Source organism: Gracilinanus agilis, chromosome 1 (assembly GCF_016433145.1).
Source record: "Gracilinanus agilis isolate LMUSP501 chromosome 1, AgileGrace, whole genome shotgun sequence".
NCBI classification, from domain to species: Eukaryota; Metazoa; Chordata; class Mammalia; order Didelphimorphia; family Didelphidae; genus Gracilinanus; species Gracilinanus agilis.
The window spans coordinates 799,162,069-799,223,115 of record NC_058130.1 but is presented as its reverse complement, the minus strand read 5'-3'; the positions used below and the strand labels follow the sequence as shown (position 1 = coordinate 799,223,115).

The 61,047-nt window shown below is 60.7% G+C and overlaps 3 protein-coding genes across 3 annotated transcripts in view; 2 read left to right on the top strand and 1 right to left on the bottom strand.

Annotated features, from left to right (window-relative positions):
• The first annotated feature begins 4,133 nt into the window (after nucleotides 1-4,133).
• Nucleotides 4,134-8,603, top strand: MRPL19 (mitochondrial ribosomal protein L19). Its single transcript, XM_044656725.1, is given in 10 exon segments — nucleotides 4,134-4,337; nucleotides 4,465-4,628; nucleotides 5,093-5,270; nucleotides 7,072-7,206; nucleotides 7,209-7,332; nucleotides 7,452-7,545; nucleotides 7,645-7,763; nucleotides 7,843-7,977; nucleotides 8,048-8,229; nucleotides 8,313-8,603. Coding segments are annotated over 10 exon segments (1,563 nt in total). The 3' UTR covers nucleotides 8,541-8,603.
• Nucleotides 8,577-26,195, bottom strand: GCFC2 (GC-rich sequence DNA-binding factor 2). Its single transcript, XM_044656724.1, has 19 exons — nucleotides 25,983-26,195; nucleotides 25,705-25,870; nucleotides 25,460-25,522; nucleotides 25,009-25,083; nucleotides 24,640-24,858; nucleotides 23,762-23,862; nucleotides 23,016-23,134; nucleotides 21,821-22,007; nucleotides 18,582-18,705; nucleotides 17,831-17,918; nucleotides 17,455-17,591; nucleotides 12,984-13,183; nucleotides 11,200-11,350; nucleotides 10,980-11,101; nucleotides 10,368-10,444; nucleotides 9,550-9,616; nucleotides 9,233-9,379; nucleotides 8,861-8,994; nucleotides 8,577-8,776 (listed from the first exon to the last, which is right to left on the bottom strand). The coding sequence occupies exons 1-19, from the start codon at nucleotides 26,193-26,195 to the stop codon at nucleotides 8,656-8,658; spliced, it is 2,511 nt and encodes an 836-aa protein (XP_044512659.1). The 3' UTR covers nucleotides 8,577-8,655.
• Nucleotides 26,196-49,065: 22,870 nt separating this feature from the next.
• ITSN2 (intersectin 2) overlaps nucleotides 49,066-61,047 on the top strand; it is a 30,135-nt gene continuing 18,153 nt past the window's right edge. Inside the window, exons 1-7 of the mRNA XM_044656723.1 lie at nucleotides 49,066-49,119; nucleotides 49,974-50,066; nucleotides 51,060-51,123; nucleotides 56,606-56,769; nucleotides 58,103-58,306; nucleotides 58,410-58,506; nucleotides 59,017-59,156. Coding sequence (XP_044512658.1) covers nucleotides 49,092-49,119; nucleotides 49,974-50,066; nucleotides 51,060-51,123; nucleotides 56,606-56,769; nucleotides 58,103-58,306; nucleotides 58,410-58,506; nucleotides 59,017-59,156 — 790 coding nt within the window. The 5' untranslated portion in view covers nucleotides 49,066-49,091. The remainder of the gene's footprint in view (nucleotides 49,120-49,973; nucleotides 50,067-51,059; nucleotides 51,124-56,605; nucleotides 56,770-58,102; nucleotides 58,307-58,409; nucleotides 58,507-59,016; nucleotides 59,157-61,047) is intronic.

Sequence of the window (61,047 nt, the reverse complement as noted above, 5' to 3'; positions counted from 1 at the left end):
GGAGCCAGCCACCGCGGCTCCGGAGGGAGGGAGGGCCCAGAGCCGCTGGGAGGAGCCCAGGAGGTCGCTCCTTTTTCCCCGGCGGACTCGGGCCCGGCGTTGGAGGCTGCCCCCGCCCGATCCCCTCGGTTTCCTCCTGAGCCCGGCACGGGGCTAAATGCCGCCGCCGCCGCCGCCGCCGCCGCCAGCCCTTTGGCTCGTTCCTAGGAGCCCCCCCCAGGCAGGCAGAGCCGAGCCGTTCCGGAGGGCCGTTCGGAGCTCTGCCGGGGGGCGAGCCAGCCGGAGCACTGCTGGGTTTGTACCCCAAAGAGATCGGAGAGGAAAAGACGGACAGAAATGGCTGTGGGGGCAAAAACTGGAAAGCGAAGCGCCGCCCTTCCGTTGGGGAATGGCCTGTGCTGGGGAGGGATTCCACGTGAGCCGAGCCGGAGCGACCTCCAGGAAGTGATGCGGAGCGAGAGGAGCAGAGCCTGGAGGACGTTGTACACAGAGGCGGATACATTGTAGCACGATCACATGTAACCGACTAGCAGCAACCCGATGACCCAGAGCAAGGCTGAGGGACTTCCACCTCAAGAGGAACTGTGGGAGCAGAATTGCAGAAGGGAAACGGCAGCTTCTTCACTTGTTAATCTGGGTAGAGGATGTCAGGTTTGGCTTTTCAAAGACGGCCCCATTACAAAAATGATCTGGAAACGGGCACTGAGTGACAATCCTGGGTAACCCAGTGGAATTGCTTGTCAGCTCTGGGAGGGGGCTGGGAAGAGGGGAGGGAGACAAAATGGATCAGAAGACTTCACAAAATGGGTGTGGAAATTTGTTATTAAAATAAAATAAAGATGAAACTTAAAAAAAACTCTAGAAAATAATAAATAAGGCCTCCTCCCTTGGCCGCTGGGCCCTGGTCATCCATCTTTCTTCCCTTCCCCAGCCTCCAGATAGCTCCCTCACCTTGTTTTCTCCCTTCTTCACGCCAAGGCTGCCCCCTTTTGCATGAGCAGAGCCTGCTGCTTCCTGCCTTGGCACTTTGGACCTTCCGGATCTATTGTCCTCACCTTCCCACAGCCCTCTAGTCTCTTCGGTGTTGGTGACCTTCTTTCGTCACCTTTCCCTTGACTCCTTTGGGTCTCTGGCCGTCTCTCCCCCCTCATTATGCAGCGAGTTCCCGGCGCTGACTCAGTCTCTCTCTCCTGAGCTCCGTCCAAATGAGGAAGGATGGATAAAGAATTCCCTCTTTTGTTGGAATTTCCTTCTCAACTGTTTCCTCTTTTTTAAATGCTTCGCGCCCGGGTTTGGCATAAGCCATCAGTGGCTCCGCATCCCTCGCCAACTTGGCCGCCTTCCTTGTGGAGAAGTAAAGACCAGTCAGTCCGCCTGTAGTTATTGCCACCACACTTACACACAGTGCCGGAAACGTCCCTTGAAATGTATTTCGGGTGACAGCTGACCCGGAAAGAGTCACTCCTGTGAGTTCAATCCAGTTTTTAAGTCTGAGCTCGGGCCTTCACGAAGCCACCACGTTTAGTTCCAGAAAACTGAGAAATGTGCCGCCGCCGTGACTTTACTCTGGTCGGTAGATGTCACTAATGGGCTATAGCCTGAGGCTGAGTACTGGAGCTTAGGCTCAGGGAGGGCTTTAAGCCTGAGGCAGTTGGGAGCCTCTTTCAAAGGCTAAGTTTGGTTCTGGGAGGCTCTTTTCAGTTGTAAAAGTCTGAAGGTTTGTTTTTTTTTTTTAAAACTCTGTGCCTTCTACTCTGGGGAAAAGGGGACTGGAGGGAGAGCACTCCAGGCATCAGGGTCAGCCAGGGCAAAGGCACAGTGGCTGGAGATGGCCCTCTGACCAGAACTGAGGATGGGGAGGAGGCAGCTTCCCCGGTTAGAGCAACACGGGCTGGGTGGTACAGAAGGGGCCGGGGTGCCCCCCAGGGGGCCCAAGAGAGCCCTTCTCCACTTGGGGTCACCAGCGCTGGGCAGTGAGACCGCTCTGTGCTCCCACCCGTCCTGCCCGCCAAGCCAAAGGGCCCCGGCTGGGTTCCTGGAGGCTGGGGCCTGCTTGGCCTCTCTGGAGTGACTCAGGGACAGCAAAGCCAGCTTTGTGCAGGGGCCACCAGCCTCGCCCCTCTCGCCCGGCCTTGGGGGCCCCCAAGCGAACCCAGGCCATGCTGCAGGGCACCCCAGCAGAGCGGGTGGGAGCCACAGAAGAGGTTTGAGGAGGGGATGCTTTGGGACTCTCCTCCCCCCACGTGGCACGACGGGGCGGCCAGCGGGCCGCTGTTCATTCACCCGGAGTGATCTGGAGGAGGGAGGCCGGGAGCCCTGGAGCCCAAGCCAGGGCAGTGTGTGATGGCGCGGAGGCTGCGAGCCCCCAGGGGCCCCTCCGGGACAAGGTGGGAGGGAGCAGAGAGGCTTCTGGTGGGCCCTTCCCTCCCCAGGGCCGGGAGCAGCGAGGGCCCTGTGCCCAGGAAGAAGGGCCTGGCCTGCCACCACCATCTACCGCTGCCCTTCCATCTCCTAAATGATGCCCAGGGCCAGGCGGGCACCGCAGAGAGCGTGCACAAGGCCGAGGGCCTGGGCCGGCCGCCCCGCCAGGGGCTTCAGGCTTTGCAGCTGGCAGCGCTTCCCTGTGGAGCCTGCGGGGGGCCCACCCTGTGCCCGAGCCGCCAGGCTGGCTCGCCGGCTCCTAAGCGGGGCTTCTCTTCTGCGGGGAGCTGCTTTGCTCCTGCCCTGGGTCTCTGCTCTGGCAGATGAGCGCCGCTGCGGCCCCTCCCTGCCTCCCGCAGGGCCGCATTCCTCCCCGGGAGCAGCCAGGGCTTGCCCCCTGCCAGGCGGAGGGCGGCTCGGAAGCTCCTCGGGATGGGGGAGGGAAGCGGCTCCCAGTTCTCCAGCCAATGCCGGGCTCTTGCCGAGGGGCCCGAGGCAGCCACAACGGAGACGGCTGTGGCCTGGTCCGGGCCCGAGTCCAACCAGAGGGTGACTCGCCTGGCCCTGCTGGGCACTGCCAGGAGGGCCGGAGGAAAGGCCATGAAGACGGCAGCCCAGGGGCCGCCGGGTGTCTGTGTATCATGGCGGCCCTCCTGGGCAGCATATGTGGCGTCTATGGATCCCGGACAAGAGTCCTGAGAGGAAAGGGGAGGGCGAAGACCGGCTGCCGGCATCCACCAGGCCGGGAACCCCACAGGGGGACTCGAACGCAGAACAAAAGGAGCCGAGACGCCCAGAAACTCCCGGGAGGCAAAAATCTAAGGAAGGAGCCTCGAACCCAAAAGTCCGGATCCTGAGAGTCGACGCCCAAAAGGTGCCACGGCTGACCTCTGCGGGGAACCGAGTCCTGGCAGGACGACACCCGGCCCTGCAACCAAAGAACAGAGCGGATGAGCTGGGGCGGGGAGGGGGGAGGGGGCAGCACTCGGCACGGAGAGAAGACATTCAGGTGGAAATCTGAGAGGCCCAGTGGAGGGCATTCGGGGCAGCTCACCGGAAGGAGGGGCAGGAGAGAGGCTGTCACGGAAGTACCCACAGTCAGACCACGGGCAAAGGAAGGAAATGGGCGAGAGCAGATGGCAAGCCTGGCACAGAGGTGGGGGTCAGCAGGGGCTCCCTCTGAGCCAACCCCTTCTCGACCTGCCACCAGGAGGATCCTGCATCCTTCACAAGGCCGAAGAACCACGATGGATGCTCCCCGAGGAGGGGGTGCAGGGTTGGGGCCTCTCCATGCCCGACTCGTAGCAAGAGAGGGAGGAAGAGCTGGCACCGAACGTGCCCCCCAAGCCAGGCCCATGCTCAGCCCCCTCCCCCCAAGGACGTCCAGGCCCAGGGCAGAATGGGGAGGGGCAGCTCCTCTCTCCCTGTGGAGGCCTCCCGAGTGGGGCCTGGCTCTCTGCTGGAGCTCCCCGAAGCGGCGGTGCAGCTGGCTCGCCAGCCCGCCGGGCAGACAGGACACACACGTCCAGGGCCACGGCCAATGAGGAGGGCGAGGGACCTCCTGCGGCCCAGGGCCCAGCTTCTCCAAGTGCCCCGAAGCCTACTTCTCTGCGTGGCTGCCCAGGCACTCAGCGTCTCCTGATGGTGGCAGTGCCCAGCGGAGCTTCCGTCTGCGCAAGGAAGCCATCCCGGCTTGGGAGGAACTCGGCCAGATGGATGTTGAGGCAGCCGGCGCTGGCACCTGCCTTTGCCCGACTCCAAACTCACCTCCGGCAGCGACGGGCACCACCCAACAACGGGGGTCCTCGGGGGAACGGCCTGGATGCGAAGCCCTCCAGAGGCTGGCCCTGGGAGCCTGGTGCTTAGGGCACGGCCCTGGAGGGATATCTGTGGAGAGGACCCAGGGACGTGGGCAGGTGGGTCCCGCCATCCTCCGGACCTCCCAGCCCGCAGGCAGGCCCACTCCACACGCCGGCCTGGCTCCCGCGAGCATGGCGGAGCCTCTGTCCCTGGGAGGCCCCTTCCTTCCCTCCTGCTCCCGAGGGAGGCGAGGGAGGGAGGCGAGCCAAGCCTGGAACGCTGGCGGCCTCCGAAAGGGCCAGAGAACCGGTGAGCAGCCGCTGCCAGGAGGTCCAGGAAGGGCCCGTTCCTGGGACTCCTCAGCGGCTCGGCCGTGTTTGGAGGCGACCCCCAGGGGAGCAGCTGCGGTAAGTGGGAGCCCCCCACCCCGAAGACTGAGGAGGCACAGGAGAGGGCGGGCCTGGGCTCGGCAGAGAGCTGCGCTGCGTCTCCATGGGCCGCCAGGGCGAGGCTCCCTCCCCTGAGCCGCCCCCCTGCCCCTCTCGCCAATGCCAATGGGGAGGGTAGAGCAGAACGGGGGGCTCGGGCCCAGCAGAGCAGAGAAGACCGCCCCAAGCTCTCGGCTGCCTCCTTCCAGGCCAGGGGAGTGCCCAGATGGCACCCTGGCCAGGCCCGGAGGCCTGGAAGTGAAGGGCGAGCTCCGTGCCCAAATGGGGGAGGTGGCTGGAGTCCTCCATTCTCTGCCCCCTGCTGACAGGAAGTGGGCTGCCTCCCTTCCTTGGGGCCCAACACCTGTGTGCACAGGCCTCCGCTAGGACGTGGGGCGGAACTGCTTCTATACTGGCTGCCTCTCTGCCCCCCATTAGCCCAGAGGCCTGGGGGAGGCTGACAGGGCCCCAGGACACCAGCCACGGGAGAAACAGGCCGAGTGGGCAGCCGGGGAGAAGCCTGGCCAGAGCCAGCCGTCGTTTTCTGAGGCCGGGCCCAGCCCTCTTCCCTCCTCAGCCACAGTCCCCTGGACCCAAGTCAGCCTCCGGAAGCTGGAGACTGTGAGGGGAGGCTGGCCCACAGTCCAATGGGGTTTCCAGTCCTCTTTCCCCCTTTCCTTTGTGCTCTCCCTCTCAGCTCCCCTCCCATTCCTTCCTGGGCCAAGGGGGTTCAGGCTGCATCCCTGATGGGAAGAGGGGTGCACGGAGGGGTCCCCATGGATGGACCTGGAAGATTGTTTCAGAGGAAGGGGCCTGGGCTGTGGGGGAGTCTGAGACCACCATGAAGGAATCCCTCCCCAAGCAGCTGCTTCTGTTTGGAGAGGGGCTCCACCTCTTTGCCATCCACACTGGCTGGGAGAATGCTTCCCCCAACCCCTAGCAGGCGGGCAGAGATGGAAAAGCCAGGAACAGTCAAGGCTGGAGGGGGAGTGGGGAGCGCTGGCGCATGGTTGGTGGAGCTGTCGGTACAACCATGGTGGCACAATGCAGATAAGGTGGCAAAAATGCTTTAGACCCAAGACTCTATCCCAGGCTTATCCCTGAGGAGGTCCCCCAGAGATCCCCCAACATTGCCAGAGGCCCGTCAAGGTGCCAGAAGGAACAATCTGGCCAATGCTCAGGACAGGAAACAGCTTTGTTTGTTGGATGACACCTCCCAGTGTGGGGTGGAGGCCAGGCTGGGGGTGGGGTAGCATGGCGCTGCTTTCTCTTTCTTGCTCTCTTCATCTTTTCCAAGCAGAAGAGCCCTAAGGGGCAGGCAATAGGAGTTAAGTGAGCTACCCAGGGTCACACAGCTAAGAAATGTGTTTGAGGCCCGATTGGAACCTGGGGCCTCCCAATGGCAGGCCTGGCTCTCTATCCACTGAGCTTACCTTGCTGCCCTGCCATCTCTTCTGTTAATGTATCCTACAACCTGGACCCCAACAAATGTAAAGCACCTGAGGCCTGGGTTCTCTGGCTCCACTCTTTTCCCCCCTTCTCCCTCCATTTCCAGTCTACCCAAAGGGGTCACCCAGTCACACTGACCAGGGCCCTGGGATGGAGTCCTGAACTTATTTGGGCCAAGCCTGGCGCCTCGATTATCTTAGGGGATCCCCCTGGGGCTCTTTGGTCAGTCAGCCTCAAAAGTTTTGTCTTGGGGTTGAAAAAAAGCAATTGGGCCCAGCCTTATACAAGCAATCTGGGCTCCCTCTAAGTGGAAGGAGCTGCCTTAGGAGGAGGTGAGCTCCCTGTCACCGGAGGGATCCAAGCAGGGGCCAATGGCCCCTCCTTGTTAAGGGGAATTTGGAGGAAGTTGGACTAGTCCCCTCCCCACCAGGTCTCTGGGGCTCCGCAGTCCTTTCCTAGAGAGGAGGGTGCCTGGCAGCTGCCCCCCCCCAAGCCTCTGCAGACACCGTGGGGCCTCAGGAAAGTGGGGCCTTGAAGGAGGTGTCAGAGCACCCAGCTGGCTCAGTCTTGAGGGGGCTACACAGGTGACTGATGGACCAGGCCACCTCTCAGCCCCCCCTCTCAGGACACGCCCCCCCAAACGCTGGAGGGATTAGAAATCGGGTGACAGATGAGGAAACTGAGGCAGAGTTTAGTGACTTGCCCAAGGCCACAGAGCCAGGAGGTGTCTCTGGTCACATTTGAAGTCAGGTCTTCCAGCTCTAGGAGCTGCCCCTAAGCCTACGTGCCAGCCACTGCGCTGACCACTGTCTGATCCAGAACGGCCTCATTTGTTACCGCCACCCCCTCAAACCCTGGCCAAGGTACCCAAAGCTGTTGGCCTCAGTTTCCATGTCTGTTAAACTGAGACAAAGAGAGCATCTCCACCGCAGGGGCCTGGGAGGGATAAAGGGCCGCTCCGCCCCTCCCCCAGCAGCCCCGCCCCTCCCCAGGTCTTAGCGACTGCCCCCTCGCGGCCTTGCGGCAGGTCGGCAGTGACAGGGGAAGCGCCGCTTCGCAAACGGCTGCGTTTGGCCCCCGCCGGCTACCGTCCTCCCGCCACCGTCCGCCGTCATGTGTTACACTCCCCGCGCAGGCGCAGACCCGGGAAACATGGCGGCGTCCGCGGGCCTCGCGTCCGCCTCCCTCCACCTTCGCCTTCGCCTGGGAGTCGCGCCGCGCTTGTCCGCCTGCCGTAAGACGGGGGTGGGGGCGGGGGGAGGAGTTACGCCGGGCCCCCGAGCTGCGGGGCCGCTGCCTCCCCCTTCTGGCCCCCTCCCCTTTCCCTTCTCACGCGGGCTCTCTGTCCCGCAGGCGCCCTCTCTGGCCCCGGGACTCCCGGGGGCTTCCAGCCGCCCCCCAAGCCGGTCATTGTAGACAAGAGGCGGGAGCCCGAGCGGGAGCGCAGGTGAGGGGGCGAGCCGGGGCGGGCAGAGGTGGCTTGGAAGACGAGCCTGCGGCCCAGGGCGCCCGCCCAGCCCCTCCCCTGGCTCTGCTGCCTCCGCAGGTTCCTAAGCCCCGAGTTCCTCCCTCCCCGGGGGCGGACGAAGCCGCTGAAGTTCCAGCTGGAGCGCCAGGACATGCTGGAGCGGCGGAAGGTCCTGCACATTCCCGAGTTCTACGTAGGTGCGTGGGGGGGGGCGCCGTGGGCGGGCCACGCGCGGAGGGCGGGGCGGGCCCTCACTCCAGTCTCTGCTCCCCGCAGGGAGCATCCTGGCCGTCACCTCCTCGGACCCTCACGCCAAGGGCAAAAGCAGCCGCTTCCTGGGCATTTGTACCCAGAGGTCTGGCCACGGCCTCGGGGCCACCTTCGTTCTGCGCAACACCATCGAGGGCCAAGGTGGGTGGGGCCCGCTGAGGGGCGGGGCGGGGCCCCACCGGCCCCTCCGCTGACTGGCCCCGCCCCCCAGGGGTGGAGATCTGCTTTGACCTGTACAGCCCGCGGATCCAGGAAATCCAAGTGGTCAGGCTGGAGAAGCGCCTGGACGACAACCTCATGTACCTGCGCGACGCCCTGCCCGAGTACAGCACCTTCGAGCTGGACATGAAGCCGGAGGCCCCCGCCGCCGGCCAGGAGGTCCCCGTCAACCCGGTGGGTGGGTGGGCCCGGCGGGGCGGGGGCGGGGCGGGGAGCCGGCCCGCCCCGCCCCCTCATCCCGCCCCTCCTTCCTCCAGCTCAAGGTCAAAATGAAGCCCAGGCCCTGGTCCAAGCGCTGGGAGCGGCCCAAGTTCAACATCCAGGGCATCAGGTTCGACCTGTGCCTCAGCGAGGAGCAGTTGCGGGAAGCCCGCAAGTGGAGCCAGCCCTGGCTGGAGTTCGACATGATGAGAGAGCGGCCCACCGAGGCCCTGGAGGCCCAGATCTGGGAGGAGGTGGAGGCGGCCCGGCTGGGGCGCTGCTGAGCAGCGGAGGGTCTCTCACACACACACACACAGGGCAGCGGTACAATAAACATTTATCTGGCACCTCCGTGTGGCTGCATCGAGGGGGGAGGGGAGGGGGCCCCGTAACCCCCCTTCACGGCGCCGCCCCCACGAGGGCTCTCAGCACAGCCAGCTGGTTCCTTTCCACGAAGGCCCGGGCCTGAGGCAGAGCCTTCATCTTCACCAAGAGGAGGACCATCTCCCGTACTTCTGACCTGGAGGCCAGAAGGAAGAGTCGATGAGACGGCCAGGCAGAGGGACAGAGCCCAGCCCTCAGTGGCCCCAGCCTCGGCTCTCACCCAAGCCTGTCGTCCTCCTCGTTGTGGAGCTGTTGCGTGTCCCGGGCCAGCACCTGGGCAAGGCTGGTGAGCTGAGGGATGCAGGACCCCGCGTGGGGCCCCCCGAGCCAGCTTTCGGGGAGACTCTCGACCACCTGTTAGGCCACACATGCTCGTCACCCAGCGCGGCTCCCTGATGGGCTCGGGCTGAACCTCCCCATCCTTCCCAGGCCAAGACAGCCCCTCTGCCTCGGGTCTCCGGCCTGGGACTTGCCCTTTCCTGGCAGTGTCGCCCGGGTGCTTGGCCCTAGACTAAAGGCCCTCCGGGGCTGGCTTGGCACGCAGCGACGTCCACCGATGCCCTCCCACCTGCCCCCCCTCCCAGAGCCTCACCCTGCGGTACTTCTCAAGCACTCCGGGTGCAGGGCCCGTATGGGAGAGCGCAACGACCAGGTAGCGATTCAGCAGCTTGTCCAGGGCCAGCTCCCGTAGAGCCTCCTCGGGGACGAGGCCATCCCACAGGAGGATGTTGTCCCAAAGCTGAAAGAGGGCCAAGACCAGTCACAGGGCCAAGGGACAACCCCTTCCGGGGCTGAGCTGAAGGCCTCAGGCCCAGGACCCCCACCCAGGACGAAGGCCACACACCCCCTGAGGCCCCAGGCCCAAAGGCGAAAAGTGGGGGGGGGGGGGGGCTGGGCTGCAGGGCTCACCTTCACAGCAGACCAGAAGCGCTGCTCCTGGAAGCCAGCGTGCGGCAAGGCTTCATCCTCGGTAACCCTGCTCAGAGAAAGGGGGGGTGAGGAGGCTACAGAGGCCACAGCCAGGAATCCCGGGAAGGCCTCCGAGGCCCTTCCCACCTCCACCCTGAGGGCTGCTGTGGGCCAGGCCTGCCCTCAAGGACCTCCTAGGCTGCTGCAGAGGAACTCTGGGCTGGGAATCTCAGGGATGCATGCAAGGCCTCCAGGCCATCCTGGGAAGACCAGGCCTCTCCCGCAGCCTGACAAGCCTCGGCATCCTATTAGATCTGGGGACGAGGCCCGGCTGAGCCCTGGGCTGGGAGCCTTGGAGGGCGGGTGAGGGGGATGCTGAGGCTGAGAGGAAGGAGAGGCCCTAGTGGAGCTCCAAAGGGCACGAGGACACTAGCTAGCAGGGCCAGAAGGGGCAGCGAGGCTCTTGGAGGACAGAGATTCAGGCAGGAGGCAGCGCTGTCAGAGGAGACGGGGTACAACGGGACCCCTCGGGCATGGAGAGGGCACTTCCTCCTGGAGATGGGGGTCAAGGAGGGGCCCGAGAGGCAAGAGAAGCGGGACGTTGTAGGGAACGGCCTCCATTTTTCTGTAAAATGCGAGTTGGTCCTCAGCTGAGAGAGTGGCAGGATGGGGAGCCATGGGAGGTTCGGGGAGGGGGGAGGAGGTTTGGAAGAGCCTGGGGAGGGGGCGAGTGGGAGAGTGAGCTGCTAAGGGGATAAGGCGGGATTGCCGAGTGGGGCGCTACGCCATCGAGGTGTGCCAAGCATTGTCCTTCTCACCTTTTTGGATAGAGCGGAATAAAGACGTCTTCCTCGACTGCCTTCTTCAGTCTTGAAATAACCGAGTCCATCAAATCCTGCCGTTTAGAGCCCTCAGTAACTCCCGAAAGCCGAAGGGAAGCCACGTGCCCGGCCAGCGGCCAAGGCCGTTCTCCCTGGCCCAGAAGGACGCGCCCTCTGTGTAAAGGGATGGCGGGCGGGACGGGCACTAGGCCTACTCCCACTTCTCTGGAATGGTCTTGGCTCACTTGCATTTCTCCAACCACCTGCTTCCCTACCCCAGGCAGGCCTGAGGACACCCCTTCCCCTGGCCTATACCCTTGCCATGGAGCCCTCCCTGGCAGCTCACTGGACGCTGGGCCCCCAGACGTCTCCTGGCCCTTCCCATCTAGCTTAGCCGGTGGAGGCTCTTCTCCTGCCTGCCCCCTGCCCTTCTACAAGCCCTTCATGGTCCAGCCCCGCTGACCCCCTGACCTCCACGCCCTGTTACTGGCTGGCTGACCGACCTCCTGGCCACCTCCTACAGGAAGCCTGCCCTGATCCTCCAGTGGCTCAGAGTAGCCTGGGCCCTATTCTGCTCTGGGAGCAGACCCCAAGGGGGAGCCCACTGACCTGCGTGGCATGGCCCCTGCCACCTCCTACAGCTGCACGAAGGCCGAGCACCTCCCTGCAGCGTTCCACGAGGCTCCTGGTCTGCGAGGTGGACAGAGGGTCCCAAAGGCAGCGGACGAAGCCTGCAAGAGACGCCCCGTTGTGGGTCCGGCCCTGCTGCCACTGCAGAAGAACCACCGAGAAAGCGGGGGTGGGGCTGTGGGCAGCGGGAGGGCCGTACCGGCGACGTGAGGAAGAACCGTCTTGTCTAGAGCGGCCAGCAGGATCGCCCCATCGGGGCCTTCTTCCTCCCTTCGGGCCGCAGCCCCACTGCTGGCGAATCCCTGCAGGGCCTGGAACCAGGCCATGCGCTGCACTGGGACGCAGCCGGGCTTAGGAGCAAATGACACGGAGCACGGTGACCCTGGGCAGGTCTCGTCCCTCCCCACCCTGCCACCTCCCGGGGCAGCTCCAGCTGTTTTGTTTTTAAACCCTCGTCTTCTGTCAGGGCAAGGACTGGGCCCCGAGGCGAAGCGACGTGCCCAGGGACCACAGCCAGGAAGTGTCTATGAGGCCAGATTCGAACCCGGGCCTGGCGTGCTCTCCACTGAGCCACCTGGCCACCCCTCCACTACAGCCACCATTGAGCATCAAGGCCCTCGGATGCAGCCTGAATGGTGCCAAGCACGCCGCCCTGGCGCTTTTAGGTCCAAGGCCTCAGGAAGCGCCTCCTGTGTGCCAGGCAGGGGCGGGAGGCGACCTCCAACAAGCCTTACAAAGCCAGCTCTAGACAACGGACGGAGGGAGGGCACCGGGATGCAGGGGGCTTGGGGAGGGCTTCCTGGAGGAGGTGAGAGACTGCTGGGGAAGTCAGTCATCAGGGCAGAGGAGGAGGGAGAGCAGGCCAGGCCTGGGGCCGGCCGGAGGGGACAGGAGGGGGAAGAAGCAGCCTGGAAAGGTCTGAAGGGCTTTGGAGGCCCCACAGAGCTTTCTGGGTTTGACCGTGGAGGCCGGAGGAAGCCCCGGAGAGCTCTGAGGAGGGGGTGCCACACAGACACGCCTGTGCTTGGGGGGCTAACGGAGGGGAGACTCAAGGCAGGCGGCCCTGCCCTGGCAGCGGGTACTGCTGGAGTCCCGGGGTGAGGTGAGGAGAGAGGAGAGCCACAGGACACAATGGACAGGGCTGGCTCTGGAGTCAGGAAGCCCTGAGTTCAAATCCAGCCTCAGACACTTACAAGCAGGGAGACGCTGGGCACGTTACTTAACCTCAGCCTCCGTGTCCTACCTGCCAGGGGGCCGATCGGGAAAGCACACGGTGCCTGGCACACAGCGGGCGCTCTAGGGGGGCTGGCCATGATCACCAACAGTGATGGGGAAGGTTCGGGGAAAAGATCACGAGTTCGATTTCAGACACGCTGGGTGTGAGCCATCTAGTGGACATCCACCTGGAGGCCAGTGAGGAGAGCAAGGCTGGGCAGGATGGTGAGGGGGGGCCCAGGACAGCCCCGAGGATGGAGCTCCCACAAAGGAAACTGAGGACAAGGTGGGGGGTGTCAGGAAAACCCAGACAGAGAACAGTGGATCTGGGGGCCGAGAGACCGTTGGGTTCGGGAGGAGGAGGAGGAAAAGAGGGAACCTGAGAATGACAAGCGATTCCATCTTGGGGGCAGCGAGGCGGCTCTATGGACAGGGAACCGGGCCTGGAGACGGGAACTCCTGGGTTCTAATCTGGCTGCAGACCTCCTAGCTGGGTGACCCTGGGCAAGTCACAAGCACCGCTGCCTGGCCCTTGGCTCGCTTCTGCTAAGAAGTCGGAACTGATACTCGGGAGGGATTTTAGGGCTGAAAACACAGATTCAAGAGAGGGAGAGACCGCCGGGAAGCGGAGAGGACAGAACGGCCCCCCAGCATAGCCAGAGAGACACAGGGCGACGGCTAGGAAGGCAGGCCCGGGGGCCGGGGGCCGGAGGGCCAGCTGCGTGCAGGCCCCTCGCCCAGCCAGGCCCGGCTCCGGGGACCAAATACCTCGAGGGGATTCCAATCCAACATCTGGATGCGGATGAAGGGGCTGAGAAGTTTGGGGAGGCAGAGGCTGGCGTAAGCTTCGTAATAGGAGTCGGGGAAGCGCTCTCGCCATTGCTGGAATCTCAGCAGGATCTTCTGGGCGTCACAAAAGTCCTCGCTGACGTCTTCAAAAACCTTGTGGCTGCGCTGCAAAATGTCCCCTGCGGGCCGAAGGCCAAAGCAGGGCGGGCTGTGAGCGAGGGCCGAGGCCCCGAGGATGTCCCGGGTCGGGGTGCCCGCCCTCGAGAGCCGCCGCCACGGCCGTGCCCCCCCCCCAGCCTCCCCAATGTCGGAGGACTTCCAGACGTTTAGAGAAAGGCAGGACCCTGCCAAGATTCCGCCCGTCTGCCCAGGCCCCCGACCAGGAGGCCCCCGGGCAGCCGGGGCTCCACACACGAGAGGCAGACCCGAGATGGCTGGGGGAACCCCGACGTGCAAGGAGCACGACCTCTCGTCCCAAAGACCCAGAAAACCCACCACAGCAAGTCGGGAAGGCCAAGGAAAAGGGAGCCTTCCCAGAGGGGCAGAGCCTCGGCCGCCCACCAAACAGGAGCGAGCTCAGGAGGAGACATGGCCAGGCAGAGAGCCCACGGCGTGGTCCTCAGACCCCAGCCCGGGCCGACGGCCTGCAGAGCTCAGGCCAAGGGGCGGCGACCAGACCGCCCTGGAGCAGAGCCCACTGGGGGCCCTGAAGGAACATGCGCAGCGAGCCGGCCACAAAGCGCGGCTGACAGAATCCCAACAGAACGGCTGCTGGGGTGCTTGAGAAGGCTGGGAGTGACCAGGAGAGCCTTGTTTCCCCTCCATAATAGCGAGTCTTTGGAATACGACTATTGGAAATGCAGAAAAGGGGAGCACAGTGCCAATCCTGCCACGTGTAGTGATTGTATTTGCTGGGTGGTTGCTGTCAATTGTCACACAGATGATGATGATGGACTCCATCAACCTGGCTACAATCTGAATACGAGCTCTGGAGGCTTTGATGACCCAAGAATTTAAACGGATTCTAAGGGGCCTTCGGAAATGACTTAGATATTTAGCAGCATCCACTACCTCGGATCATCCGCCTGCCTCCGAGTCCCTTGGAACAAGAGGTTAGGGTTCACCTTAGTAGCTGAAGTGATTATCATATATCCCCACCCCTGCATTTGTAAAAAAGAGATCTAGGGGGCAGCTGAGTAGCTCAGTGAATTGAGAGTCGGGCCTAGAGATGGGAGGTCCGAGGTTCAAGTGAGGCCTCAGACACTTCCCAGCTGTGTGACCCTGGGCAAGTCACTTGACCCCCATGGCCCACCCTGACCACTCTTCCACCAAGGAGCCAATACACAGAAGTTAAGGGTTTAAAAAAAAAATTAAAAAAAAAAAAAAAAAAAGAGATCTAGAAGTCTCATACCAGAGGAGCTGGGAAGGTGTTCCTCGGGCCTGGTACCCCTAGATGGCTGCCACAAGGGAGCATCTTTTTTGAACTTCTCCACCAGAATGATCTAAATTCCTGGTGACATTTTAGACCCCCCCCCCAAAAAGGGTTTTCATCAGCAGTACAGAGGTTCATGCCTTTTTTTCAGGGCTCCTCTGCCACATTATGGAATGATGGCAGTAATACTTTGTTAAAAATAGCTCAGCCGAGGTTGAAAGATTTGCTTCATCTGTAGAACTTGTGACAAGTATCATAGCGAGTTCATAGGGTTTTTAAGCATCACGTGCCTTGGAGAAAACAGTCCATAGACAAGTGGACACTGTTTTTGGAGAACACAAAGAATTTCTCCATTTTTAATATTGCTTTTCCTTTTTTTTTTTAAATAGAATATTTGACTTTTTTCTTTTCTTATTTCTTGTACTTAAAGTACATATAATCAATATTAATTTTTGATTCTTCAGTGATATAAGTTAAAATATATATTTGTTCTAATAGTAATTCTTACCCAAAAGCTTTAGACTATGGAAACCTACCATTTATTGATAAATGTTATGGGACTGGAATTAATGTTTGTGTCTGATTCCAGGAGAAGGGAAGAAAAGAGCCACTGCACAGTGCCAAGAAGCACAAGGTCAAGGACACCAACCAATCCTGATGGAATTGATGAGAATCTGCACAGTGCCCAGGAGAAGAAGGTCAAAAAAAGACCAAACCAATCCAGGTAGGATTGAAGAACTTCCATGCCAATACTAAAGGACTTGAACTCGAGGTTGTGACGTTTGACATATGTTAAGACACAGGACGCTTCGTACTACACTGCCAGTCAAGTACCAAAGTCTGGCCATCATCCTGGCTTGCCCTATCCCTGAGAATGAAGGTAAATCAGACCAGGGAATGACACTTCCCTTTTACATGAAAATCTAGTCCTTTTTTTCTCTTATGATATGGCAACTTCCTGTAGTCCTCCTGCCAATGGGTAAGTGCATTATTACTACATTTGGTCCTACAGATTTATGGGACAGAATTTACTTTCATTGGACCCTACTATAACAGCCTATTATGAAATGACTATTGTTTACTTAGAAATTTTTATAGGCATAGATTTTTGATATTTTGATCCTAATTTTGAATTTTTTATTTCTCCCGAAGTTTAATTTTTCTTATAGTTGTTTTTCTTTTTATGTTTTTGGTTTTTCTTTTGATAATTGACTCATATACCCCATAACTTAACAATGTATTCTGAGCTGATCTGGGTGTTGGTCAACACCCTCTTCAGAGGGGATTATGTTTTCAAAAAGTCAAAGATTTAAAATTTTGTTTGAGAAAATTTTCAGAAAAAGAAGTCTGCTAATGCTTTGAATCCAGAAAAAAATGGACTATTGGGAGAAAGATGCCTGCAGAAACCTATACTGAATCAAGACGATCCAATGAATGAACTTTGGGATGCAACTGATTAAACTTAAGGGGACTGAACAATTATTTTGATTGTAATTTGTATGCCAAAGGGAATTGCCCCCTAATTGGCTTTTTGTCAATGTGCCTAGCAAAACATTGGTTTTAATCTCTCTCTTCTACTTACCTTTCATTTCTAACTATTGTAGTTAGATTTTTAGGGGTACAAGATGATTATGTCAAATAATCAATTGGGGAGATGAGTCTCCCAAATGATCACAGTGGGGATTGTGATAATGAAATTAAATCTGCCCTGTCCATCCTTAATCTAATCACCAAAGGTGAGATCATCTAATTCACAAGTTGGGAGGTCTGTGACCCACATGTGCTAGAGTGAGTGACAAATCAAAATTTACTGACTGCCTCCTGGGCAGTCCTAAGAAAAGTGTCTGCTGTGATTGGACACGTAAACTAAGAGGAAGGCACAGGAAGTGCCACAAAAGAAGCCCCTTTAAAAGAGAGTTCAGTCTTGTTCGTGGCTTAGACTTGAAGGAGCTCTGGCTGGGACCCTGAGACCCTGGTGAGCAAAAAAGGCTGACTGACTACCTTAACTTCCATGGAGGTACTAGCCTCCAGGAGGCTCCCTTGATTGGGAGAAGCCCTCGTGCTAAACCCTTTGTTAACTGTCTTTTAGGCTCTCTGGCTGGGCCTCTGGAGCCCTGCTGGAGTAAAGCCCAGACTTGAATACAAATCTAGTTCGTTACGTTAGATCTCTTACTCTATACCCTCTTTTCATCTCTCTACTTCCACTCTCTCTTATATTTTGTAAAGACATTACTAAAATCATTTTAGGAATTGGTATTTATTCCATTCCTTGGCGACTACACCTTTCAATATGAATATCAAACCAAAAAACCCCCTTTTCCCTCTTACAGCCTCAAAGGGAAACCCAGCCAGGACAAACACAAGGTCGTTGAGAATCCCTGGAAGAGCCACTCTCCAAGCCGGAGAACAAAGAAGAATCCTGCCAGGATGGGCTCTGATGGGGACCAAGAAGAGGGCGGATGCCCAGAAACATCTCAGAAGCAGAGCCTCAGAAAACAGGGGCAAAACAACGGGGGGAAAGCCAAAAAGGAGAGCCCAGAAACTGTGCCAGGGAGAACTGGGAAGGCCATAAATAGCCTGAAACACGTCCATGCAACAAACTCCCTGAAAGTCAGGCGGGACCGAGAGACAGAGGAGAGCTAGGCTGGATGGACCACAAGTACTGGGTTCCAATCTGGCCTTGGACACTCCGTAGCTGGGGGGAATTCCCATGGCCCGGCTCTTGCCTCTCTTCTGCGTCGAATTGATACCAAGTTCCACTTCTAGACTGAAGAAAAAGGAAAGAAAGGAGTCCAACTGGACAGAGGGGTTCCAGGAGGAATTCTGGCACACCTTAATGACCTGAGAAGAGGGGAAATGTTCCTCCATCTTGGGCTGTCACTGGCCCTCGCCTTCACCTGAACGGAGGGAGGGAGGAAGGAACACTCCACAAACACACACTACATGTGTCACATACTTATGCACACGTTGAGCAGGGGACAAGCAAGGAAAGGGGGAACTGAGAAGACAAGCACCAACCTCGCCTGTCTCGGAGGTGGGCCCTCTCCCACGGAGCTGGAGCCACGTCCCCGTCATGGTCGTCATCGTCACTGGACAGGCCCTCCTGAGGCTGTGAGCAGCGCCCACAAGTCTCCTGGGCTTGTCTTCTCTGCAACCTGCCCGTGAGGACAACAGACATCGGGCTCTTCTCAACAAGGGACGAGGCCCCGTGTGTTGGCCGTGAGCCGGAGCTGAGAGGATCCCTGGGGTGGGGAGCCCTTCCCAGCCGTCCCTCTACCCCCCGCCAAGATTTCAGCAGCAAGAGCTCCTGCCGAGTCACTGGCCCAAAGGAGATGCCTTCAGAGCAAAGGCAGGGCTGTGAGCCTGTGCCCAACAGGAGGCTCTACTTGGCTACCTCCGGGCAGCGGCCTCTTCGGAGAGTCTGGGGGCTTCTACGGCTGTGTCCGTGTCACCAGGTCCTTGGGCATCATCTGTCCTTCTGGCTGAATGGCAAAGAGCAGCGCCCTGAGCTCCCGGCCAGCCTCATCCTCCCGCCCACCAGCCCGAGAGGCTCCTCCCTGGCCCCTCTTTGCAGACATGTGCTGCCCGCCTGGAGCTGGGGGAGCCCGGAACAGCATGTCCCTCTGTCTACACTGTTAGTGAGCTCAGGACAGGAGGACCGTCCTCGTGGGAGCCACATTAGCCCTTTCCACGCCAAGCCTGGCAGACCTGACCCCGCTGATGGATTCCAGGCCCATCTTGCTCTGAGCCAACACTGAGAAGCCAGCCTTCTGCCCACCACCCTCAGGAACGTGGCCATCAGATTAGGGGAGAGAACCCTGCGCTGCTACTGCCTCTGGGCCACCCCAAACACCCTTCATTTCCTTTGCCTCCAAACCCCACTCTCCTCCTACCTCATCACTGGAGAGGGCGCCCCTTCCTCCCAGTCCCTCAGGCTCCCTGCCTAGGCCTCATCTTGGAGCCTGAAGGTCCTAGATTTAAATCCTGCCCTCTGACACATACTGGCTGACTCCAGGCAGGCCATCGAAACGCTCGGTGACCCAGAGGACTCTGAGTAAAGAGGGAAACCAATGTGCACCAGCGGAGGCACTTTCCACACCAGGAACTCCCCATCCCAGACCAAAGAACAGCCGTCGCTCACTCACCGGCTAGTTGCTGCAAGTACGTGGCTTCACTCTGTAACTCCTCCTGCCGACGTTTCAAGCAGAAGGCAGCCCGTTTCTGAAGGAGGGAACGCATGGCCGACTCTAGCTCCTGGATGGCCACGATCTGAAATATCACACCACGAGAACGAACTCTAGGAAAGCTGAAAATTAGGAAGGGCCAAGTGCGAGTCTGGGAAACGTACAGAGAGAGGCATTACTGCACCGGCCCGCCACGAGACATTCAGTCCACTTGGGCTCGAACCATCAGCCGGACACAGTGAAGCAGGAGGATCTGGGGAAGGCGCAGAAGCATGGAGCTTCGGCCCAACCCGTGACAGCTCATGCTCTGAACCAGGGCGGCTGAGGGAGGGCAGCGATGGACGGCTGAGCGCACGCTGACACAGCAAGTTTAGGGCTGGGCCGCTTCCTCCCCTCCTCACTGCTGCCAGGACCCCGAAGCTTTTTTCCAGCACCTGACCTGGGTGTGCTGAAAGGTCATTGCCTACAAGCTAATAAGAAGCCGCCCATCACAGGTATTCCTAGCAAGAAAAGGCTTTTCCCTTGGCTGGGTCACAAGCGCCTGCCTTAGGTGAAGGGTGCAAACCCTGCCTGGAATCAGGTTGTTAAAGGCTGGAGATAAAATGCGGATGACACAGGAAGCCAATTACATCGAAATCCAGCCATCAGAAACTATTTTCAAGCTCCATGCCGGAGGCTGACTGGCCCCTTGCCGATCCCAGGACCTTGGCTTTCTCTTCTTAGCACGAGGGGCTGTAAGAGATGGCCTCGGAGGGCCCGTCCCAGCCCGGAGCCCCCGGCTCCCTGCTCTCCCAGGCTGACCAACAAGGGCCTTGCCAGGAGGGGGCCCGATACACAGATCTCTTCTACGGGGGCGGGGCTCTCTCACAGACGCTGGCTGGCATCTGCGTTCACACACACAAGCCTGGCCATGAGCCCACTCGCTGCCCTCCACAAGCTCCCCTACAGTGACGCACGTCGCCCCACGTGGGTCCAGCGAGAAAGCCTCTGCGGCGTCAGGCTGGGGAGGGGCCGACAACCACCTCTGACCACTGGAACGTGGAACAGGTCCCACGCACCCCCGCCCGACGCCATCCAGGAGATCCAGAGGCTTGTGTGGTACATGAGGGGCCTTGAACCTTCCTGACGAGCGGGCAGAAGACAGTGGGGGTTGTTGTTATAACTCCCGTTTTATCGACCAGGCGATGGAGTCTGGCAGTCAGAACATGAACCCAGATCCCTTCTCTGCCTCAGGACTCTGCAGCAATGGGAGGAGAATCAGCGGTGGCAGAGTTCGTCTCGCCAAGGAGAAGCAGCAGCACCTCTCGGGGAGGGACACGAGGCAGGAGCCGGACAGGCCAAATCTGCCACCCCCCCAACAGGGACAACCTGAAGGCCCAGGACGACGGCTCCCCAATGGCTCCGAAAAGCAAGTCTACGTTCTCTGTGGGTGGCCCTCCTTGCTCTAGGTCGACGCCATCAACAGAAGCAAGTTTATTCATGGAAACAAGGTGGAAGAGTCGTGCCACTGCTCTATCTATCCCTGGGAGAGTCAAGGCTGACCGTCTCATTGGGCTCCGCAGCCCCTCCCCCCAGACCAATCTGAGGACCTCTCAAAGACACACGATCAAAGCCGCAATGGGCTCGCACCCAGGGCAACAGTGGCAGTCCCCGACCCCCTCCACAACTGACGTTCCGGAGGTTCCTCATGCCTGCTGTCCCAAGGTAGGCTCCCGCCAAGGTCAGCCTATGCCTTGCACTGTGGCCTCCCACCCCGAGCCACTCCTACCCCATGTTGGGGGTCCATCACTAGTTAGCACTCCAGACTTCTTATCGGAATTGACTAGAAAAATCATAGACACGCGGAATCAAGAGGGAGCCGTCTGTCAATCTGCCCCTCTGAGTAGGGGCTGCCGTAGGCGGGAGGCTGAAAGGCTCTCCTTGGGCCCAAAGGGCAGCCCCGGGAGCAATGGGAAGAGAGGAGAACAGACAGAGTGAGCAGATTTCCCTAACTGGCCCTTCGGAAGGCACTCTGCAGAGACCTTCTGGAAGAGGTGGGACGACGGCTCGTCCCACGGTCTGAGGCTAGGAATGACCTCAGGGACGAGCCGGGCCCAATCTAGTACTTGCCCTGGCTCCAAATGAGGCCAGAACACGAGGCGACGGCCAATCGGGCTTGGGTGGTGCTCAGCTCTAACTCGGATGCCATCTCATGCTAGCTGCATGACCAGCACCAGAACTCTAAAGTCTCAGGAGAGCCCAGAACTTCCTGTGGCCAAGCCCGGCACCTTGTCCACTGAGCCCAGGACTGCCAAGACCCCAGACTCAGAGCCAGAAGCGGGGGAGGGATTCTAGACATCATCTGCCCCGACCTCCCTCCTTTGAGAGAGGAGAAAACTGAGGTCCAGCGAGGAAAGGTTTTCCCCAGCTCACAGACTAGCAAGAAGCAGAGGAAGGATCGGAATCCAGAGCTCTGAATGTCTGCACCCACCACTGCCAGGACAGCTATGTTAGCAAATCGTCCCTACTGTCCGCCCTGCCCTCATCTCTGATATCTCCTGTACAATGTTCCGAGCTGTTCTACGAGGCGCCCCAACGCCAAGGTCTGAAGCGCAGAAATCAATCGACAGACTAGAAGACAGACGGTGCCCGAGCTGCCCTGGCATCTCAATGGCAGAGCTCTGCGCCCAAGAGTAGGAAGCTGAGGCCCTCCAGGAATGAGCACCTCCTCATAGCTCAGGCCTCTCTAGGGCCCTGCGGAGCCTGAGAAGGGCCGGCCCCGGGTTCCCACGGCAGAGCCCTTGGCCAGCAGCTCTAAGTGCCAGGAAGGCCCCGCCCAGGTCACCCTAATGGCCACAAGGATGAAGTCTTGGGACTCCAGCACAGAGGTGGCAGGCGGCCCCCCCCTCCCCCAGCTGCCGATCCTCCAAGAGCCTGGCCAGGGCTTCTCACGGATGGGAGGTCGCAGGAATCAACACATATCTGTTAGAAGCAATCAGAGATCCTGGGAGAGAAATAGGAGCCCACACGGGCTTGGACAGGTAACACGGAGGCTGGATTTGAACCCAGGCGACTCATCAGGAGACATTCTGCCCATCTGCCCGGGCAGCAGAAGAGCAGAGGCACGAGAGAGAACTGGAAAACCCCTGTTCAATCCGGCTTCCTGCCTCTCCCTGGGAAAAGGCCCGAGGGCAGCCCCACCAGCCCCGCTGAGCCTGTACCTTCTCACTAAGGCAATCGACCAGGACGGCCAAGTAGTTCTTCAGGCCCTTGTAAAAGGCGTAGGTGGGAGCTGGGTCCGGTGCCTTCTCGAGAGCCGCGATGGCACTCTTGGCACTGTCCACGTCCTGCAGGCATCTTTCATATTCCCTCTGGTGGGAACGGTGCACGCCCTCCAAGGATGCCAACCTAAACCCGGGGACCAGATGCCAGTAACTCCCATGCTCCTCCCCGCCTATCAGCTACAGCAAGTGGCTGACTGCGAGGGCCAGCAGGGAAGCCCATTTCACCCACGACATGTCTCGGTACAATGATGTGCCAACAGCTTGGCCCAAAGGAGAGCCACAGGGTGCAATCAAGGGCCCCACGGGGAATCCCTGGGAGGCTCCTTCCTACTCTGCCGATCCCCCAACCTTGGGCTGTGAGGACCAGAGGGGCCTGAGAGGGAGTAAGGCCTGCCCCGGGTCATCTGGGAAAGAAGGCGCAGAGCTGGGACACAAGGTCAGGCCTCTCGCCCAAAGCACCAATGAAAGGGCTTCAGGGGACTGCGGGCCCGAGTCCAGTACGAGATCAAGTGAATCCTGGGCAGGGAGGGTCAAGAGCCAGCAGCCAGGCCATCCCCAAGAAAGGGCGGCCCAGGGGGAAACTCCATCTCCTTTTCTGCCTCGGCTACTAGCCAGGGCCCGTCTGACCTTACAGAAAAGATGGGAGTGCCACGGGCAAGAGGGAATGAGGCGGGGGAGTCTAGGCCACGTCCTCAGCCCTAGAGGGAAGCCCCCAGCACGCTGCCCAGAGCTCCACCTCAGCACTCAGGTTTCCAGCTGAGCCACTGCTGAGCTCTGTGCTTAGCAAGTCAGTGCCCGGGGAATTCAGGCCAGGGCAAGAGCCTGTCGAGATCCCTCGACCCAGGCTGGCCGGCCAGCCCCACGTGCTCCGCTCCCTCCAGATCCCACCTCGGCTGGCCCCTCCCCACCAGCTCTGATCCCACCTCAGCTCCTGGCCCCCCACTGCACACCCGCCTTTGCCTGGGCCTCCCGTGACTCGGATCCCTTCACCTGGGGCTGTGGCTCCCCCCCCTGATCTCTTCAGCTCATCCTTGCCCATCCCCCGGCTCAGTGAGCGTTGCTCAGTGGCTGGTCGGGAGGCCCCCACGAAGAAGCTCGGCCTGGGGCTTCTCCAGCATTCTGAACCACTAACCGGCTACTGAGTTGTTTCTTGATGACGTCCAGGTTCACCGGGGGAAAGGAGACGGGCCAGTCGGACATCCTCTTCCCTGGGTGGCATTTCTGGACGTGGCAGAGGCTCGAGGCCGGTCCCTAAAGCACCCGGAGAGGGAGAACGTCCGTCCTTTCCCCTCCAAAGAGGGTGTCCCAGCACGAGGAGGGAGGAACCGGGCCGCCGTGTCCCCTTCCGATCCCTGACCCGTCCAGCCCGGGCCCAGCTCTCTCGGGTCTATGGCACCCCCATGTCTGTACCAGACCCTCCAAGTCCTCCCCGAGCTCACGGGCAGTGAGTGGCAGGGCTTGGAGGGGAGCCACGGCCCTTCCTCCTCCTCAGCAGGGGCGGGTGTTGAGGAAAAGGCTCTGGTGCCACAGGGTCCTCCTGGGCAGAGGGGGGCCTCCGGGCGTCCCACAGCCTGCTGCTGCCCCAGTGGCCGGGCTGGCTTCGCCAGGCTGCTTTTTCTGTCTCTCTTTTGGTTAGGAGGGCGGCTCTCTGGGAGGAAGCGTCCAGAGGCGGCCATACGAATTTAAAGTGGGGCAGGGTTGGCGGGAGGGACTTCAATCTTTCTACTGGAAAGAATATGAAAAGCCCGGGGAAAGGACGTTCTCCAGCTAGTATGGAGCGAAGGGGCCAGCCCCCGCCCCACCAGGGGCAGCCAGAGGCCTCCCCACAGCCTCCCTGCCCTCCGCCCCAGGCCGGGCTGCCCACCGGGGCACACTCACCACTTCAGTGACTCGGAGTGCCTTCCTCATCTGCTGGGCCTCCCAGACATCCTGTGCCTCCTCCTCTGAGCTGCCACCACCCAGGCCTTCACTGCTGGAGGCTAGAAGGGAGCAGGAGGAGGAGGAGGAAGGAATAAGGAAGGCTCCAGCTCTTGGGCTTCTCCTTCTGGCCCTCTGCCCCCTCCATCCTGCCAGGGACCTCAGGCTCTGCCCCACCAACTAAACATGGCAGCAGCTTCTGCTCGGGTCAACGCCTGGCACCAACCAGGATCTTCTCTTGCTGTCTCTTGAGAGCCCTAACCCTGGCCTTCCAGTGCAAGAAGTCGAGGCACCGAGTCTGGAGCAGGGCCAGAGGCCACTACCACGACTCCATTCCCAGGGGCAATGTTGCATGAACAAAGGCGCCAGGTCCTGTAGCCAGAGGACCTGGATTCGGATCTTGCCTCTGATGCTTCCATCAGAGCTCTGTGACTTTGAGCAAGTCGCCTCCGGCCGAGGCCTCAGCTTTCCCCTCTGTAAGAGGAGGCTGGAGAGGGCAAACGAGGAACAGGGTCCGATTTACAAGAGGTGGGCATTGCCCAACTGCTAAACGGGCAAAGAACAGGCAGTGTTCAGAGAAAGGCATCAAAACTCTTCTAAGCTCTCAAGTTAAAGGCAGCTCTGAGGCATCTCCTCATGCCCATGGAGGGCACAACAAAGGACACTCGTGCCCCGACCGGTCTGGCTATCCTGAGAAATATGGCACAACGACCGAAGAGCTGTTGCCCTGTGCCCACCCTCTGCGCCAGGGAGCCTAAGGGAGGTACACAAACACCCGGAGCCTTGAAAAGCAGGGGGGGGTGGGGATGGCCCAGGCCCTGACCAGCCCTGGCCCTCACTCGCTTCGCCAGTCACTTGCAGTCTCAGCCTGGGGCTCCCCGACCCTCCGGTTCCTCGGGGGGCGGGCTCATCCTCAGAGTCGCTGTCACTGCTCCCCTTCAAAGCAAAGACGCAGTCCTGGGGCTTCCCACTCAGCGGGAGGAAGTCGGCTTGTGCCTGGGCCCCCTGGCGCCACCTTCTTCGCGCTACTGGGGCTTGAGCCGGATCAGAGAGGTTCCCTGGAACGCAGATCAGCAGCATCAGGGACCCTCCTGGTAGCACTTTCTGCCCCCATGGGCGCCAGCCTGAGCATCTGGGCACCCTTTCGAGCTGTGCCCAGGAGGCTCCCTTCTGCCCCAGCCACAGGAGGGAAGGCAAGTGGGCAGAGCCTGCCCTCCTGGCGGTGGTGAAGCCCAGGTTAGGGGGATCCTCCCCGCAACTGCTCTGGGCCTTCAGGGCCACCGCTGCAAGGAAAGGCGGGCTCAGAACCGGCCACAGCACCCAGGGCAACCCGGCTAGGCAGGCCTGCCCAACCCCTGACTGGCCTGTGCCTGTCCTCTTCTGCATCCAGGCCTCAAAGGCTGCTCCCCAGGCCCTCCCCCTCCCGGTCATACAGGCCAGGCAGGACTCAGTGGGGCGCGGAGGAAGGGGGGTGCTTCTGCGACCCTAGCAAGTCCCAGAGCTTCTGGGGGCCTCAGTTTCCTGGTTTGTAAAACGCCGGCCCCAAATCTAGGGGCTCCCTTCACACTCTCCCTCCTGGGGTCCGCGGGGACGGCCGCCCAGCCTGGGCATTCCGCTTCCTTCCCTCTCCCCTGGCAGCTTTTTCCACGCCGTGCCCACCTGCTGAGTCCCCGCTGCTCCCCGAGAAGTCCTGGGCCTCAGGGTTCGGAGCCGGAAGGGTCTCTGGAGAAGCCCAAGAACCGCGGTGCTGCTTAGCGCCAGGAGCTCGAAGGGGCAGACCCCGCACTGGAGGTGGGTCCCCCACCCCCAGGCGCGGGGCGGGGCGGGAGGCGCTGCATGGCCGAGGGGCACGCCACCTCCTCCATGGGAAGGTTCCCCCCAGCCCAGCCCAACCTGCCCCGCACCCCGGGGGTCTTCCCCGCCCCCCCGCCCCCCAGGACGCCCCACTGGGACGGCAGCGCCCTCTCTCGTCAGGGAGGGAAACTGAGGCGGGAGCTGGATCTGTTCCAGCCTGGGCTCAGTCCCGCCCCGGAGGCCCGGGTACAACGCCATCAAGCCCCGCCCCACGTCCTGGAATCCAGGAGATCCCGCATGGAAGGGGGCTCTCTAGACATCCATTGGCCTCCCTGCTCCGAGCGGAGCAGTTGCACATGCGCGCGAGGACCCTCGCGCATGCGCGCACCCGCCCAACTCCGTAGCCACCATACAAACCTGCACGGCGGGAAGTTGCCCAAACGCGGGCGCGGCCCCGACTCCCCGAGGCTCCGGATGCGCGCTCGGAGGCTCGGCCGCTGAGGCCCGAATCAGGACTGGGCTCGGGGCCGAGGTCAGGGTCAGAGCTGGAGCCCGAGTCCGCCTGGCGCCGGCGGAAGTTCCGCGGAGGTCGCTGAGACATGGTCGGAGTGCACAGCGTCTCCTCTTTCGGCGCCTGCGCAGTGAACCCCATGCCATTGGTCCTCGGCTCTGCCTGGCTCCGCCCCACTCCTGGGCGGCCTGCCCCGCCCATCCCGTCTTTGTGCTGCCAAGGTTGGAGAGAGAGTTCTAAGTAGAGGTTATTCCGGATAAAGGCCTGGTGGCCGGAGATAGAATGTGAATATTGCGCTTCTTCCATCCACCTTGGCCTCGGGGCTGACTAGGAAAGTGAAGCCCAGCGCCCAGGGCCCAGAGCTAGAGGGAGCCCGAGGCCAGACGTGAAGCAGGGGCTTCTGCGTCCCTCCATCCATGTTGAGCCCCTAGAAGGGTCATCAGCAGTCTGATTGAAGGAGACTGTCTGCTTCCACAGCGTTCAGTTCCAGCCAGGCGCCGGCCTGACCCATTCTGGGGCCCGGAGGGCTTGCTGGACGTGTGGTGGAGAGCCCTGCGTCACCCGTCCATCCATCATGCAGTCAGGAAGGCCCCTACTATGTGCCAGGCACTGGGCCGAGCACGCCAGGAGAAGCCTAGGGCCAGCAGGGATGCCAGTCCTGTCCCTTTGGGCATCCCAATGAGGCCTTGCAAGATGCCCGGCTCACCAGGGGCCGCAGTCACACCAGCTCCCGCTGTGACTCCCAGAAGCTGGCGCCTGCCCAGAGGTTACACCCCCACGTCCTGGTAAACCATCTGGGCAGGCGGGCAAACCAGCCCATCAGGAAGGCGTCCCCCAGGGGAGCCTTTAGAGCTTGGTCAGCCGTCGAAGAGGCCAGGGTCACCTGCTGCATCCCAGGCCATTCCCAGTATCAGGGGGGATAAGCAGGGTTGTTGCCTTAAATATTATTTTGTGGGGTGGGAGGGAGACGGGAATGCCAGAAGGCAGGACCACACAAGGTCCAGGGAGGCCGGGCTTAGCTGCTAAGGAGGTACCTGTTAACAGAAGTGGCAGTCAGGCCCCAACTGTCACTCTGCACCTTCTAGGCAAGGGCCTACGGGGACTAGCAGGCAGAAGGCGAGAGTCTATAACAAACTGAATGAAGGGAACTCTGGTCTAAAGGACGGGAATGGGGGTTTCTACACTTCCAGACTGAGGGCAAACCACAGGGTCAGGGGAGGGACTTATCTACACTCATCTGAGACCTAAGCCAGGCAGGGCCCAGAGAATAGCAGGCCTGGAGTGGGAGTCCTCACAGCAGAGTCCAGAGATGTTACAGGATGCCAGGAGCCAACTCCTCCGGAACTGATGAGCCAAAGGAGCCAGGTAGGGAGAGAAGTCTGCAAGCCGTCCAGCAGATCGCAGGCCACTCCCCTACTCAGTGCTGTCTTGCAGGATCGATGTCTTCTGCTTCTAACCTTCACCGCTCTCCAGGATCCCAGGGAGTCAGGGTGCAGCTCCACCAGCTCTGAGGTCTCCCAGGGGCAGTTACAGCTTGTCCCCACCACCATGGAGTCCGTCTCAGAGAGCAAAGCCACTTCCTGCTTCCCCATTCCATGTGGAATTCTCCAGCCCTTCCTGCTCTCTCTCCTAAGTGGTAACTAAGTAATCCTCCTCACAACACCTCGTCCTGCCCCTGGATTTCAGTTACTCTGCTGTATTTTAAATTTTATTTTTTTAGAAAAGTTTCCCATGGTTACACGATTCATGTTCTTACTCTCCCCTTCGGTCCCCCCATCCCCTCCCCATCACTGACACGCATTTCCACTGGTTTTAACCAATACCCTCGTTTTCCAGCTTTTTGCCCCCACCAAGAGCACAGCTATAAGTATTTTTGTGCAAGTCTTTTTCTCTATCATCTCTTTGGGGTACAAACCGAGCAGTGGTGTGGCTGCAGGCTTTTAAGAGCCCTTTGGGCAGAGCTCCAAGTTGCCCCCCAGAGGGGTTGAATCAGTTCACAACTCCACCAGCAGTGCATTCATGTTCAGTGACTGGAAGAGAGAGGGAGGCTGATGATTTTGTGCCATTTTGCCTCACTTCACTTCAATTTCTGCCCAAGTCAAAAGACCTCCCCAACAATGCCATCTTGGTCTTTCTCGAGTAGGAAGGACTCCAACCACCACCAACCAACCAGCCGCACCTTGTTTTTGTGGCAGCCTCGTGCCAGTCCCTTCTTCACTCATCTGCCTGTAACAAGTGAATCTGGGAAATGTATAAAACTACATTTCCCGTGATCCAACATGGTCCAACGGGTTTCCGTTTCCGACGTCTTGACGCAGGGGAGCGCTTAAATCTCGTGGGTTAGGAGGGAGTGCGCTTTTGCCAGCAAGCTCTCTCTTCTTTGGCGAGTAGGGCTTGGTTAGGAGGCAGTATGGAGGCGGCAGTTTTGAATGCTTACAAGCGCGTGGTCTAATGATTTTATCTATCAACATGGCTTTAATTAAAATACTAATTTATATATTTATAGCAGCCTTTATCATTTTTAATTCTTATTTTAATTCTTATATGCCAAAGTACCACTGAGCTGCAGATCTTTCCGTCAGACTCCAATTCGCCCAGGCCCAGGCCTCCTGCTTCCCTTGAGGGTCAAAAGCCAGCTCCTGGCTGTAGCCATTCAGCTTCCCCCTCTGTGCTCCAACCAGACTGGCCTTCCCACTTGGCACTGCTAGCCATCTAGCCTCCTCAGTACCATCCGACTTAGCATAGTGCTGGCACAGAGTAGGAGTTGAATCAGTGTTTATTGACTCTGCTGACTGTACACTCGAAGGAAGGAAGGAGACAGGATAAGCCTGAGAATTCCCCCATCACCACCACACCTGTGTATGGACCCTGTACCCAACCAATGCTTGTGACCTCACCAGGCTCTCACTGACCACTGTCCCAACTCATCCTTGCCCCAAGGCTCCATTGCCTTGTCACTGGATCAGTAATGGTCCATGCCGATTTCTCAGGGATCTCCGTGGCCTCCATCAGTCCCCTTAGAGGCGTCTCTCATCTCTTCTTACTTTCCAAGCTCTAAAATGAATTTATCTTTTTTCCTTTCCATTTGCCATCACTATCTGGCCTACAGGCAGGTGTGGCGAGGGTACAGAGCGGCCTTGGGAAGCTGAGGCAAACTCCTGGGAGCTGAATGTGTGGCAGGGGGAGGGGAGAATCGGGGTTTACCCTTCTCTGTGGGACAGTGGCCTTTGGAGGTGAAGCCTCTTTCCTAAACAAATCTGTCGCTCTGAGCATCGCCGTTTCTAGCACTGGTACAGAAGACTCAAAGACCAGTAAAAACAGAGCAGCCGCGTCCCTAAGAACTGAAGCCCCCTCGCTGGCCAGCTTGCTTTCCTCCCACCCAAGTCTTTTGAGTTCTGTAGAGGAAGGCGAGATCCTCGGATTCCATTCCCTGAGAGGAAGCGGAAAAAGGGAGAGCACCTGAGGGAGTCACCAGAGAGAACCCGGAGGGTGGGCAGCACTGGGGGCACATGCCTGGTGCCGTCACTGGACCACCACAGGAAACTCACTGAATTCTGGAACTCAACGGGACCCCTCAGAGATGAGCTAGTAAGAGCTCCCACTCCCCAGGGGTCATAGAGGGAGGTAGTGATAGTCTTCTCATTGCAACCAGTGTTTGGAGACTGGGTGGTCAGAGAGGGCTGATGGCATGCCATTGCTTACTATGAATCAACCCAATCCCCTGGAGATACAGTGGAAGATGGAAGTCCCCCAGGGGGCCTCTTTGCCCAAAGGGGCTCTGCTTGGGGCTGGCATGGGGATAGGCTTGGGCTGAGCCAAGAGATGACTTTCTCCCTCCCACCCCCACCCCAAGACAAAACTTAGATGTGGCTGTGGCTGTCAATCAGCCAAGAAACGAGAGTGGCCCCAGGCTGAGACTGAAATTTCAAGTCTAACCTCAGGATGTGTCTAGCTATGAGACCCTGAGCAAGTCACGTAGCCTGTCTGCCTTAGTGTCCTCAATGTAAAATGGGGATGATGACAACCTGATCTCCCAGGATTGTGATATTGGAAATTTGGGGTCCTTGATCTTAATAATATTGAGGTCCATGGTATAAATCTCCTGTGGACATTTAGGGGACTTGAAAACTACATTTCCCATGATTCCTCTTGTGTAATGCAGGTGGGCAGGAAGCATGATTACAGAGACAGAGGTATAAAGTCTCTGAACTTGATTGGGACGTTCTCTTTCCTACAAAGCAGCAAGAGGTATGGCGGGGCATTTTGAATTAGATCGTAGCAGGCACATGGCTTTCTTAATTAACAATATGGATTGTAATAAACTATTAATACTTTTGAATATATCCATCTATATCAATATTATTCTTAACAGGATCAAATGAGATAATATTTGTAAAGCCCTTAGCACAGTGCCAGGCACATAGTAAGTATTTAATAAATGTGTGTTTCCTTCCTGTGTCTATGCTAGGCACAGTACAAAGAAGGGGAAGGGAACAAGCAGCCCTTGGTCTGTCTAAGAGCTCACAGTCTAATGAGGGAGCCAATACACCAACAGCCATGTGAAAAGAAGATCCAGATGGGATAACAAGGGGGAATCAGCAGAGGGAGCACAGGGCAGAGAGAAGGCTTCTCATTGAGGGACAGAAGGAAGCTTCAGGGGCAGATGTAGAGGAAGAGCATTCCAGGCATGGGAGGGTGGGGCGAGCCAGAGGAAATGCCCACATCATCAGGGAAAGGAATAAGCACAATTTGGTTGCTGTTTTGAGCCAGGGACAATGTTAAATCCTTTACAAATATCACATTTGATTCTTAAAACAACCCTGTGAGGTAGGTGCTAGTATGATCCCCATTTTACATTTGGGGAAACTAAGGTAGAAGGGAAGTGACTTGTCCAAAGTCACACAGCTAATAAGTGTGCGAGGCTACATTTGAACTCAGGTCTTACCTGACTCCAGGCCCAACTCTCTGTGCACTGTACCACCTGACTGCCTCAGATGATGCAGTATCTTGTATAAATTCCAGGAGGCTGGTGTCACTGGATGGAAGAGTACGTACTGGAGAGTGAGGTGTAAGGAGACTGGAGAGGTTGGGGTGGGGGGAACAAGGTCATGAAGAGCTTTGAAGGCCGAGCCAAGCAGAGAGAGAGAGAGAGAGTGCCAATGGAGTTTGTTGAGTAGGGGGTGACATAGCAGACCTGCTCATGCTTTAAGAAACCCCTTGGGTGGCTGAATGTCAGATGGACTGCAGAAGAAGAGAGCCTGGAGGCAAGCAGAGCCTCCGGCAGCTATACTCCAGGGAATCAGGTGCTGAGGGCCTGCACCAGGCTTGGGGCAGGATCAGAGGAGAGAAGGGGAAGGAGGAAGTATTCAGGAAATGCTTCAGAGGTTAAATGGTCAGGCCTTGGCACCATATTGCATCTGGGGGTGAGAAAGAGCGAGGAGTCCAGGATGGATCCTGGTTGGGAGCCTGGGGGAGAGGGAGGAGGGGAGCGTGCCCTTGACAGTAAAGAGGAGATAGGGGAAGGGTTCATAGGAAGATCAGGAACTTCTCCATTTCCATCCAAAATGGCTCAACCAGCCCAATGGCCTCATTATGCTCCCCTCAGAAGGTATGCTTAGGCCTGTACTGCCCAAGCTCCTCCCAAGTCCTTGCCTACCCAGCCATGGAGGCTCTCTAGCTTTTCAGCGGCTTGATGATCATGGCAGTCATTGTTTCCTTTGAGAAGTTTAGTTATGAAAATGGCTCCCTGCCGAATTCCCCGGCTTCATTGACACGCTTGCTCCTGGGGGGAGGTGGGAGAAGAGAAAGCTCCCTTCCTTTCCTCTCCCGGACTGGCCTCAGCTGGGCCCCGTGGCCTTGCTTTCAGGTGACAAGGGGCATCGGAGTTGGGAGCTGCCCTCTGTGCATGCCTTCCTCCCATTGTGTGGGTAAAGTTCAAGCCTTCTCTGCCCCTTCCCTCCGGGGTGGAAGTGGGTCTGTGGGACATCTAACTCCTGGTGATGGGAGAAGTCCTTTGTAGCTGTGGCTCTTGGAATTCCAATAAATGCCTTTGCTAAAGCACTGAGTCTGCTGCCTGACTCTTAAAGAGAAATAGACTGGTGGGGGCGGTCAAAAGCTGGTGTTTGAGGGGCAGCTGGGTAGCTCAGTGGATGGAGAGCCAGGCCTAGAGACGGGAGGTCCTGGGTTCAAATCTGGCCTCAGGCACTTCCCAGCTGGGTGACCCTGGGCAAGTCACTTGACCCCCATGGTCTACCCTGACCACTCTTCTGCCAATACACAGTATTGACTCCAAGAGGGAAGGTGAGGGGTTAAAAAAAAAAGCTGCTGTTTGGCCTCAGTAGGCATCCCCTTGGGCTTCCCCTTGACAAGATGACTAGGCTGAGGGCCCCACAGTGCTGGGGGGAGGGGGGGCCATCCAGGCTGTCCCACTGCTCCAGGGAGGAGCTTTCTCAGGGCGATCGCTGGGCAAGGCCAGTTTGGAGGTGACTTTTCTGACTCCTCGAAGGCCAAAAGTCAGCGGCTACAATGGGCAGCTCCAGCCGGCCCCGGGATGCAGGACGACGGAGAACCGGAGCCACAAGTCCAACGAATTTCCTTCATTTTCTCAGCGGTGCGTCCAGGCGTGGCCCCGTCCCGGGCTCTGACCCTAAGCAAGCCCGGCTCCGACACCTCCTGGCTGGGTGACCCTGGGGGGTCGCATGGCCTCGGCGAATGCCAGGGCACACGTCTACCTGCGCCGGTGAAGGGAGTGCCCCTCCCGGCAGCCCGAATCCCCGAGTTCACAGCGAGAGCACTCTGGGGTAGTTCTGCCGAGCCCCACCCGCTGCCCGGACAGGTCTCGGCCGGCCCCTCCGCCCGCACAGACGCGGTCTCCACCTTCCACAGTTCTCCTCTCAGGCCCCGCCCCCTCTCCCCTCGCGTCCCCCTCAGCCCTCCTCTCTGGGCCCGCCCCTCCTCCGTCCAGGCCCCGCCCCCTCGCCCTCCGGTCTCTTCAGGTCTCCTTTCTGGGCCTCGCCCCCAGCTTCCGGGCGGCGGCCGTCACATGACGTCCTGGCGGGCGCGGTGACGTACGATGACGCCGTGGTGACGTCGGGGCGGGGTCGGTGGCGCTGACAGGCGGCTACTGACAGGCTGCGGGCGTAGCTGCTGCTTCTCCTATCGCCCGTCGCTCGTCGCCGATCGGTCCGGAGCTCAGGCGGGGCCCCGGGCTCGGATCTCCGCGGGCGGCCCAGAGTACAGCGCCTACGGAGGCGGAGGCGGAAGCGGAGCAAGTTGCGGCAGGTGGGGGCGCACGGGGGACGCGGGGGCGCGCGGAAGCAGGAAGCAGGAAGGAGGCCCCGCTTCCGGTAGCGACTTCCGCGGCAGCTCTGGCTGTGGTTGCGGGGGAGGCGGGGGTCAATCTGGCCAGCTCCAGTCCGGCCTCCCTTCCTCACCGCCGCCACCTCCGGACTGCCTGGGATCCCCGGGGCGTGGGCGCGGGTGCGGGGCCGGCAGCCCACGCACGGGCTCGCGTGGGCCACGTTCTGCGATGCGTGGTCTCCTGGCTCTGGGAAAACCGAGGCAGGCCCAGGGCGCCACCGAGGCGATCTCGACTCCTCCCGTGCCAGTCCGCGGGCGAGAACTTGCACACGCTCCGGGGGGGACGGAGGCGGAGAGGCCGGGGGTACTGGGAGGCCTCCTGCTCAGCGGGGATCTCCCCCACTCATGACCCAAGTCGTCGTCTAGGCTGGAGGGAGAAGTGACCGGGGGCGGGGAGAGGGGGCTTGAGGGGTCAGCAAGCTCGGCTTGGCTGACCCTGAGTGGGCAGGAACCGGCCCAGACCTAGAGGTCGGCTCTGTAGGGACGCACGCGGGGTCGGCTGCATGCTCTTGGCCGTGAGGTCAGTGAGAGGGCCCTGCAGAAGGCCGAGGACGCACCCCCCAAGGTGACCTGGTCCCAGACAGACCTGGTCCGGGGGGGGGGAGGGGGCCGGGCCTCCAGCTTGGCTTGCGTTTGTCTCTACCGCCAGCCTGTCTCCTCCTTCTCGGTTCCCAGATCCCCCCCTGTGACCGCGGGGGTCCCCCCCTTCCCGCAGCGATCTCATGGGCTGCCGTGGATTTAATGACCCTCTCCCTGCTGACCTCCGGCCAGGAGACATCTTGTGCTCAGCCTCTCCCTCTCTAACCCTCCCCCCCCCCCACCTTCTCCCCCTGGGCCAGGCTCCATCCAGGTGATTTCCCTGCACAGGTCGCACTGGATCCCTCCCCGCCCCCGCCCCTCCTCCTTCAGGCTCTTCCTTCTGGTGTTCCAAGCCCTTCCCGACCTCCCTCTGCTACCTTCCTAGTCTCCAGGCCTGTTTAGGAACTCGCTGCTCCTCCATTTTTCTGCTCCTTCCTCAGTCTGGGAACTCTTTGACACCCGACCCTCTTAGCTTCCTTGAAGTCCAACGAAGGCCTTCTCTTTCCCTGGAAGACCTCCCCAACCCCCCAGAGGCCTAGGCCTTCCCTTGGTTCCATTCATCGTCCCCTATTCATCCTCTGATGACTGAGAGCTCCTGGGCTGCGGGAGGGCCCACCCGTGGCCTCTTTACGCACCCCCCCCCCAGTGCCTGGCATATTATAGTTCCCTTAATAAAGATTTAGGCTTGTTCCTTATTTAAGCAGCAGCATCCCCAGCTGTTTCCAGTCGGGTGCTGCCATGGGCACTGTGGCCCTTGGTCTGGGACGGGGCCTGTTGAGGGCCAAGAAAATTTCCACCCTGCCGAAGTCGAGGCTCTCCACATAAACTATTCCAGGCAAGGAAGTCAGCCTGGACTAGCAAGTGTTCACCTGGGACAGCAGAGGCTTATGAAGGGCCTGCTGCGCCCTGGCGGGGACAAAGACAAAAGCGGAAGGCCTTGCCTTCAAGGGGCTTCCTCTCTTCCAGCATAGCTACCGCCAGGGACGGACCGGGAAGGTCCTGCCCGAGGGGAGAGCTGGTGTTTGGGCCTAGCTTGGAAGGAAGCCAGGATCTGAGGGGCACAGGTAGGGGGAGGGAGCATCCCAGCCAGCTACCACAGTGGGCGGGGGCGAAGGTGTGGCCCTAGGAGATGGGCTGTCAGTGAGGAGTGAGCTGCGATTGATGAGAGCTGCCGACTGGCCATGCCTTACTTCAGACGGCGTCTAATACAAGTCACTGTGTTAGAAAGGGGAAGCCGTGAAAACAAGCTTCTTTGCTTCTCTGATAGAAATGGACGTTGGGGGCTCCCCGGGAGGGAGGCCATCGGCAGTTGCCTGTAGAGCTGGCCTGGAGAAGCCGGAGGAGGCCGGCAGCCGCAGCTCCGCAGGGTTTTGGCCAGCCTCCCATTTTCTTGCTGCCGGCTAGCCAGTGGACTGGCTCTGGAGGGAGGTGCTAAGAGATCGCGTTTCCACAGCCTGCGAAGGTGTAGGCCGGTTTCTAACAGCGACCCTCTGAAATGCATCAGCAAACTTGGGCATTCCCGTTTTACAGAGAAGGACACTGAGGCTTAGGGAGGCGGCCTCGCCGCAGGTGCCAGGCGTGCGATCGGAACTTTGGTTCTCAAGGTTCTCTGACCCCGAGTCCAGCGCCCTTCCCATCGCCACGCTCTGTCGGCGTCTCTTTGTGCCTCTGACCCTGGCCTGCTGCCTTCAGTGGCCACCTCGTACTTCTCCGAGTACAGGTGGGGCATTCAAGGACATGCCCGGGACTCCGGCTTTGGCTGTCCCAGCAGCACAGATCACGTGTACTCCCTCCGTCCCTGGCAGACACAGGGTGGCTCGACTCAGCCCGAGTTGGCACTGCCTTTCCTGGGTTCTTTTTGCAGACACCGATCCCCCCCCCCACTCGATCAGTAGGAACCGGCAGGATCCCTTGCAGCCCTGGCTCAGCCCTGGCTCAGCCCTCTTCTCCGTGAAGGCAGTCTTTTGATTCAGCCAGTCAGGCCCGAAGCACTCCTTAGGCCCCTGCTAGGTGCCAGGCGCTGGGCTACGAGGACAGAGAAGCCAGCGGCGAGGAGCTTCCCTTGGAGCGCCCCAAGCACCTGCCAGTGAACCTCGAGACGGGGAAGCTTAAGGTGGCCGCAGAGAGGCCGCATCAGGAAGGGCTTCCTGCAGGAGGGCGGGCTCCCGCTGCTCTGGGGGCAAGGCTGATGCTGATGTTTCTGTAGCGCGTCCTGTGGGTCAGGCACTATGCCGAGGGCTTTACAGCTATCTCATTTGATCCCCAGCACCACCCTGGGAGGCAGGGGCCGTATGAGGAAACTGAGGCAGAAACGGTCTTGCAACACAAAAGATTTGCCCGGTGTTATGCAGCTAGTAAATGACCGAGGCTGGATTTGAACTGAGGGCCTCCTGGGTCCAGGCCCAATGCTCCATCTAGCTGCCCCTGTACTAGGAAGAGCAGCATCGCTGGGGGAAGAAGGGAGGCTGCCAAGCTCAGCTGGGGCCAGCCCACGAAAGGGCTTTCAGAGCTGAGCTGCGACAGCGATACAGGGTCCTAGAGGTAATGGGTGCCCCTGGGGTCCGGTGACCGGGACAGCCACATGGGGCAGAGCTGGGCTATGGCGTGGAGACGAGCGACCAGAAGCCTGGGGCCGGGGGACGAAGGCCTCCCGAACCAGGGTGGTGGCTTGCATTTCCTCCCCCGTTAACAGCCATCTTCCGGCCGCCGCCTCAAGCTGGACCAGCTCTTCCCTTTCTTGACCACTAGAGTTATTTGTGGACTTGTCAACCCCCCCTCCCTCGGGGGGGGGGCGGGGCTCTCTGCGAGTGTCTGCCTCGATGCCCCCCCAACACCTTGGCTGGGTCCTCAGTGCCCCTGAGCTGCTGCCCGCGTGTCCTTTCCTGTCTCCCCTCACGTTGACCATCCCCCACCTCAGACCCTCGTCTGGTCTCTTCTGGGTCGCTGTCCGAGTCCAACTCAGGGTTCTTCCCTGGAAGCCTTGGGAAGGGGGGAGGGGGGCGTCCCAGAATCCTGTGTGTAAAGGGTAGAGCAGAAGGCGGCCGACGAGAGAGGAACCGAGCAGACTGGAATGTTTTCAAACCCCTCCATGGAACCCTGACATCCTGGTCTAGCTGGTCCGATAACAGGGCTGAAGAGCGGCCAGGTGAACCCAGCCTCCCCCCAGGCCCCTCTGCCCGCCGCTCCTGGCCGGGGGACTTGCATGGATACTAAGGCTCTTTGGCTTCTCTTGGTTTCTCCGTTTCTGCCCTGCCCTGTGTTCTAGCAGGGTTTTCTTGGGCATCCCCGCAGCCCCCTCGCCTCCGTGGGAGGCCCCGAGCGGCTGCCAGGCTTTGGTGTGGAGGGGCTCCTCCAGGAGGGCCTGCTGGCTCAGCGGACTCTCGCACCCCCGGAACCACCGGTGGGGCTCCCTTCTGCTGGCTTTGTGTACAGGGAGAAGGGAGACCGCTGGGGCCTGGTGCCAGGGAGGCTGCGTCTTCAAGGCCAGGCGTTGGCATCACGTTGGCATTTGGAGATGGAGGAGGGCCCCGAGCAGCCTCGGATACTATCTTCCTCTCTTCCCTCTATCAGCTCGTTGCTCGGGGAAGCTGGCGTTTGCAGAAAAGAGCGGCTGTGCCCTCTTTCCGGGCACCGTTGGCTGCTCCGTGAAGCTGGGAAGGGGGGCCCCGCTTCCCCCTAGTGGGCGAGCCTTGCTCACGGCCCAGAGTGGCATGTGGGGCAGGGAGGCGCCCGGGGCCCGGGCTCTTAGGAAATCGGAGCCCTTCCTTGGCATTCTCAGATCTTGCGTTTGGTTTCGTCTGGGCTCGGGCCGGTTAAAGTGGGGTCCGAAGTGACTTTGGGGGGCGGTTCTGAGCCTGACGCTGGCTGGCCCCAGGCCACTCTGGTCTAATCCTGCTCGGGTCCGAGCTGGAGCTGAAGAAGAGGCCCGGGCCTGAGACTCGGCCAGCCCAGCAGCCCGGGCTTGGGGTCCGTGTCTGTGGGAAGGCCAGGCTCCCAGGCTCCCAGGCTCAGAGCGGGCCTGACTCGGCCCCAAGCTTGTTGTCAGGACAGGAAGTAGACTTGCAGGCCTTGATTTGGGGCTTGCAGGGCAGCCAGTGAGGCTGCCGGAAATGCCGAGGAAGCTGGTCAGAGCAGGAGGGTGTGTGCCAGAGGCGGGGGAGGGCCAGGAAGGGGTCAGAAGGCCCAGCTGCCAGCTTGGCTCCTCAGACAGGATGGGCTGAGGGGGCTCGGCTGGCCTCACTGACTCACTCTCTTTCCGTGCCCACTCGAGCCTCTGTGGCTTGGGGCCCGCCAGGATGGCCCCTCTGGGGAGAGCGGAGCTGACTTGGTTTGGGCAGCTCGCGGCGGGCTGGGAGAGATGAGGGCGAGTGAGTCGGGGCTGGCCTGCTCCAGGACTCCGGCTCCCCGCGGCAGCCCCTTCCCCTCTCTGTCCCAAGGGAGGGGCCAGCGCCCTGCACGAGGCTGCTGCTGAGTCGTTGGCACACCCTCAGATGCAAGCAGGACAGGACTGACTGGATGCTTGGCATTGCAGGGCCTGGGCAGGGATCAGATCAGGCCCTCTGGACTGGGCTCGAGGCCATCGGGTTCATTTCTTCTTTTTAGAAGGCCTCACCCTCTGCCTCAGGATGAGGATCTGTTCCGAGGCAGAAGAGGAGGGGGGGGTCCGGTGACTGGCCCAGGGTCATCCCTAGGCCTGGCTCTCTAGCCACTGAGCCACCTAGCCATCCCCCTTTGCCTCTTTTCTAGACCGAGGTGGTGCCAGCCTGCTTTGGGAGAGGGACCTTCCTCCCTTGGGCAGTCCTTACGCCAGTGTGAGCCCCGGAGTGCCAGAAGCTTCTATTTTGTTTGGGATTGTTTTGTTAGCGATTTCATTATAACCGACTTCCTTTCTAGCTGCGGGTTTAAAACAGTGATTCTGTCTGTGCTGCCCCCTTGGCAGAGTGCCAGAGGAGGGGGTGGGAACCCCCCCCCCCCCCAGCTCCAGGGGATACGGGAGCATTATTTCCCTTGTGTGAACAGCAGGCCTTTCCTCCAGCTGGCCTCGGTTTGTCAGAAGCAGCAGCTGGCAGGTAGACGCTCTGAGGCATAGCTGTGAGGGGCCTGTCAGTGACTTGCCAGGGTCACCCCAGTGAGTCAGCATAGTGGGGCCATCTTGGCATTGCCCCATTCCTGGGTGCTGCTGGTGGGGACTCTGTAGGAGGTGAATCACGTTCTGGCTTTCGTGGCTTCAGTTAGAATGCCTTCCCTCCTTCCCTCCCTCCCTCCCTCACTTCCTTCCTTCCTCTCTTTCCCTCCCTTCCTCCTTCCCTTCTTCCCTCCTTTCCTTCTTTCTTCTTTCCCTCCCTTCCTCCTTTTCTTTTTCCCTCCTTTCCTTCTTTCTTCTTTCCCTCCCTTCCTCCTTTTCTTTTTCCCTCCCTTCCTTCTTCCCTCCTTTTCTTCTTTCCTCTTTCCCTCCTTCCCTCCCTCCTTGCCTCTTTCCCTCCCTCCCTTCCGCCTTTCCTTCTTCTCTCCCTCCCTCCTTTACTTCCATCCTTCCTTTCTTTCCCTCTCCCTCCCTCCTTTCCTCCTTCCTTCCTCCCTCCTTCCTTCTTCGCTGGGCATTGGAGCCCTTTGGAGCTGCTCTCCTGGAGGCCCAGGAAAGGAATAAGCAGGACCAGAGTTGTCAGCCTGGCAGTGTGTCCTGGGTGTTGGGGCCAGAATGGGGTCGGGGGAGGCCCCTCTCCCAGGCTCTCTCCACTGCTCCACCCGGCCCGTGTTTCTTATGAAGATGATCCGCTTTCTCCTTGGTGCGGAGGTTTTCTTGATTCTGGGCCAGACACTGTGCCACGCTCTGGAGAGCTTCCAAAGAACAGAAGCCGGGCCGGCCTGTAAGGAGCGGACGGTCACACAGCCAGGCCGGAGACAGGAGAAATTGGGAGCGTCGGGAAAGCTGGGACGTGGAGGTGGCCGGGCTCATGGTGGGGGAGAGCCCAGAGGAAGGGCAGGTAGGAGTCGGGGGCGGGGTGCTCTTTGGTCCTAGAGGCCTTAGTTAGGGAGCTGCTGGGGTTTGTCGGGTAGGAGGGGAGGGGGAGAGGCTTGGGCAGCTTGGTGGTACGGTGGATGGAGCTCTGGCCTTGCCATCAGGGAGGTCTGAATTCAGACTCGGCCTCAGTCGCTTGCTAGCTATGGGGCCCCTGGCAAATGGCTCCTCTGTGAAATGGGGATAATAGCAGCACCTCCCGCCCAGGGAGCTTGCAAGGTGGCACTCTCGCCGCGGTTGCACCCAGCAGGCTGTAGCAGTAATGCAGGTGGGAGGTGAGGAGTGGGAGATGACAGGAAGCTGAAGTCAGTAGGCCTCGGCCCCAGATTGGAAATGGGCAGAGAGCAGTGATGGTGACAGGAAGACGCTGAGCCCGGAGGCCCTTCACAGCAACAGAGAAGTCTGGAAGGAGGGAAAGAGGAAATGTTCCCCTTTGGAGAGTCCAGGAGGCAGGCAGAGCTGCAAGTGAGGGCTGGGAGGCAAATTGGAGAACTGTCGGGGTCGGGCTGATTCGGGGATCCTGGGTAGCCAATGAGATTCTCTCCCAAGGCGGGAGGAGCCGCGGCACTCCTAGTTTGACTTGGGCTAAGCGGAGAAGGAGCAGCCAGAGAGGCAGGAGGAGATCGGGGCTGGGGGGAGACACACATTCACGAGAGGGTTCGGAAAAGGGGCTGTGCTAAGGGGGAGGGCCCAGTCGTAACATCAGCCCGTGGTGCCAGGCAGCAGCAGGAGGCGGGAGGGAGCCCGGCTGGGCCTTGGCGGGGCATCTTGGGAATCAGGGCTGTGATGAGTGGGTTAGAGACATCGAAGAGGACCGTGTAGGGTGGAACTGGTTCCCGGAGGGGTCTAGATGAGGCCGGGGGGAGAGCGCGCCCTGCAAAGGTCCTGTGTGGATAAAGAAGAGGGGGCACATAGTGCCCGCCGTGTGCCAGACAGAAGAGGAAGCAGTCCCTGCCGTCCTTCTGCAGCTCAGGAGCTGAGATGTCCACAGTCAGTTCCGGCATTTGGACGGGTGAGGCAGGCTGGGTCAAGAAAGGCTTCCTGTAGGCGCTCGGGCCCAGGCAGCCCGCTTTTGGAGGAAGGAAGTCAAGGACGCTCCCAGGCGCAGATGGGGGATGGCCTGGACAAAGCCCTGTGGGCAGGAGATGGACGGCCATGGACCGGGAACAGTAAAGAGGCCCCACTTTGGTGGGACACGAGGCGGGAAAGGGGGATTGGTCTGCCTCTGGCCACCTCCGTCCCAGTCTGTTGTGGGAAACTCGTGCCCGCAGCCCCGGGGCTGCCGCTTCCCAGCTCAGTCAAGGCCAGTGGTTCCTCAGTCCTCTAGGATCCCCGTCCGTGGCCTCTGCTCATCTCGTCAAGCCCCCTGCTGTGGTTCCAGCCTGCCCTTCTGGACGTCACTCCTTGGTCATGTGCCGGGCCGGAGCCCCTTGAGGGCAGGGCTGACCGTCCCTTCCTCTGGCTCTCCGGGGCTCAGCTTAGCTCCCGGCCAGGCCCCCCGGGGCTGTGCCTCACCGCCTTGACAGTGGGGCCTGGGAATAAGAAGTCCCGGGTTCCAGTCCTGCCTCCGCACCTTTCCCCTGTGGGAGGTCTTCTGGCGTCCCCTGAAGGGAGCTCGCGGGTCCCTACACAGACGTTCCCACAGCATGCCAAGGCAGGCCGGCCTCCCAGGAAATCTGAGTTCCTCCTGGCTGGGGGAGCTTCTCGTGGCTCTGTGCGTGGCCTGGGGTGGGGGTGGGGGGCTGCCCAAGATGGGCAGAGGGCTTCTTCTTCTTCTGGGAGTCCTTCTGCCAAACCTGCCTCTGAGCGGAGCGCCTGGCAGCCGGCAACTGGATCAGAGAGTGGGGGACGAAACAAGAGGGGGCTCGGGGCCCGAGCACTGTGGGCCTGGGCCTCGCAGAGCGGCTGGTGGGCTCCTGTTCTCTCTGGGCCTTCTGGTTGCTTTTGCTTTTGCTGATTGCCTTCCCTTCTGAGCGTATCGCTGGTCCCTCCCTGCCAGGCAGCCCTTGGACTCCTTGTTCTCCAGGGCCTCCAGGGAGCGGGGATGCCGGGGTCCTTGGCCAGGGTGCCGACCAGCCGCGTTTCTGTTCCCGTCTCCTTTGTTGCCATCGTGCGTGAGGGTGGTTTCGGTGTGGTTGTTACTGGGGAGGCCCTTCTAACGGGAGAATTCCGGGCACTGGCCGCTCGGAGCCACAGGCCACGTCCGGGCCTCGGGGAGCCCCCAGAAGGGGAGGGGGATGATGAACAAAGGTTCAAGTGACAGGCCCCGACCTCAGGAGAGACCCGGAGGTAGGCCTGGCCTTCTTCCTTCTTAGAAAGTGGGCTCAGGGCCTTCGGAAGGCTTCTTGTGGCCTTTGCTTGGGCTTCTGGGGAGCCTTCTTGACATTTGCAAAGCCGACCCAGCCAAGAAAGGATGCCCAGGCCTAACGGGTGCTGCCACATCTTCGCTGGTCCCCTGAGCTCCGGCCTCTGCCCGCAGTCCCTTATTTCAGGGCCCAGAAGGAGCCATCTCAAGCTGCGATGAAATGGGGGGGAGCAGCCTTTGGGTCGTCCACACTGTGACCCGAGGCGTGCTTCTGCCCCCTTCCATCCTGGATCGTTGACTGCAGATACAGCCGGCTGAGCAGCACCAAAAGCCTCTTGGTGCCCCCCCCTCCCCCCGCCCCGGCTCGTCTGCCAGCCGAGGTCCTGGCTGTAAACACCGCCCTTGCCATCCCTCTGCATCCTAGCTGGTGTGTGCCTGGGCAGCGCAGGCCGCACTTAGGAGAGATTGGGTTCCAAATGCCACCTGCGGCCCAGCTGAGTGCCGAAGACGAGTCACCCGACCTCGATTTCTCCAGTGGAAAACGGGGGTCACGGGCCCCCGAGGGCTTGCTTCTCGGGCTGACCAGGGAAATGTCGCCGCCCTCTATGGCTCCACAGACCTGGCGGGGGGACCCCCGGCCCATAGGCCTCTGGGCCTCCGAAGTGTGCCCTCACTCGTTTTGCATACTTCCTGGCACTAGAGAGAAACCTCTCCCCCTCCTTAATCCTGTTCGGACACTGTCGTAGACCCTTTCTCCATGCTTCTGGCAGGCCCAGACTCCCCCCAGTTCTGCCTCCCCAGCCTTCTGGGACCTAAGGGGCCTGCTGGGGAAGAAGGGCGCATTCTGGGCTGGGATGCCCGGAGCTCGGCCCCAGGGCAGCAGAGACCCAAAGGAGAAGACCATCCCTGCCCTCAGGGAGCAGCCAGATGGTGCGGGTGTCTCTGCCAGGGGGCAGGCCCAGCCAAGGGCATCCAGGAAGGCTCCATCTAGAAGGTAATGCTTTAGCCGAGGATTTTTTTAATGGACTCTTTTTCCAATTCACGAGCATTTATTTCCTCTCCTTTTTACCCCTCCCCTGGGAGAGAGAATCAGGGCGAGGGTTTGAACTCGGCTCTTCCTGATGCCCAGCCCAGCCCCCTGCCAGCTTTGCCACCCTCTGCCTCTCCACAAACAGCTGGGACCTCCCCCAGTGCTCTGCAGCTCTCCCAGGGTTGCCAGCAGGGTCCCTCTTCAGCTCCGTGAGAGAGCAGACACTTCAGGGATGGGCTTCCCTCAGCCCTCGTGGAGCTGCTCGCCCATAAGACATTGAGCCTCGGGGCCGGAGATGTTCTTTGTTGGGGAAAGGGACTGCGGCTGGCCTGGGCCTCGAGGCCCTTCTCATTGCGTCTTCTCCTTTTGATGGTCTCGGCTGCCCAGGAGAGGGAGGGAGGGAGGCTTCTTCCCTGGACCCTCCCCTTCCATCTTAGAATCAATCCAGGGCAGAAGAGTGCTAAGAGCTGGGCAGTGGGGGTTAAGTGACTTGCCCAGGGTCACCCAGCTAGGACAGGTCTGAGGCCAGATTGGAACCCAGGGCCTTCTGTCTGTCTCCAGGCCTGGCTCTCTATCCACTGAGCTGCTTAGCTGCCCCCTCTACCTTGGAGTCTTAAGGAGTTTGTCCGGAGCACTGAGAAAAGATGGGCCTGGCCAGGTCACTGGAGAGCTCTTCCCTCCAGACCAGGTTCTGACGGGGGAGGCCTGGTAAGGAAAATGTCCTCTAGATTGCAGGAGCTGGCTGGGTGGTCTGGTGGAGAGCGCCTGGCCGGGCAAGAGGGTCTCAAGGGCCAGCAAGAGGCAGGCCGCTGCTGGCCAGACTTGCAGAGAAGGAGGCTCGTGTCTGCGCCAGCTTCTGAGGGAGCTCCTGGGGACAAGGCCGAGTGGGTGGGGGGGGGCGTTTTGCTCTCCGGGGCGCCCCAGGCTCACTGGCCCACAGCCGGGCCTTTTAGAAAGCTGGCCGGTTGGTCAGCTCGCTCCCCCTGGAATTCTCCTTTCCCTTTCGAGCTTGGCCCTGGAGAAGTGGTTTTTGTGTGAAAGTGCCCGGAAGAAGCGGCCCTGCTCCGTCGAGGCCTGGCGAGATGCAGCGAGGGTGGGTCGGTCAGGCAGCATTCGTGGGGCTCTTGGGCGGACATGTGAGCCCTGCCCTTGAGGCGTGCCCACTCCATGGAAGGAAAGAGCGTCGTGTGTCATCGGGCCCAGCTTCCTCCTCCCCTGCTAAGCTCTTTGGGGTCCAGGATGGCAGGGGCAGGGCCTGCCCGCAGGCAGCTCTCCTTCTCAGCAGGGAGAAGCATGGATACTTTCCTTTTGGACCTCCCAGCTGCCCCTGCCCCCGCCTCGAGTGGCTCCGCTGGGTGAGGCAGGAAACAGAGAAGGAGGCGGAACCACCGAGCTTCTCCCTCCCTTTCTCATGCTGGGAGAGGTCAGGCTCCCGGCTCCCATCCGTGCGGGGTTTGGGTTAAAGCGTAAAAGAAGAATAGAAAACTAGGAAAGGGCCACCCGGGGAAGAGCTTAAAAAACGAGCGAACCCAGGCAGAAGCACAACTGAGTGACTTGTCCAGGGCCACGTAGCTAGCGAGTGCTCGAGGCCAGATTGGAACCCAGGATCTCGGGCTCCAGGCCTGGGAAGAGATTTAAATGCCCGAATCCACCAGCTCACCAGCATTTAGGAAACTGGCCACGTGCCTGACACTGGGCCAAAAGGAGGACAGTTTCTGCCCCCGGGGAGCTTACACTCTAATGGGGAAGAGGGGGAGGAGAGGGCTCCTGCCTGGGCGTCCAGAGAGGATCTGACCAGTGGCTGAAGGGGCCCAGCGCAGCCTGTCAGGGCGAGGAGCCCCCCAGACTCTGAGGGAAGGCCCAGCTCCCATGCTGCCCCAGGAGAAGGGCGGTTCTGAGATGAAGCCATGGCTTGGATGTTCGGCACGGGGTGGCTGGAGTCGAGGCCCAGAGTGCCCTGAGGGTGAGGACTGAAAGGGAACGGGGAGGCCTTTGGAGACAGAGGAAGACCCCAAAGCTAGCAGTGTTTGTGCCTCTCCCCCCCAACTAACTCCAGACTGCTGTCGTGCCTGCTGCGGCACAGAGCCGGGAGCGTGAGAGCGACCTAATCCAACCTGCATGCCAACGGGGACCCCCCCCCCGGGGGACCACCCGACGAGGGGGTGCCTCCAAGGGCAGGCCGGCTTCCCCCCTTCTACTCCCTTTGAGGCCCTGGGCTGGGGGAGGCCTGGCTTCTGGGCCCTGCCTGCCCCTTCCCTGTGGGACGTCCAGCAGGTCAGTTCTTGAGGCTGCCGTGTCTAGCAGAAGAGACCCCCTTTGGACTCTGACTGAGCCACGGCAGTCTCTCTCGGCAGCCGCCTCCCTCCGTCGGTATGGGGGGGCCCTTCTCCAGGATCGCTTTCCCGGAAGCCCCCGGTGGCCCTTCTGCGTATCCGGGTTTGGGGTCGTGCTTAGATGCTTTTTGGATTTGGGTGTTTGGGGCTAGAGAGAGAAAACCAGGGGCTCGAGGGAGGCAGGAGAGGATTGTGGGTGGTGGCTGCCACGGAGGAGGGAATGGCCAGCTCCGGTGCAGCTTCTCTTTTCTCTGCTGCGCTGCCGGGGACAACAGCAGCGCCTAAAGGTGGGAGCGGAGGGCCCAGACCAGCAGGGCCGAGGAGGGCCGAGGAGCTCCTCTCGGGCCGGCCCTTCAAGTCGCTCCTCTCGGAGGAACCGCAGCAGCCCACGCGTGGCCTGCAGCACTTTGGCTTCTACGGTTGACTTTCAGCCCAAACGTTTCGGGCCACCGTTGGTTTTAACGGAAACTCCTTTTTCCAGTCAGTCATGTGTGGAGGCACTCGTGGACGGTGGTTTTCTGACGTTTCCATCCAGGTTCTCTCCTGTCTCCCTCCCCACCGCCCCAGCGGACGTTCCCCCAGGGCTTCCTGCGCTCCCTCTTTCCCTGTTGCAGCTTAGGATCCATCGATCCGGCTCCGAGGCAGAAGAGCCGTCAGGCCTAGGCCGTGGGGGTCAAGGGACTTGCCCAGGGTCACCCAGCTGGATTGGAACCCGGGGCGTCTGGGCTCCAGATCCGGCCCTCCATCCACTGAGCCTCTCGGCCGCCCCCATTGCAGTTTTGCCATGAGGCTCGCGGGGAGAATTGGCGACCTTGTTTTGCTGACGCTCGTTTACTCCTTCACAGTCCGTCTCCGTAGCTGGACACGGTTTTCCTGCTTTGCATCGGTCCGGACGAGGCTTTGCAGGGCTTTCTGAACCCCTCGCGCTCTCTCGCTGCTCCTGATGGCCCGGTACAGCCGAATGATGGGCAGCCCCTCAGGCTCCGGGTCTTTGCTGCCGACGGCTTGGAGCCGGGGCGCGCTTTTCCTCTGGTCTCCTCTCTGCTCTCTGGGCTGCGGGCCGCAGGCTCTGTAGGTCGGTGCTCTCGAGGCTTTCCAGAAGAGCCGCCCCCCCAGCCTTTGCCGTTTTCTTCTTGGTCCCCTGAGCAGCCCCCTGCCAGGAGATTCTGGAGAGTTGCTTAATTCGCCTTTTCCGAATCCCTTTTGTGGGTTTCTCTCCCTTGATGGTCTGTCCGGCGGGGACCCAGGGCTGGCCGCTCCGTAGCGCCCCCTCAACGCGCCCCTTTCCTACCTTCTGACCCTGGTCTTTGCTCTTCAGCCTTTTCCGCCTGTGACTGGCCTCCCCGGGCTCCCGTCTGCCCACGCCTTGCCTTTTCCCTGCTTGTGGCCTGTGCCTGGAATGCTCTCTCGTCCCCGCCTGCCCTTGACTCCTTTGGTGCCCTCCGGCCCAGCCCAGTCCGGCCCAGCCCAGCCGGAGCTCTGGAGCGCTTTCCCTGGTTGCTCCTTATCCCGCCTCGCTCTGGCCTCTCCTCACGGAGCTGCCTGCCTGCCCTGCCTTCCTCGTGCTTGTCCTAGTGAGGAGGAGGAGGGTCTCCGTGACTGGCCTCAGGCCGCCCTCATCCGATCCAGGGTTCTTTCGGGGAGCCCCCACCCAGCTGGCGAACCCAACAAAGGCCCCTTGAGGCCTGCGGAGCATGACAGACTGTGCTTGGCACTGTGGGGAGACGGCTGTTGGGTTCCAAGGAGGCCAGCGCAGATTTCCGGGGCCCTGAGGCTGCCTCCACCGGAGTCTTAGACCGTCCAAAGTCAGGATTCAGCCCGACTCGGCGTGAAAGACTTGCCGTCGTTTTCCCAGCATGCTCTTTGCAGACGGCCTCTCTCGAGCCAGAATCCCGAGGGCACGAGGCCTCTGAGAAGCAAGCGAGGGGTCACGAGAAGAGCGAAGGGCTCGCTCCAGTCCAGACGGGCTCCCGGCGGCTCTCCTCTCCTCCCTCTCCTCCTCCTCCTCTCACCGGAGCAGTCGCTCCCCTCGTGGCCGCGAGGTGTCGTCCGAAGGGTTTTTACCGCTCATCCGTTCTTGTTAATCCGAAACCCTCGGATGCCGCTTCTTAGGGCAAAGAGGCTCCTTTTCCGCCTCCCTTAGTGGGAGCAGGTGGAGGGCCCGAGAACGTGTCTGCACCGTTCCCCAGGGCTGATCGGAGACGAGGCCCCCCCCCCTCTGTCTGGCCTTGGTCTTGGGCCAGCTCTGGCCCCTCGGGGCCATTCAGACTCGCCGCCATTGGGAATGACTGCAGAGCAAACCCTGTTCCCACTGGGGCGCTGCTGGCGAGGCTGCAAGTGGAGGCGCCGTCTCTCCTCCCCGCTGGGTATCCGTCTTCGGGGCAGGGTTCCCTGTAGTGCCCGTCCCTCCTGTTCTCTTTGGGGGGGGCAGTTCAGGCCCGAGAGCCTGGGATCCCTTTTAGTCCCCTTCCCTCCTGCGGACTCTCGCCGACACTTGGAAGCGGGGCCGTGGCAGGCCCTCGTGAGGGGACGCGGAGACGGGGGCCACGTCCACACAGTGTCTGTCACGGACTGTGTCTTCTGGCCTCTCCCTCCTCTGCACCAGCTCCCAAGCGGCATGGGGAGATGCCCGGGGCCGGGGCAGCGCCTGGGGGGTGAGGAGGCTCTCCTGATGGGTGGGACAGAGGGAGGCAGACGGTTTCTCAGACGGTACCCCCTTGGCGTCTGCCTCGACTCCCTGCTCTCACTGACCCCTCCCGTCGCTTGAGCTTTCTGACCCTACATCCCTCTTCTCTCAGCCTCAGCCAGGGGCCCGTTTCCTCTGCCTCGATTCCCCCCTCTGGTCCCGGCCTCTGGGGCAGTCTGCCAGGGGTCCCGTCTCTGCTCAGGGCTCTCGGTGACCCCCAGGCCTCCACTGGGCTTCGAAGGCCCTCCCCAGCCCCCCTTCTGCTGCAGCCCAGTCAGCTTGAGCACCTCCTGCAGTCGGCTTTTCCCAGTTCTCCCCACAGCTGGCTTTTGCCCCTAGCAGAGTGCCCAGCCGCTCGGTGGTGGGTGGAGGGCCCGCAGCGGCCTACGACTCGCGTTTCAGGCATTTGGGGTGCTGTGGGGCTTCCTCCTGCAGAGCCACGCTCACTCGGCGCCCTCCTGCTCTGCGCCCGCGTGCCACTCAGACCCGGAGCTCTCCGTAGCCCTCCGGCTCCGTCTCTGCGCCCGCCTCCCCCCGGGCACTTCTCGCCTGCGTCCTTTCCTGCCTTGGGGGAGGGGGACCAGCCTCTTGGCGTGGGTGCAGCCCTGATGGCCGTGCCATGTGTTTGTTCACGTTGCAGATGGCCGAGAGCCGCGAGGCGGCCCCCAGACCGTGATGGCGCAGTTTTCAGCCGTTATGAATGGTAAGGCCTTGGGGGTGGGCCGGGGAGCCTTTCTGGTTTGGTGAGGCCGGACCAGAGCCAGGGACGGAGCGCTCAGGGGCCCCGGGTCAGAGGGCTGCCGGCATGTCCTCCTCCTCCAGGAAGTGCCTCGTAGCCCCTAAAGCCCAGGGAGCCACGCGTGAGCAGGGAAGCGGCCCCCAGTGTTCCTCTCTAGATAATGCCGGAGCTTAAGGAGCTCCCTGAGATCAGCGAGTGGGGCCTGGTGCAAGTGAGGCCATTCAGGTTGGAGGTTCGGCCCGGTGCTGAAGCCAGGGGTGGGCCTCGCTCCCAGGCTGGGGGAGGGGACCAGGCGGACGGAGGCCCTGCTCGAATCTCCCCCGGCCCGAGCCGCAGAGGCCTCTTTGGTCCCAGCAGATCGGGCCAAGCTCACCGCTCCCTCTGGCTGTCTACTTCCAACTAGCTGGGCCACAAAGACACAGGAACACGGGCTAGGCCGGAGCCCGGGGGCGCTGGCTCGGGTTCGGGATAGATGGTCGGGGTCCTTGCAGCTCACACACATCAGATGACCGAGATGGGGCCGGGCTCACGGGTTTCAGGGTCACGGAAGGTCTCTTGAAATCGTCCTGGAGCTCGACGCCGGCACGGCGCTCCTCGGCATCCTCCCGTTCCGGTTCCCTGAGTGGGCCTTTGCGCACTTCCTGCTCCCCCTCTTCTATTCTAACCCCCAAATGGGAGCGAAGCGTCCCTGGGGTGGAAACGGCAGCAGGCGGATGTCTGGCTTCCGCCCCCGGCCTCCCTCCGTCCCCCAGGTGGCCGCTTTCCCCCTGAGCCCGGCGGCGGCGTCTCACGGCCTCCTCTCCCCCGTGTATCTCTAGGGGGCCCCAACATGTGGGCGATCACCTCAGAAGAGCGGAGCAAGCACGATAAGCAGTTTGACAGTCTCCGGCCCGCTGGGGGACACATCACAGGTCAGTGTGGACGTTGCGGAAGCAGCCCCGTTCCTTTAAGAGCCACGGTTTGGGCAGACCAAAGAAGGCAGTGCATGGGCCAGGCCCGGCCCCGTCCGGCCAGTCTTCTGCAGCCAGGTCCCTGCCTGGCTCCGGGGTCGCTTGGGCCCTCCCCCCTCGGGCCGCTGCCTGGACGGTTCCAGGTTGGCCTCTTCCCTCGCCGTGCTCCCGGGTCCCTCCGGATCGAGCCTGCCCTTTGCTCACTTGACAGGAAAGGCTCAGCCAGAGGCCCACCTAGACGGTTGGCAGCGGCTAGATGAGGGAAATAGTGGGCAAATGTGAGTGGCGGTTGTGCTTGGGGAAGGGGGAAGGGGAGAGAACCTGCATTTATATGGCACCTGCTGTGTGCCAGCACTTTACAGATAGGATCTTCTGTCCTGGGAGGCAGGGGCTGTCATTCTCCCCATCTCACAGTTGGGGCCTCAGCTGAGCAGACAGAGGCTAGACATCTTGGCCAGAGTACTCCGCTAGTACATGTCTAAAGCTAGATTTGAACTCGAGTCCCCCTGACCCCCCGGCCCGGTGCTCTCTCCCCTCCTGCCTAGCTGCCTCTCAGAGTCCAGTGCCGTCACGATGCCATTCTGTGCAGTGGGGCTGTTGTCGTGGCATGGCCCTGCCCAGGAGGACACCACTGCCACCCCCGTGTCATAGGCACGCAGTCAGAATGGCGGTCCTGCAGTGGCCAAAGGGCAGGCCCCACCCGGTCACCCCTTGGCTCCCCCTCATCCCTACAGTAACTCCAGACTCTTCTGTTGGACATCCGGGCTCCCTGATGTGCCACCACGGGGGCCTCCAGGCCTCTGCCCTGGCAGCCCCCTCCTCCCCTCCGCTCTTCAGGCCCCGAGTTCCCTCCCTGGCACTGGGCGGCCCCTTGATCAGTGCTCTTTGGCTGACCGGCTGACCAGCGGATGGCTAAGCTCAGCGACTCATCTGTTGTTGTTGTTTCTGCCGTAGGTGACCAGGCGCGTGGCTTCTTCCTGCAGTCTGGCCTTCCTGCTTCCGTGCTAGCCGAAATATGGTAAAGCCCCTTCCCTTTGGATCGGGGGGACACGGGATGGGGAGCGCTGCTTGAGGTTTCCCGGTGCACCCGGCAGAAGCAGACAAGTGGGAGAGCGTTTGAATGGTCGAGGAACATTTCTTCCTCGTAGACGAAGCTGGCACTTAAGTGGGGGTGCAGGACGGGCCTCTGAATCAGTACGTCCACACTGGGACTGGAGAGCCGGGCATCCACGGTGGGAACGGGCACGGGCCACTCTTCCTAGTGTGGGTGCCCTGGAGTGGATGATGATTGGTGGAGCGGCCGGCGGCTCGTGGGATACTTGAAGATGTTCCTCAGGCCCTCCTCGGTCCATCCAGCAGCTCTTGTCCTGCTCTCGGTTGGGCTGCCCTTCCGGCAGGTCTCTCCAGATATGCTGCTTCTCGGCACGTGGCAGAACCTCTCAGATTCCGGCGCCGATTCTGTCAGCTTTTATTCATAGAGAGCATTTGCTTCTTCCATCTTTTTCCTCTCTGGCTTTGGGGTTTTTTCCCCGCTCTTGGCAACGTCCAGGCATCTCTGCCCACCTTTGCCCATTAATGGCTACACGTGCAGGCCCTCAGTGATGGATGCCTGTGATCCGTCAGCGTGTGGTAGGCGCCCGCCGTTGCTGTGAGGGCGTAGAGGTCCCGGAGAGACAGATGGTACGGAGGGACGCCCAGGCCTTGTGCACTTGTTGTCGGGCTAATCTGTGCCTCTCCTCTCTCACAGGCTTGGTCAGATAAGCTGTCACTTGTTCCCTTCTAACAGTCTGCCCAGGCAGGGAACCCCTGAGAGCTGGTGTGGGCGGTTAACCCCTCGAGGTAGTTGTTGATGAGGGCTATGGATTGGCTATTGGATCACGGCGAAGTCTGACTCGTATTCATCTCCTTCCCGGGCAGCACTCGGGAAAGGCAGTCGATGGTAACACTGTATGGAATCTCTTGATGGGGCTAGGAAACAAGGCAACGGGACTGAGGATTTAGGAACCCTCTTGCTAGTTCTTAGGCTAATGATCTACGTTGTTGATCTAGATCTGGTGGAGGCTCTTCACCCTCTCTCTAACTCTGGCCTGACTTGGCCACAGCCAAGCCAGAGACTAGGGAAGGCTATTGATGACGTTGAATGATGAATCCGTAACCTCTCTCCGAACAAGGATGGCGATGGCTCTCCAGCTCTCTCAGTAGGATATCAGGTCACAGGTTTCAGGCCTACCCTTCACGCTTCACCTCCCACCTTCCCGAGTCGCTGCTCCAATCTGAGCCCCCTTGTCTTGTCACTTGGGGGTATTTACAGGGCTGGGGCCAACTGCTTTTTGCCCTTGGCTCACAACATTCTGAGGTTCTCAGCTGCCCGTCCTGTCTTTCAAAGTGGCCTCCATCTTGACCCAGATAACGATTTTAACAGCGTGTGCCAGGCGCTGTGCTAACTGTGAGACTACACAGGAGAAGAAAGACAGTTCTTGCCCTCAAGAAGCTCGCCTAACCCGTTAGCCCAGTCCTGGCATCTGCAGGGCTCCGGAGCCTTGTAGATCATCAGAGCCCAAAGGGAACATCGCAGCCAGCTTTGGAAGGGACAAAAGCGATGGGTCGTTTCTCCTCAAGGGAGCAGGCAGATGTGGGCAAACCCGGGCACTCTGCAGGAGCCAGCATGCCAGCCTATACCTAAGAACGCTCGAAAAACACGCCAGGAGGAACAATCAAAAAAAGTGGAAGCTTTGGAGTGCTGGGGCCCCAGGGCCAGCCAGGACCCTGGGGGAGAGCGAGCCTTCCACGGCAGACCAGTGTGTGGACGTCTCAGCATCTGGGCTCTGGCAGCCCAGCAAGAAGGAGGACCAATCAGGTGCCTGCCTGGGAACTGTATAGAGAGTCTCGTGAGAGGCCTGCTGCCCCCCAACCTTTAGCACCCAGGGGAGTCTTTCAGGTTCCTGGTGAGGTATGGCCCCTCACTGGGTTCAGAGCCGTGCCACAGGAAGAGCTGAGGCCCAAACCCAAGTTGGCACCAGGAGCCTGGGGACGCCATGCAGAAGGCTGGGCCTCGGCCTAGCCTGTGTCCTTTGGCTCCAAGCACGAGGGCCAGAGGGGCAGAAGACGAGCCAAACACTGGCTGTGAGGCTCTGTCCAGAAAATGAGGTGGACGAGCTGGCTGAGCAGGGCAGCAAAGGCCGTGGCCTGAGAGTGGCTCCGAGGAGGCAGTGCCCCATGCCCGCCCATGCCCGCCCCATGCCCAGAGGTGAGACACAGAGAAAAAGGCAGTGGGGCTGGAGCCTTCCTCTCTCTTCCTGCATCCAGCCCCTTCTCCCTCCACAGCCTCCAGGGCTTCCAGGAAGACAGAAGTAGGCCCTGAAGCAGCCAGGAAGGGGCTGCCCTGAGAACGGGCTGTGCTGGGAACTTCGGAGAGAACCGTTTGAGTGAAGCCAGCCCCCCCTCGGGGTTGAGAAAACGTCAAGAGGAGGAGAAGAGAGGCAGCCAGTATAGACAGGCTCATTAAGGAGTTGGGCTGTGGGAAGGAATGGAATGGGAGCACGAGATCTGGGGGCTTTGGGTGGGAGCTTGGTTCTGGGCCCTGGGCCTAGCCCCCCAGACAGCGTGACCATCCCCGCCCCCCGCCCTCTGTGGGCTGATGACTTGGCTTCCCCTTGGCGCCTGGGGGGTCCTTTCACGCGATGACGGTCAGCTCCAGCTTTTCCTTTCCAGAATGTTTGTTCCCTAAAAAGGGCTCTTGAAAAGCTCTCTTGGCAGAAGGAGGAGACTCAGAGGGAGGGATGGAAGGGTGAGGCCTCCCGGTGGTGCATCCTTAGCCCGTGCTGGCTGTGCCCAGGAGGTGTGTGCTGCTCGGTCTAGACGAGCTCTCTGACAATTCCAGGTGTCCCCAAGAGGGGTGAACCGCTTGATCCCCCTCATTGGAGGTCTCCAGGCAGAAGCTGAGTCCGTGTGGCCGTCTGTGTGGCATCGTAGGGTTCCCTAGGCTTGCTCTCATCGTACTCTCTTCAGAATGATGCCAGTATTTCAAAGGCTCCGAGAGCCTCCTCCTCAGGCCCGCTGTCCCGGGAGCTGGGCCACCCTCTCCTTGGAGGCACTTGGACAGAGTCTGGATCTTGTCCTTGCCTGGGGCCACTGAGGGAGGTCCCTCCCCCCACCCCCAGCTTCTCGTCCCCTCGTTGCCCTGTTCAGTCTTTCCCAGCCTGCCCTGGGTGCCTGGTAGGGTCAGAGTGCCCGGCTGCCCTCTGGTCATTCTCTCATCTTCCTCTCCTGGCCTTTATTTCACCCGTCTTCCTTTGTAAGAGGGCAAACTAGATATGAAGGTTGGTCGCCAGAAATCGGATTAACTCGATTCCAAATAAAAGAGGCCCAAGTCAGGGTGACTTTTGTGGGGGTTTATTTACAATTAGGAAGGCCGAAGGCAGGGAAAATGAGAGAGAGAAACTCCAGCCCGGACCAGAGGCCCCAGCAGAGGAGGCTCAGAGGTGAATTCAACCAGGCTTCTGGCCACGAGGCCTCCTCCAAGAAGAGAGGCCAGAGAGGCCTCCCTGAGGCTGGAGCCTCCAGAATCGCCCAGGGAGGACGAGGAGAGTCAGCCTGACTCACCCACGTGACAGTTCAGAGGGAAGCCGTCTGAGGTCCCACCAGAGATCCTTCCACACCAAGTTCGAAGCGCCCACTGCCTCCACAGGAAGTGACCAGCCTATTTAAAAGGCAGCAGCTTTCCACACTTACTGCGTCCACCTCCAGTTTCACAGGGACAAACAGCAGCCTCGACCCTGTTTCGGACTGCCCAGGGGGCAGCCCCTTGTTCTTGATTGGTCACTTACCATCACGTGGGGGCCACTTAATTCTAAGTCGGGTGGGAGACATCATTCCTGGTGGCTAAAGTCTAAAGAAGGAAGGAGGGGAGCCGATTCCATTCACACACCTTGATGCATTTCTTCTCCGGCTGTGTGCCAGCTTGCTTTTCCTGGCATCTCTGTGAGGGACCTGCAGATGGCCTTCTCAGGAAGGGCCCTGAGGGTTTCCCCCAAGACTGGCCCTCCCCCTGTGCCCCAGGCCGCCGCCTCCTCCTCCTCCTCCCCCTCCTCCTCCTCTTTGATTCTGGATCCATTCACAGAAGAGGACTGTTCCACGCCTCTGTCCAAAGAACACTGATTTACTACCAGCCGTGTGCCATCGGTGGTGGCAAAGAGCAGCCGTTCCCTGTTCGTGGCTCCTCTTCGTGGCCCCAGAGCCAGAAGCCGCAATCCTCCCTAGAACCGTGTGCCACCCTCGTGGCCTGTGGACGTGTCAGGCCTGAGGGCCCTTCGGGGACACGGACTTCCTGGTTCGCCATCTGGCTGTGGAGACCTAGTTCAGCCGACAGCTGGGCAGGAATCCCCTGGCCAAGGTTCTGCCCTCGAGTCACCCACATTCATGGCTTCAGGGTCACTCCTGACCCATCGCTGGCTCTCGCTTCCCATGGTGGCCCCTCCCTGACACTCTTCCTCCTCTCCTTTTGGCCTGGACCCCCAGGAAGCTCGTCCCTCATCCCTGGGCAGTTTATTCCCCCCGGGTGTGAGCCCTGCCCTGCAGCTGAGCTGGAGCGGCCCCAGGAGTCCAGGCAGACGGGTTTGTTGCCACAGCGGGAGCCCTCAGGTGTCTGTGGAGGGACGTTCCCGCAAGGCTTCTTCAGGCTGAGTTCACTGGATTTCCTATGACAGGACGTCCAGGTCCTCTTGCTCTCTGGGTCGCCCTCTTCTGGGTACAGCATCAATGGGCCTCTTGGGTCATTCTTAGGGGAGTCAGAGCGGCGGCAGCAGGCCGAATGGCTGGGCCCAGAGAGCAGACAGCCAGGGCTTAGCGTCAGCCACCTAAGGGAGGTTTGCAGAGGAACGTCCCTGGGCGGTGGCGGGCCGGGCGGGCCTTCAGAACAAGGACAGCCGGGTCAGACCTTCCCGGGCGGACGGCGGGCCACATAGAGAAGGGGGACCAGAACGTCCTGCCTTCGGGTTAAAAGTGAGTCCCCGCTTCATTGGAGGACGTAGGGGAGAATAAGGTTTGCCTGAAAAGGATCTGGGAGTCGGAGTAGACCCTGAGCTCGGTCCGAGTGAGTCCAGCGACACAGTACGGCCCAGCACAAGACAAGACAGCCATCTCAGGCCGAATTTGGTGGCCGCACGGGCGGGACGTGCTCTGTGGAGGGGGCAGACACGGCGTCCTGGGGACAGGCCGAGGTGGCGGGCGAGAGTGTTTGCTCTCTTGCTTTCTTTCCAGAGGGGAAGCTGCTCCGGGGGGCTCACTGAGGCCAGAGACGGGTCAGGAAGACCTCCTGGCCCCGAGAGCGTCTCAGAGGGCCCCTCGGCTCCAGAGCTACGTGGCCTGCTCGGCCCAGGGAACCCCCTGGGGACTCTTGGGGCGCCGTTTGGGGGGCCCGTCTGACTTCCCCAGGAAAGCGAATACAAAGAATGTCGGGATCCCTCCCTTTACGGGGCGTCTTGTTTTCTCTCTGCTCTCAGGACGCTCTCGGACCTCAATAAGGATGGGAAGATGGACCAGCAGGAATTCTCCATAGCCATGAAGCTCATCAAGCTGACGCTTCAGGGGCAGCGGCTGCCTCCGGCCCTGCCTCCCGTGATGAAGCAGCCGCCCGTGTTCTCCCCCTTGGCGTCTGCTCGCTTCGGTAGTTCTCTCGGCTCTCTCGTGCCGCAGGCGGTCTGAGCCCGGCCCAGCTTAGAGGGGCCTCCCGTGGCGTCCAGTCCCACAGGCTGAGGCCGGAGGGGGGAGGAAGCCGAGGGGGCGGGGGGCGGGGAGGCAGCCGTAGGAGCCGCGGCCGTCGCCGCAGGCCTTCTCCAGTGCCGGCCTTGCTTCCGAGGAGCAGTCTTGACGTCAGAGTTGAAAAGAAAATGTCTTCTCAGAAAAAAACCAGCCCAGTGGAGGGCCCGGAGGCCGGGCGATGAGCGGCCGTCCCCGGCAGCTCTCTCCAGCGTGGGCAGGCGGTTTGGGGCCAGAAGCCGCCGGGAGTCCCCTGGATGGACGCAGCTCATGCTGATGGTGGCTCCTGGGAGGCCTTCAGATTCTGCTTCCCTTGCAGTGGGGGGCGCCCGGGCCTGGGTTCTTCCTGTGGGGACCTTCCTCTCCCCAGAGCCTGCCCGTGCGCCCCCTTCTGGCCCCTGGCCCCGGCCCTCAGCTGCCCAGAGCCTGTCTGAGGATTCTCTCGTGCTGCCCCCTTTGATTCTGGTCTCCTGGCATTCCTGACCCGGCTTCTCTTGAACCCGGCGTCTCGCTTGAGCCCACTGCCTCTGCCCACCTACTCCCGCCCCCAGGGCTGGCTCACTGCCGTCCACGGCCTGCCCACAAACGGTGCCCAGAAGCCGGCGCCCACTCAGAGAGCTTGGCAGGTGTCTGGCCCAAGCCTCACTTGCTAGCGATGCTCAGGGGCGAGAACAAGCGTGGCGGGAGCTCGCACGCTTCCGTTTTTGAGTAACATTGCCGAGGCCTTGAGTTTTGGGGTGTCCCCTCCCTCCAGGAGCGGAGAGCACGGGCAAAGCTCCCCAGCCCGTTGTCGGAGCCCCCGATCCGTGGTCCCGGCCATTCCCATGCTTGTGGCCATCAGGCAGATAGGCCTTGGCTGGAGCCGCCGACTCCAGCCGCTCCGTGGCTGACCGAGGCTCTTGCTCCGCCCGCTGGCCCTGTCACTGGTTAGCCTGGCTCGGCCTGCTTCGTGCCCCAAGAGACTCATTGTCTGCCGTCCCTCCTCGCCTCCCTGCTCTGTTCCCTGTCTGGAGAGGGCGGCGAGCCTCCGGCGTCCTCGCTGCTGTGTGCCCGCACGTCCCCCAGACTCTCTTCCTCCGGAAGCCCCTTCCAGCCTTGGCCGGCGTGCCTTGTGCCCGGGCGCTGGCCGCCCCCCACCGCTGGGCCGCAGAGATAGGCTGGCCCCCTCGAGGGGCTTTCTCCGAGGGCGGCGCTGCCCCCCTCGGCCGCTCGCTCTCACCGGATCTCGTTTGTCCCCGCAGGAATGGGGAGCATGCCCAATCTGTCCGTGCCGCAGCCCGCGCCTCCGGCCGCCCCCTTGGGAGCCGTGTCCTCCAGGCCTTCAGTCACTTCCCTTCCTCCCTTGGTGATGGCCGCCCCCCTGGTCCCCTCCGTCAGTACGTCCTCCTTACCCAACGGGACGGCCACTCTGATCCAGCCCCTGGCCGTCCCCTTCTCCTCGGCAAGTAAGTGCCTCACTTCCCCGCCCCGGGTGCCCGGGGAGCGCTTCGGGGTGCCCGGGGCGACGTCCGGCGGGGACCCATCGTGTCGTCTGCCTCCTTTCCTCAGCATTGCCTCACACGTCGTCGTACGGTCTCTTGATGGGCAGCTTTGGCGGCTCCTGTATCCAGAAGGCTCAGTCTCTGATTGACCTGGGTTCGAGCAGGTACGAGCCCTCTGTTGTGGACGGGGCGTCGAGCCGAGGGTCTGTTCCGAGCATCAAGACTTGCAGAGTCCCGATTTGGGCTTCTGTGGGGACGGGGGTTCCCCCAAGTCAGGATTGGTGAGCTTTGGGGGATGAAGCATGAGAGCGAGCTGTTCTGGGCTGGAGGCAGACGGGCGCCCGAGACAGAGAAGCCTCGGCCTCCTCCTCCCTCCACCCCGAACCCCCCGACCCTCAGGCGCGTTGCCCAAAGTCTTCGTAATCACCACGCAAGGCAGTTTGGGGCAAGCTTGTTCCCGAGGGGGCCCCCTTTCATCGCTCTCAGGGCTGTCGACGGGCCTCCAGCACTCATTGCCGACAGGCTCTGTCCTAGCGTTTAGCCGGCGAGAGCCCGTTCCACCGATGGGTTCTTGGGTATACTGGCGAGTGCCGCCCTCCTGGGCCTGGCCAGAGACTCTGGGCCCCTGGGCTCGCCTCTGGGCAGCAGGCACTGAGGGGTCCTTCTCCCCACAGCTCGACGTCTTCTACCGCCTCTCTGACGGGGGGCTCCCCCAAAGCCGGAGCCTCTGACTGGGCCGTCCCGCAGCCCTCGAGGCTGAAGTACCGCCAGAAGTTTAACAGCCTGGATAAGGGCATGACCGGCTACCTCTCAGGTGAGCGCGAGGCCCCTTCTCCCTGCGGGCGCGGCGAAGCCAGCCAGGGCTCCGTTCGGGGAGCCAAGCGCGGCCAAACCCGAACGCTCCTTCGCCATACGGTCGGACGCCTCCTTTAGTCCGGGTGGTGGGAGATCAGATGGAACCCGTGTGGCGCGGGCAAGGACCCTCTGCCAGCTGTCGCCCCGCCCTGGCACGAGGCCGGCCGGAGGGGCCCCGACAGCCGCCCTCTAAGACCATCTCACTCCTTTGTCGGGGGCTGATCTGATTCCTGAAGGTCCTCTGCTCTCTTTACCCTCAGTCTGAACGCCTGGAGAGGCATGGAGAATGGCCTTGGGTTCGAGGCAGCCCCAAGTGCATCTTTTGGAGGGCGGGTGTGGGATTCATCGCAGATGCACTCTGCTGCCCGGCTTGCCCATAGCTGTTGCAGGGCACATCTGGCTGGCACAGCCCAACCGAGGCACGGCCTCCTCAGGCTCCCCCGTTAGCCCTAAGAGGAGGCGGAGCGGGGAAGGGAGGAAGCATGTTGGCCAGTATGGTGGGGGCTCCTTCAAGCCCTTCCCCGGCTGACTCCTTCCTCTGCTTCCAGCCTCCCAGCCCAGAGTACAAGCTCAGGGCCTCTGCCTCTCCAGGGCCTGGCACCAACGGAGAGCAGCAGCTGCCCGCTTGGGTGGGAGGTAGGAGAGCCAGTGCGGACGACGCTAGGCAAGAGGCCAGGGGAGCTTCTGAAGATTTTGGACCAAGTCTGGGACTGGGACCTTTGGCTTCCACGATTGGGGGCACTAGATTTCCCTGGGTGGGGCCGGGGGACAGTCGGGGAGCACCTACACTAGAGAGAGCAGCCTCCGCTTCATTTGATTTAGTTTTGTTTTTGTTTATTTTTAAACCCTCACCTTTCGTCTAAGAATTAATGCTAGGTGTTGGCTCCAAGGCAGCAGAGCGGTGAGGGCTAGGCAACGGGGTCAAGTGACCTGCCCAGGGTCACCCAGCTAGGAAGTGTCTGAGGCCAGATTGGAACCCAGGGCCTCCCGTCTCTAGGCCTGGCTCTCCATTCGCTGAGCCACCCGGCTGCCCCTAGTCTCCACTTTAATAGAAGGAAGGACGTGAATGTGGATGGGCTTTGGAAGAAGAATCGGCCAGTTGTGACAGCTAAGTGGGTACCGGAGGAAAAGAAGAGAGAGGAGTCAGGGCTGAGTGACTCCCGTGACTTGAAGGATGTGGGTGTCTTCAGCAGAGATGAGTTTGGGAGAAGGGCCGGGGGGAGGGGGTGCCTCTGCCTTCTTAGATATCGTAAGTTCTAGATGCCGCAGGATCCAGCACGTAATTAGTGTGAAGAGCCTGGAGTCCGGGGGAGGATCTGGGGCTGCCCGTTTCCATCTGAGGGTCATCGGAATTATCCTGATAATGGAGACCATGAAGAGGTCCCAGCAGCGCCTCATGGGCAGAGGAGGCCCAGAGAGCCTTGGTCCTTTTCTGGCTTAATCATAGCTACCAGAGTCTGTGTCTGTCTGGTTGGCATACCCTCCCAGAACTGGCACTGAAGGCCCTTCCTGCCCTTCCCAGCCAGATGCCCATTGCATCCGTGCTGGCACCTTCTGTTCTAGCCCAGTGAGACTGCCCACCCTTCTCTGCTTCCTGTCTGGGGCCAGCCCCCAGCGCCACTGGGCCAGCATATACTCACCTTTGTCTTGCCAGGTCCCCCAATCAAAGGCAAGCTTCTTGAGTGCAGGAAGTTCTCTTTTGGGGAAACGAAGGACCTTGAGCATCTAACACATGGTTGACTGTCCACTCTCAGGCCTGCTCGGTGCACGCACACAGCCCTCCTCCCGAGGTGCTGCCTCTGATCCTTTGTTCCGACGGTCTGAGAGTTGGTCCTAATTTAGCCTTGTTG

Excerpts from the sequence above, each read along its gene's own strand:
- GCFC2 (XM_044656724.1), bottom strand. The coding sequence starts at position 26,195 with ATGTCTCAGCGACCTCCGCGGAACTTCCGCCGGCGCCAGGCGGACTCG. Across the intron at positions 17,919-18,581 it reads GTACTTGCAGCAACTAGCCG|CCAGAAGGACAGATGATGCC; the intron begins GTGAGTGAGCGA and ends TTTGCCATTCAG. Across the intron at positions 9,380-9,549 it reads GCTTCTGGTCTGCTGTGAAG|CTTTGGGACAACATCCTCCT; the intron begins GTGAGCCCTGCA and ends GCCCTCTTTCAG.